The following is a 71,939-nucleotide window of genomic DNA, read 5'->3' as shown; positions in this document are numbered from 1 at the left end:
TAGCAAGAGATCGTCTTCCCATATGACTATCACAAGAGCCTTGATGCATTTCTTGTAAGATATATTGTATATCATCTGATCCAATGCATTTGAGTAAAGGGCTAAAGAAGGCCCTTTTATATAGATGATCTCCAATCAGAGTATATTGACTTGTCCTTTTCTTGAGTACTCTAGCCTCTTCTCTATCAATAGGCAGAATTTCTTGTTGTAAGAATAAAATGATACATGTTCTCCAATCATTCTGGATTTCTAGATTGGCATGTTGCTCTACACAAGATATTAATAATGTTTGCTCCATTGGTCTATCCAAATTCCAAGGTATGATAGTAGAAGTTAATTTAGCTAATTCATCTGCTGCTTGATTATCTGTTCGAGGGATTTTCTTTACAGTGACCTCATGCAATTCAGCTTTCAATTTGTCAAATGTCTCTGCACATAGCCTGAGCCATTCATTACTATTCTAAAGTTGCCTGTTAATTGTTGTGCTGCCAATTGAGAGTTAGAATAAATTACCACACAAGCATCTCCTACATTCTTAGCGGCCTGCAAGCCTGCTATCAATGCTTCATATTTAGCTTCATTGTTGGTAACTCTATAATGCAATCTGATAGATAGCTATATTCGATCTTCTCTAGGAGATATAAGTAGAATCCCTATACCACTACCTTGTCGAGTAGAAGATCTATCCACATAAACAATCTAAGTTTCCTCTATTTTTGGACTTGGTATCTCTGTTATGAAATCCGCCAAAGCTTGAGTCTTGATGGTCGTTCGAGGCTGATACTATATATCGTATTCACTAAGTTTGGTCGTCCATTTGATCAATCTTCCAGACACTTCTGGGTTAATGAGTACCCGACCTAGAGTATTGTTAGTTAATACTATAATTGGGTGTGATAGAAAATAAGGTCATAGCCTTTGAGCTGCTAACACCAATCCATAGGCCAATTTCTCGAGTGTCGTATATCGACACTCTACTCCTTTCAATAAATGGCTCAAAAAATACACAAGTAACTATTTTTTTCTTCCTGCCTTACTAATACAGAACCAATAACATGTTCATTGGTAGATAAGTACACCTACAACGTCTCTCCTACTACGGGCTTAGCTAATACAGGGAGAGTAGACAAGTACTCTTTTAGCTCCTCAAATGCCTTGCTGCAGTCTTCATTCCATTGGAATTTAGTTGCTTGTCGGAGTATCTTGAAGAAAGGAAGACTCCGATCGACCGACTAAGAGATGAAGCGAGACAGGGCGGTAATCCTTCCTGTCAATATCTGGGCCTCCTTTAAGTTTTTTAGGGAAGTCATGTCTTGTAGTGCCTTTACTTTGCTAGGATTGGCTTCTATTCCCCACTCGATCACCATATATCCCAGGAATTTTCTACTTTTTGCTCCAAATAAGCACTTGTTGGGAATGAGCTTGAGCCCATATCTCCTCAAGATCCTACAAGTTTCTTCCACATCAGCACATAAACTAGAAGCCCGTATAGATTTAATAAGAATATCATCCACATAAACTTCCATATTTCTTCCAATCTGTTTCTGGAAAACCTTGATTACAAGCTACTAATAAGTAGCTCCTGCATTTTTTAGACCAAAAGATATAACATTGTAACAATAAGTACCTTCAGTAGTTATAAAGTTAACCTTTTCTTGATCTGCCTTAGCCAATGGAATTTGATGATACCCTTGATAGTCATCCAGCATACTAATAAATTCGTAGCCAGCCGTAGAATCCACTACTTGATCTATACAAGGCAGAGGATAATAGTCCTTTAGGCAAGCCTTGTTGAGGTCCCTGAAATCAATACATACTCGCCACTAATTACCTAGTTTAGAGACTAAGACCACATTAGCCAGCTAGCTTGGAAATTATACTTCTCGAATGTATCCAGACTCCAGTAGCTTGTCTACTTCTTCTTTGATGATCTTATTCTGGTCAGCTCCAAAATCCCTCTTCTTTTGTTTGACCGGCCAGGCATCCAGATACATATGAAGAGCGTTCTCTATGACTGTTGGTATGACACATTTTACCTCCTTAGGCGTCCAAGCGAACACATCGCTATTTTTTATCAAGCACTTTATCAAATCTTCCCTAAGATCAGGAGCCAGATCGGACGCTATGTGTGTAGTGGCTTCTAGTCGGTCAGGTTGTATTTGCACTTCCTCCTTTTCTTCATATATAAGAGTGGGTGGTTTTTCATGGATGGCATTGATGTCCATCCTCTAAGCTTTTCGGACGACACTAGCTTCCACCCTTACCACCTCCACATAACATTTTTGAGCTACTACTTGATCTCCCTTGACTTTGTCCACCTGGTCATCCACTGGGAATTTTATCTTCTGATAGAAAGTAGAAACTACCATCCTGAATTCATTCAAGGTCGGCCGACCCAGGATAACATTGTATGCTGATGAACACCGATCGGCATGTTCGCATAAGGGGCTCCTCCCCTAAGGATATGGTCAATTTTATTTGACCCAATGATTGCACCTCATTTCCTATGAGCCCATATAATGGAGTAACCATAGGCTGAAGCTCACTCGGGCCAATCTACAACTGGTCAAAAGCTTGTTTAAAGATAATATTAATAGAGCTACCAGTATCAATAAAAGTACGTGAAATGTTATAGTTGACTATAACAGCCATAATTATTAATGCATCATCATGGGGTACTTCCACCCCCACTAAATCTCTGGGCCCAAAGCTGATCCGGCCCTACCGCCTTCTCAGTACTGCATCCGACGGCATGAATTGTTAATAGCCGAGCATGAAATTTCTCGCCAAGTTAGAATCACCATCGATAGATCCTCCTGCTATCATGTTGATATTGTCCCGAGCAGTGTTACTGCATTTTTTTCCTATTGAGTTGATGGTGGCTCTGATTGTACTTGACCAGATGTCTGTGCTTGCACCAAAGGAAGGGGTAGTATTCCCTCTTGGGATCCACTCGGTTGATATTCAATTTTAAGCAGGTTATTCTGTCGAGGATATCATCGGCGATTTGGGACTAGAGAACGTCGACGGTATCGAGTGTTACTTGCTTATTGATTCTTCAAAGTAAAATAGTTCTTAGTGTCATAAGTATTAGTTAGATGGTATGTGCACCATCTCTGAGGAAAGTGTTCTACTGCTTGGGTCCGAGGCTCTAGGTGATGATGATGTAAATCCGGTTGAGACCCTTTGGGAGGTTGGGTAGGTCCTCCCAAACATACTGCAGTAGGAACGGGCGTGGAAGTAATAGTCTCTTTCCTTCGAGCAGCTTGAGCTTCTTTCAGATTGATGAACTTCGAAGCCCGCTCAATTAATATATCAAAATTGGTAGGAGGGTTCCTAACCAAATCCTTAAGGAAATCTATAAAATACGACACACAAATAATAATTAAATAATAAGGTTATTTGAGAAATAATTTTATTGGATTTTTTCAAAATTTTTAGAAATTTTTCTGGATTTAATTAGAGCTCGTATGATATGTTTTAAGGGGTAGAGTTATTGGGCTTAGTGGAAGTCTGTTTGAAATACCCCTTAAATAGAAGTTGATTGAGGAATAAACATAGAGCTTAATTAAGTTAACCTGAGTTTATTAATCCCTAAATTCCCGATTTACTCTCCCGATCTTCTCCTTCTCTTTACATCGCGCCCGAACCCAAGCCTTACTTCCCGATTCCCCTCTTCATCGTGCTCTAGCTGTCTCTCTCCCTCTCTCATTCTTGCATCTGCGATCACGCTGACCACCATCCGTGTCTTCGTCGCCCTAGATCGCCGACTGCTGCCTGACATCGTCGCGTCTCCTCGTCGACTATGGAGTTGTCTTCCTCTCTTGGCCACAAGCACCAGGTGCTCGCTGGGAGCCGAGCACGCGAGTCGATGATAAAGGTAGGTTTCCTGAGCTTTTCCTAGATTTCATTGTGTGTCGATCTCCTCTCGAGCCCTGCTTCCTCCTCAGACACACCGCCAGGTTGTTGTTGCATCGCCTACCTCCCCTTGCGTTCCCACGGTCTCATTTCTCTGTGTTTCCTCATCGGACACTCATGGGTCGGTGATAACCATGATTTTGCTATATTATTTTGATTCATAATGCATGCTTTTAATGATCTTCTCATAGATTGAACTTTTATCTACATCACATTTTATAATTACATTTAATCTTGGACTTAATTGCAAATTAGTTTATTATCATGATATTTGATGTTAATATTTGATTGTTATTTTGTATGCATCAAAAGGGGCATGGACCCGATTAGATCAAACCACATTTGGGCTCAAATCTAGGGCTAAACAAGTCAATCAAGTTTTGGAGCGATTTGGACCGTTCATTGAAGATCGGAGAGATCTGAGCCATCAATTGTAGATCCGGCCCATCCAACCTAATGAAGAGCATATCTTAGCCGTAGGTGAAGATCTAGAGATTTTGATTTAGATTTGTGATGTTTCCACCGTTAGATGAGATTAGAGCATCCTGGACCGTCCGATTAGGGCTGTAAATGAATCAAGCGTTCGTGAACAAGCTTGGTGTTCGGCTTGGTAAGAGCTTGTTTATGTTCGTTCAATATACATAAGATTAATTAAACAAACAAACTTGAACAACTCGTTAAGCTAAATAAATAAGCTTGAACACATATGTGTTCAGCTCGTTAACGTTCATGAACAATGTTCGCGAACAATGTTCGTGAACAACGTTCGTGAATAATGTTCGTAAACAACGTTCATGAATAATGTTCATGAACCATATTCATTAATAAAACTCTTTTCGATATGCTAAATAAATAATAAAATAAAATAAATAAATTTAAATTATGAAGCTCAATAATCAATCAAATAACTAAAAGTTTCAAACAATCAAACAAACTTGAATTGAGAGCTTGATAATATCTAAATGAACCAAGCTCAAACCAAGCTTAAGCTAAGCTCGAACCAACTTAAGCCAAGCTTGAATTGAGAGTTTGATAACATCTAAATGAACCAAGCTTAAGCCAAACTTCAAACAAGCTCAAGCTCATAAAAAATAAACCAAGCCAAGCTTGAACACTCATTTCAAAAGCTTGGTTCATTTTAAGCTCAGCTCGGCTCGGCTCAGTTACCTTATCAAACAAGCTTGAACACCCCAAAGCTTGTCTTGGCTCGGCTCATTTACAACCCAACGTCCGATCAGATTGGGAGAGGTTTAAAACCTGAGAAGCTACAGTGCACTCATGGAGCTCGGGCATCCTCGCGACTTTGCGGCACTGTTCATCTTCATCCCACAGCTCTCGTTCCACTTCCCGATCTGTGAGCAAGTCTTCTTCGTCGCTGGCGATCACTGAGCTGCCGTCATTCTTTGTCCGAAGTTAGAGAGTGGCATAGGGTGTTCCCCAGTCCACGAGTCAAAGCTCTGTTTCCCCTTTCTGCAATCCAGATTAGAGGGTGTTCCCCATATTTGCGATTCCCATCAGTCGACGGAGCTCGAAGGGCATTCCCAGAAGCTTCAGATTTCATTCCATCTTCCATTTCATCTGCTGCATTTGAACTGATCTGATCAATTGATCAGATGAAGCAATTTCCAGAATTTGGCTATTGTTCTTCGTGCGATGAGAGTGCTAGTTAGTCCGTGAGCTCGAAGGGCGTTCCCAGGGGCTGTGATCGAAAGGTTACACTAGTCGGAAGCTTGGTTCTTCACCAGTGATTGCTTAATGGGTGTTCCTTGATTCATCTCTGTTTCACAGCAGAGTTCAGAGATTTTGTGTTGTGGAATGTTAATTGTAGAAGTTTTCTTTTCATTTCTTATACATTTTCTCATATCTGATGATCTGATAGTTAGATTGCATGTTTAATTCTTAGTTTGAATTTCCTATTTAGTTCTCTACAAATTTTTGTTTAGTTTCAGTTTATATATTGAGAAAAACCCCCCTTGTTTGATTCATTAGATTTGTGTGACAATGTTCATATTTGAATGTTGGATGAATCGTTTGAGATGTTCATTGTTTACCTCTATTAGACATTGTTGAATCTGATTGAGCATTGAGGACTTGGAGATTGAGTTTGATTTTTGAAGTTGCTTGTGGTCATAAATTGGATGATGTTTCAGTTTCTCCAATTGAGTGAGAGCTTAAGAGTTTAGTTTTAATTGTTGTTGTTAATTGAAGATGTGGTAATCTATTGATTTGATGTAATGATAAAGTAGAAATCGAACTTAATTGATATTAGATGAGAGCAACACTTCTTTGATTCCATTTTAAATTATTTTAGAGCACTTTTAGAATTAGATAAATTCTATTTGTGATATGAATCAAGTGAAGTGTTGAGTTTACCTTGTTGATGCAGGAATGTGATTTGAATCAATTCTAGAACACTCACACACATGCTAATTAGCTATTCTTGGAAAAATATGACTTGGGACTCGTTGCTACAACACTTGTCTTAATTTTAATGAGTTTCAATCTTTATTAATTTGGAGCGCCTAGTGACATGCAAACCGGCGATTGCCAAATTTTTGGCGCTGTTGCCAAGGATTATAACTAGTGTGTCTGTTTATTTTGGATTGAGCATTGATTGGATGATTTTATTTTGTTAGAATCTTTATTGATTCGATTGCTTATTGTTGGTGCGGGAAGCATCTGACGATCGAACCTTAGTTTTGATAATGGCAAAGGGATTCAAAGTTAAGTTTGATTGTTATCTAATGTGTATGACTGAGTGTTTCAGGAAAGTCCTAGCTGCGGTTAGGCAAGGTGAAAACCCTAGGGGGTGGTAACCCTAGGTGGAGAAAAGTCCTAGCTGCGGTTAGGCAAAAGAAAAACCCTAGGGGGCGGCAACCCTAGGTCATAGGGGGTGGTAACCCTATGCGGGAAGTCTTGGCGGGTCGACACTTCGGACAAAAATCCTAGGGGGTGGTAACCCTAGGTTAAAATCTTGGTGTCGCGAACCGGGTAGAAGACTGGATGGGTCAAGGACCGGACATTCAGCATGAAAACCGGAAGCATCAGACGCTGAGCAAAAGTCCATTCGATCTGGAGGATAACACTGGCAAAAGGTAAAATCTCCTGAGTGGAGTAGGTGAGGATGTGTTCCCCGTAGAGGGAATAGTAGGCGTCGGGTCGACCTAGAGTTTCCGGTCAGAAACCCAAAGTCAGACCCGGACAGTCCGAAGGCTGTCAATTCATTTGTTTATTATCTTTTGTGTTCTAACTCTGTTTTGCAGGAAACTAACACTTTTGTGCAGGGTTAGTACTGACCGGGATCGGTCGACCGAACCTTGGGATGGTCGACCGAACCTTCAAGATACCAGATCAAATCTCTAGAAGTTGGACCGGGTTCGACCAGGGATCGGTCGACCGGACCTCGGGATCGGTCAACCGACCCTGGGATAGGTGTCGACTGGATCAAGCCGAGGTGTGCGGGTCAGAGGAGACTGATCGGTCAACCGAACCTTGGGATCGGTCGACCGAACGCAGGGACAAAGTTTGACCAGATCGAAGATGAGCGACGGATGGACGGATCAGATGTAGTGGAATCATCTGATCGGTCGATCGAACATGAGGATCGGTCGACCGATCCGCTTCGGGTCAAATCTGATCCCGAGACTTGGGGATCTAGATCAGACCTTGCAGAGCTATAACAAGAGGCCTCGAGGTGCAGCTCAATCATTAAATTCCGAACAGAAGTCTTGTGCTCATGTGTGCTCCGTACGCTTCAACAACGCTCTGCTGCAACAACGAACTGAACCTCCAATGCTCTTCTACTTTCTTGTTCGTTGGTAAAACTTTCTTATTTGCTCTTAACTGTAATTGCTTCTAGCTTGTAATAGTTCGAATTTATAGTTGTTGCCCACCGAAAGCGGTCAAGGACCGCGGGCCTTCGAGTAGGAGTCGAGATAGGCTCCGAACGAAGTAAAACACTCGTGTCTTGTGTGTTTTCATTTACTTTCCGCTGCGCTTATAATCTGTGTTTTAAATCGCTAAAAATAGCCACAAGCGCTATTCACCCCCCCCCCCCCTCTAGCGCTTTCGATCCATCACTTATTTCTTTTTGTATTTTCATGTTGGTTTATTTCTGAATTGTTAAGTTCTTTAATGTTCATTATTCATGTGTTTGAAACTTTATGCTCTTGAGTCTTCTAATTTTGAGTTTAGTGTTGTGGTGTAAGAACAGGAGATTTCAGTAGCATGGATCCATATTTTTAAAATTTTGAAGGAGGAATGGAGAATCAGTATTTTCAGCCTGAGTATCAATTTTACCCAAACACGGATCAACAAAATAGGTATAAGTTATTTTCAAATGCTTATAATGCTAATTGGGTGGATCATTCATGTTTCAGGTATGAAAGTACACAAGGACAATTTATTGAGCCATATCCAACCTACCAGAATTCATATGGGTTTCAAGAGGTTTCAACATCTTCTATATCACATCCTTTTCAACAAAACGATCCTCAAATTGAAGAGTCTACATGAAAAATCAAGGAGATTATGTAACAAATGAGTGAGCATCAAGAATAGCAATTCTCAAGGATACAGAATATACAGAGTCAGTTAGACCAAATTGTGTCATCCATCAATCAGTTGCAAGCACAAAGCTCCAGTGGGGAGATGGAAAGTAGAGATTCTGTCAGACCTGACCCTACTTCCATTTCTTCGCAAGATTTTTCTAATGTTATTTATGATGATGATGTAGTTGTTCAGATTTCTGATTCTACTAATGTTGTTGCTTTAGATGATGTGAATTATGTAGATACAGATGTAGAAGATGATTTAAGTGTAGGGGATTGCTTACTGGAAGCATTACCTCAAAAATCACTAAGAATAGAGGATGTAAGTGTAGGGACTTCTGCTATGGAGGCAAGAACCCAAGAATCACTACATGAAGTTGTACATTCACCTGAACCAGAGCATGCGACATTACTTGATGAAAAGGAGATAACAATCGCCACTCCATGTACCTTTCAACATGACAAGGTGAGTATTTCTTGTGATTTATCAGAAAATTTCATAAAGGTATCATTCATTGATTGTATTAGATGTGATTCATTGTTTGATACATTTTCTATCAAGACTAATATTCTCCTATTCTTTTCTCATCCCATATGTGAGTGGGAGAGATTGTCTTTTATTGATGTTGTAGGAGAATATAAGCTTCCGGAGTGGATGCTTGAACTGAATCGCCTTCGACCTCCAGAAAGAATTTTGAAAGAAAAAATGATCAATAAAAAAAATTTGAGTGCAACCACAATTACTCCACTACTGGCATGGATTCTTCTTCTTAATCGTCTTCAACCACCGGGAATTAAAGGGGAGTTGGTTCTAATTTCGCTTTCTTTTACATTTTAATTAGTGCTTTGTTAATAAATTCTTTGCGTGTGACTTTCCTTAGTTTCATATTTTACATTTGCATTTTGCTTCCACATTTTGCATTTTGTTTAGTTTACATAGCATGTCATTTTGAATAAAAGTCTCCATGGAATTGTTCTAGTAATATTTTTAAAATGGTAAAAGTTTCTTAAATTTGATCATCAATTTTAGGTCATTTGGCATGATTGGATGCTCTACTTACATGATATTGGTTAGGATGGTGGTGAATTCTAATTTGACTAATTGAGCTTGATTGAATACAATTACATAGAGAGGACCACTTTAAGCCTAATCGCTATTTTTATTTTTGTGTGGCATGTACTCATAACAATTGAACTCTAGAACTTGCTTAGTTTCTTTTCAAGGTCACAATAGCATTTGTGTGCATGGAGATAAAGGATATTTGTCATTCTTGTTCTGTCATAATTTCTAATTTCTTTCCTCACACTTTTCTTTAAGCATTCTTATCTAGTGTTTTAATCCTTAATCATCTTTGCTTGTCATTCTTTTATTAAGAGTTTTGGTTGAATCCTTGATGAGTTAGACTTTGCAAGATGACAAAGGATTAAGTGTGGAGGAGGTGAGTAGTATTTTTGAAGGTTTGGATACACTTGTTAATGGTCAGGATTCAAAATTCAAGCCAATGATGGAGATTTGGAAAGATGCAATGGAGTTAAATGTTAAAGGTTTTAAGGTTGGAGTGCTACTGTTCTAGAAAAGAAAATGCTAAAATCTTGTTAAGAATGAAGTGCTCTTAAGATTGTATGCTAAATGTATCCATATCTTGAGTTTTATCATGCCAAGAGTAAGCTCCAATTGCTTTGAATTTTAAGACTTGATACTATGTTGATACATTCAAAACTGTAGAGACATATGTGATAAGAAGGTTTTTAAAATGCTGAAATCTTAACTTACTGATGGAGTTGTTGATTAGGAGCTTTTCTATGGCTTTTGGAGAATGTGGTTATTAGTAATCCTCAACTGAGATAGGAGAGTTGAAGCAAGGAAGTTGGGTTAGTGTAGGTTACTGAGGATAGTGCAAAGAAGCAGTTGCTGTGCTGAATTCTGCAGAAATCTACAAATTTTTGTATCAAAAATCAGGAACAGTTTTAAAACTAATGTGAAACTCAAGTTAAGTTCACTATTGTGCTAAAACAAATGGTACTCTTGTTTCCATGGCATCTGCATTTCTATGTCCATATGAAGTTTCTGAAGTTCATCCTTTCTTAAATCCTGCTAAGTGTTCAAAACTTGTAATTTGATGAATGTTGCATCAGTTCAGTAGGACAATTTGAGAGTAATTCCAAGTCTTGGAGTGGCTGCTAGCTTTGGATGATGCTGTTGAAAAATGTCCACAGCTATTTCTATCTCAGAAACTAAAAAATCTATAGAAGAGTTGGAAATTTTGTCAAAAGTAGATGGAATGGTGCAAGATCTTGTTGTTGTAAAAAATTTCAAAGAAATAAGAAGTTTCAGGGATTTCTGAAAGCTGAAGAAGTTGCTTAATTCTAGTCCTTAACTTTTTAAATTGATTTTGCTGTATTTTCAGAAATGGTTTCTGAAACTCAGTCCAACAACTAAAATTTTCTGTTGTAATTCTGCATTTGTTGGGAGCCACATCATTCTCAGTTGGTGTGGAGCAGCCATGATCCTGAAAGAGAATTTAAGCTGTTGTGTAGGAATTTCTTTAAGTTGCTGATTTCATATGTTGCCGGAAAAAATTGTTCACAACAGGTTGCAATTCAAGGGTTGCTGATTGGCCAATTTCTGATCCTGGGAAGCTAATTGATGCTGTTGATAATTGATAAACTCTTTGAACGTGAATTTGAGTACCTAAAATTTGTGATGAGCATTGAATCATCTTCCAATGAAGTGCATATGATAGACAAAGGAATTATGAGCTACTGGAATTGAAGATGCAAGAGACTGCAATATAGAAAATTTTGAAGAAACTGTTGCGTATCAAATTTATTGCAGAGTTCTAATTAGAATTAGGGTTCTAAAACTAACACTGAAAGCTGATTTCTAAAGTTCAAGCTTTGGGAAGGAGAAATTCAAGAGAGAGAGTTGTTGAAATAATCCAGCTGTGAACTCTAAGTAACAAAGGAAGAAATAAGAATCAGTGATATGCAAGTGCAGAAGTTGAGAAGTTGATTAACCAACTTCGAGCAGGGACTAATGTATGAGTAGGCCTAAAAGAATTGAGGAGTTGCTGATGATTAACAAATGTTAAATTGCTGGAATTGTGTACAATCTGCAGAACCAGAATCTAGAATCAACTTTACTATCAGTGAAAAACCCAAGTTCTTCCAAAAACCAACATTTCAAACCAATTGCTGGACAAAATTTTGATATTATCAAACTGCTGGAATTTTGAAATTTTGATACTATCAGATGAAATTTTATAAAGTGAAGCAACGAATGGAATTCTGGCATCACCTGGAATTGTTAGTTTGAATTTCCAAAGAAGTTGTACTTGTTAGTACTGGAACCTTACATCACCTGGAACTGAAGAAATCTTCTAGAAATGGCAGTGCAGAAATTAGAAAATTGAATTCCAGATTATTGCTGAGCAAGAAATAAGTACTAGTGTAACTCAAGTGTGGGAATTGAGAAGTGCTATTAATCACTTTGGTATATGGAGATGATAGAATTCTTGTTGTTACAATTATGTGCCAAGTTTCCTTTGCAACTTTCTTATCATTGGGAACTTCAAATGAAGCTCTTATTTCTCTATTGACAATCGACATTATTACTTTTTAAAGCCAAAGATGGAAAACCTACAGCTTATTGAACTCAGAGTCTTGTCTTTTCTAGTTTAGAAATTGCAACTTCATTGAGCCTAAATTTTTAGTCTGATTTCCTGAATGGCTCACGTTTTACCATGAATCTGGCTTCTGTTGTTATGAAACTATATTCAGTGATAATGTTTCAGTTCTTTGAACTCTTGTGGATATGATTTCCTGAAAGTGTTCTTCGAATCTAAATATCTGAAATGCTCTCAGCAACGTTAATGCTTTGAACTTTAGCTGAAATTGGATAGTGAATTGTTGTAATACAGTAGCTATGCATTGAATGATGATTTTGCTAACCTAGTGTCGAATGCTACTCTCTGAGAAGTTGAACTCTTATTAATATAAGTTAAACTCACTTTGATCACAGAATTCTGAACTGAATTCTGAAAATTGTGAATTTCAGAAAAGAGCTTTAAATCTAGGGGTGTAAACGAATCGAATCGAGCCGAATATGTAGAAAAATTTAAGGCTCGAATTCGGCTCGAATTAGGTATATTCGAGTTCGAGTTCGAGTTCGATTCGAAACTCGAAAAATTCAAAATGTTTGGTTCGAATTTGGTTCGAATTAAGGCTCGGGTTTGAGTTCGGTTCGAAATATTCGAACATGTTCACGAACTATTCGAATTATTGGTCGAAAATAGATTCGAAAGGCTCGAAATTTATTTATTTAATATATATTTAACTTATATAAATAAATATTAAGGCTCGCGAGCAGCTCACGAGTGGCTTGAACAATATAATTTGGGCTCAAGTTCGGCTCGAAAAAAAGTTCAAACATGTTCGAGTTCGGCTCGAATTCGATAAATTTGAATACGAATCGAATATTTTTCGAGCCGGCTCGAAAAGCTTGCGAGCCGGCTCGATTCATTTACAGCCCTATTTAAATCTGGAGATCTTTGACATAATTTATGAATCTGGTTATTAAATTCATAGATTACAAGGATGAATTCAATCCTAGAAGCTTTCTTGCAGCTGTTTGTGGAATCTTAACAATTTAGAACAGCAAACAAGATCACTAGCACATGATGCAAGGAAACAAAATTCAGAATCAATTTTAGTTCTATTTTTAGTTCTGTTTTCAGTTCTGATTTTTGTTCTAATTTCAGTTCCTAAATATGTTACTTGAATCAAAATGTAGAAGCTACTGATTTCTGGAACTTGCTAGCTACACTTCAGTGGAATTCATTTGAATTTGAATACTTGGATTTAATCAACTGCACTTCAGCTGCTGATTTTAATTGTTTTGTCCAGATTTTTGAAATGCTGAAACTGAAACTGAGAACCAATTATCCAATTTGATTCTTTTTCCAAAAACAAAATTGAATCCTTGGGAGGTCATTTGTAAATGGTACATTGGTTGTTGGGATAGCAAAACAGTAAAGAAGAAAGAAAGAAAAGTGGCTAGAAGAGTATCAAGTTGTTTGAAATTGTGATGTTCTTTCATTGTCCGAGACGGACAAAAATTTAAGTGTGGGGGAGGGAGTTGTTCTTCATAAATTGATGTGAGATTATTTTAGCTTCCAAATGTTGGAATTAAAGTGGAAAAATAGTAAGAAAAAAAACAGTGGCAAAGCAAAAGAGTATCAAGTGAGAGACAATGTATCAAGAATGGTGGATTCCATCAAATTGAAGGAGATGTTAGCTTGAGCTTTTGCATTGGTAACGACAAATGGTATTCACCTCTTTACACATTAAATTGGTCAACTCATCAAATATATTCCTCTAATACTCTTATCTTCTCATTTTCTTCATTTTCTTTTGCTTATTTCATCCACTTTAATTGTTCTTCTTGATTCCATTTCAATTCTTGATGATATAATCCTTTTGATTCATGTATGCTATGTTTTATAGTGGTGGAGAATTAAAAAATAAGTAAGCTTATGATAGTGAAATGTTGTGAGTTGCATTAAGTGAGCTCCACTTATACATGTTTGAGTGTGAGAGATAGAATAGGTGAATACTTTGTGTGATTGTAACTTGCTTAATTTTTCAATTGGATTAAAATCACCATACTTACTGATTATTATTTGAATTATATTCATGATTGTTTGTGATCTTTAGATGACCTTAGTTAATTACCTTTTACCATCTTCTAGGTATTGCTAGGGAATTTGTGTGGAGATGATTTTTAGGTTTTTTTTTACTTGAATGGGACGCCCAAGACTAAGTGTGGGGGATTTGATAACCATGATTTTGCTACATTATTTTGATTCATAATGCATGCTTTTAATGATCTTCTCATAGATTGAACTTATATCTACATCACATTTCATAATTACATTTAATCTTGGACTTAATTGCAAATTAGTTTATTATCATGGTATTTGATGCTAATATTTGATTATTATTTTGTAGGCATCAAAAGGGTCATGGACCCGATCAGATCAGACCACATTTGGGCTCAAATCTAGGGCTAAACAAGTCGATCAAGTTTTGGAGCGATTGGACCGTCCATTGAAGATCAGAGAGATATGAGCCATCAGTTGAAGATCCGGCCCATCCAACCTAATAAAGAGCAGATCTTAGCCGTAGATGAAGATCTAGAGGTTTTGATCCAGATCTGGGATGTTTCCATCGTTAGATGAGATCAGATCATCCTGGACCGTGTAATCAGATTGGGAGAAGTTTAAAACCTGAGAAGCTACAGTGCACTCATGGAGCTCGGGCATCCTCGTGACTTTACGGCACTGTTCATCTTCATCCCGCAGCTCCCATTCCACTTCCCGATCTGTGAGCAAGTCTTCTTCGTCGCCGGCGATCACTGAGCTGCCGTCGTTCATTGTCCGAAGTCAGAGAGCGGCAGAGGGCGTTCCCCAGTCCACGAGTCAAAGCTCTGTTTCCCCTTTCCGCAATCTAGATTAGAGGGTGTTCCCCATATTTGTGATTCCCATCCGCCGACGGAGCTCGAAGGGCATTCCTAGAAGCTTCATATTTCATTCCATCTTCCATTTCATCTACTGCATTCGAACCAATTTGATCAATTGATCGGATGAAGCAATTTCTAGAACTTGGCTACTATTCTTCGTGCGATGAGAGTGCCATCTAGTCCGTGAGCTCGAAGGGCGTTCCCAGAGGTTGTGATCGAAAGGTTGCACTAGCCGGAAGCTTGGTTCTTCGCCAGTGATTGCTTGATGGGTGTTCCCTGATTCATCTCTATTTCACAGCAGAGAGGAGAGGTTTGTTTAGAGATTTTGTGTTGTGGAATGTTAATTGTAGGAGTTTTCTTTTCATTTCTTATACATTTGCTCATATCTGATGATCTGATAGTTAGATTGCATGTTTAATTCTTAGTTTGAATTTCCTATTTAGTTCTCTACAAATTGTTGTTTAGTTTCAGTTTATAGATTGAGAAAAAACCCCTTGTTTGATTCATTAGATTTGTGTGATAGTGTTCATGTTTGAATGTTGGATGAATCATTTGAGATGTTCATTGTTTACCTCTATTAGACATTGCTAAATGTGATTAAGCATTGAGGACTTGGAGATTGAGTTTGATTTTTGAAGTTGCTTGTTGTCATAAATTGGATGATGTTTCAGTTTCTCCAAGTGAGCGAGAGTGTAAGAGTTTAGTTTTAATTGTTGTTGTTAATTGAAGATGTGGTAATCAATTGATTAGATGAGAGCAACACTTCTTTGATTCCATTTTAAATTGTTTTAGAGCACTTTTAGAATTAGATAAATTCTATTTGTGATATGAATCAAGTGAAGTGTTGAGTTTACCTTGTTGATGCAGGAATGTGATTTGAATCAATTCTAGAACACTCACACACATACTAATTAGCTATTTTTGGAAAAATGTGACTTGGGACTCATTGCTACAACATTTATCTTAATTTTAATTGGTTTCAATCTTTATTAATTTGGAGCGCCTAGTGACATGCAAAACGGCGACTACCAGTCGGTCATCCTCTTTCAACCATAAGAAGGTACGAGGGCAATTGATTCTTGTTTTTCCCTTATCCTGTTCGATTGTCGCCATAGCATATCACCAGGGGTAAATTGTTGCCTGCGGTGATTCTTGGAGGTAATTGTTAACCCTAGTGTTGGATTTGAGTTTTAATCTCTATACAATGTTGATCTGGGTGATTGTCTCACTGATCTGGGTGTTTATCTTGGAAGGCAGTGGCTTAGTGTTGCTCCAGTCGATGCAACCATCTCAACCAGCTTGCTGTGGTTCTGGATTAAGGTAATATTTGTATAGAAGTAGATTAATGCCAAATTAAATCCATTGTTTTGTTAGCTATATGAGATCGATTCCAGTTTTGAAATTAGAAGTGTTAATTGTGAGCAAAGGATTGGTTCATTTCTGGATATTGAGGTTGCTAATCAGTGTAACTTGCTTAATGGGTGATTAGTGGTTTTAAGACATGGATTAATGGATTAGCAGAGTTGGTTATTCTAATTGATATCATTATGTAGTGGATTGGTAATTAAGAGATGAATTTGTTATTGGATTAAATGATTAAGGAATTATTTGGGGGATTAATCAGATATCAGATTTGATTGGAGTGATCCTAATTGGATTAGGACTTTTATTTAGCTATTTAATTTATAAGAATTTAGTGTATACATACATATATATATATATATAGAACTTTGGGATGGGACGATCATTACAACGTGGGATTTATTTTAGCATGATCGACAGATTAAGGCGGATACTTCTTGCTTTATCTCTTTAGTACATTGATCTTAGTGCATGAGCTATATTTTCATATAGTTCATGTATTTACCTTGACTCCACTCGTATTTTTCCCGTGCTTGATACTTATCCACTCGATCTTCGAGCTACTCATTTTTGTATCTATACAGTCTCTCGTTACTATCTATGATATTTAACAGATACCAGATGCTAGATACTAGATATTAGATCATGGATATATAGGTACCATCTACCATGTTTACTTGCTTTGATTATTGTTTATTTACACACCTTACTAAGCATGCTGGCTTCATGTAGCATACCTGATTTCTATTTATATATATATGATGACTGCTGCATTTTACGCATCATGCCATTGCATGCATGCCGGCGACCATGTCTCCCTTGTGGTTGTGAGGGTCGTTGGGCAGGGTCGCACACTCGGTCACTCATGGGTAATGGTAGCTGGAGAGTGTCGCTTGTCCTGACGTGCTCCCACTCACTCACTCATGGGTAGTGTTTGTTGGAGTTACGAGCAGCAGGGGCCCCCGTCGCAGATGTAGCTAGTTAGCTACTATGCAACTGTCCCTTCGGCCACTCGAGAGTAGCGGTAGCTAGAGTGGTATACAATCTGTCACTAACCCGACCTCTCGACCATACAGGGGTCATGGTGTAGAGGGGTGGGCGGGAGTGACCATCCGTGCATACGCTGTTATTATTATACTTGTTGATTGCTTACTTATGTTGTTGTTGCTTATGTTGTTGTTGCTTATGTTGTTATGCTTACATATGTTGAGATATACATCTATTGTATGTGTTTAGACACTTACTCGCTTATTGGTATTATGTATATACCTCACATGCTACCCTTGTAGTTATGAGCAGTACTGTAGCAAATCTTTACTACTTTTGACCTTCTATTACTAACCTAGGATATAGTTTCAGGTATGAACACTTATCATGATATCACTGTAGTATATGTTATTTTCCCTATGAGACTATATACTTTGTATCTCTAGTTCTTTACTATAATCATGCACTATCTGTCTATTGCCCGCTGAGTTTTAGTACTCACCACCTCGTAAACTAGTTTATTTCACCAGGTAGAAGGTAAAGGATTTATGGAGTTGCTTGGAGGTCCTGTCTGCCAGTCTCATGTCATATTCGAGGACGATCTTATGGTTTTTGGTATTTCTTACGCTATTTGTGTTTTGGTTTTGTACTTGTTCTTATATTTGTGTATTCCTTTATATGGACTATTGTGTGTGGTATCTTGTATTTGGTTTAGTAATGATATCTCAAGCTGAGTCGGCTCGCGGTTAGTTGTTTTGTATGTTTTATGATCATTAATTTGTGATTTCCTCTGTGTTTTAGTTTCATCCGTGTGGACTATTTAATATATGTGTAACTGCGTGGTTGTGTTTATTCTTGTTCCAACCGAGTGGATTAATTAAATAACTGCGTGGTTGTGTATATATTCCAGCCATATGTGGATGATATATTTTGTATGTATATATGTTTTAGATTGTCACCGGTACAGGGGAGATGTTGTCGGATTTTTGTCTGGCAGAGACTCTTCTGGAGGCGTGAAAAAATCATTATCATTAAGCCCTTGAGAGAAGGTGCTTACCAAGATCTCCGTGGTGGCTGAAGGGACATAATAACCACTTGGTTGAACCTTTTAATATAAGCTCTAATGGATTCTTTTGGACCTTGCTTGATAGAAAAGTGACTCCACAGAGTTTTATGATATCTTCAATTACTAAAAAATGATGTAAGAATACATTGCCGAAATACTTGAAGCGATGAATAGAATTTTATGGTAGTCGCTTGTGTTGGAACCGGTTAGCCAATTAGAAGGGGGGTTAAATAGTCCCTGCACAAAATAAAACAATACTCTTCTCGGATTTTAAAGTAACACTTGCATAAATAATTAAAAGCAATAAACTAAAAGGAAAATGCACAGGAGTTCACTTGGTTGCAACCGGGGAGATTGTTAATCCAAGGAAGTTGAAGCGTAATAGGTATCTCCTTCAGGCGGAGAAGCCTCTTATAGCATTTAAGCGCAGAAAAATAAGAAGTTAAACTAACAATGGAAGCATACAAGTGTTGTGTTCAGAATTGCTTGTGTGTTGTCTAGCTTCTAAACTAAGGTTGTATTTACAACCTTGGTCAGGGTGCCTGGAAGGGTTTTAGGCGTCTGGAAGGGTTACAGGCGCCTTGAGTGGGATAAAACTTTATTCCTAATGCAACGGTCAACGCCCACGTCAATCTTGATAAGTTTTCGATTCCAAGCGCCCAGAAGGGTTTCAGGCGCTTGGACTGGTCTAGGTGCCCCCAATCCGAGCACCCCGGACTGGTCCATGCACCCCGAGTGGAAAAGTCAATAGCGTTGACTTTTCCCGCCCGGGTCTTCTGCTCCGGTTCCATTCACCTCGGCCCGGGTCTTTCACTCCAGCTCTGCTCACTTAGGTGATCTCGACCATCCGGAATAGCGCTCACCTGAACCCAACTTCCGGCCTTCTCTATCAGGCTTCCGCTCCGGCTTCTCGTCCCTCGGAATCGTCACGTTCTTCCTTCTCGTCCGCTAGCATACTCATCCGCAACACTTCATCCCTCGGACGCACCAAGCCTGTCGGCTCTCTCCCGTGTCGACCTTCTCGCCAGCTGCGTCTCTTGCTCCTCGAGCAATCTTCCGCTCCGGCTTCTCGTCCCTCGGAAATACCGCACGCTCCCTTCTCGTCCGCCGGTGTACACTTCCGCAGCGCCTCATACCTCAGACACACCGAGCCCGTCGGCTCTGTCCCGTGTCGTCCTTCTCACTAGCTGCGTCTTCCGCTCGACTTCCTGTGCTTCTAAGTTTCTGCATACTTAGACACAAGGTTAAATACCACAGGACCTAACTTAAATTTTTTGATCACATCAAAATAACGTTGGGGTTCTAACAGCTTAAACCACCTTTGAGCTGCTCCTCCAAACATGGTAAGAAACATCCGGCACTTGACACCATCAGTAAACTGTTGAAGGAGCGACGCATGCTCAAATTTAAGAAGATAATCCTTGAAATCAGTTGTCCCCAAGTATTCTCCAACATTTAAATTCTGATAATATTTTGGTAAAGGATCATCCAGTACTCGCTGAGAAAATAGAGTGATAATCCTTTCTAGAGAACTATCACTGACTACAACATTCCTCTTTCACTTTTCTCGTACAGGGGTTTCTCCAGAAGATACCTGGAGAATTGCTTTTGGTCCTCCTTCTTCCAAAGGTGTCCGAAAATAGGCTTTGGGGTGTAAAGTGGGAGAAAGAGAGATAGAGGGCAAACGAACCTGATCTCCCCCTTCGATTCCCCTTCCCCTATGCTGAGAAGTTATGGACACCACCAGATGTGGTGCCATAGGCAGAGTACCACCAGTATTAGCTTGTTGATGTTGCTGTAATGCTCTATATACCCTAGCGTTGATGAATAATTCCAGATTTTCTTGCGATATAGTGATAGTATTGAGTTTTCCAGCTTCCTCCATCTTTGTAGCTTCAGATCCAAGTGAATAGTTCCTACAGATGGTGTCAAATTTGATCCTATCTGAAATCTGCAAAGACGTGCGCTGGCTCTAGTGAACGATGCTCCTCGCTGAAGATAACCTCCTGAAGATCTAAAAGAAGTCCTCCTCAATCCTACACACAGCGAGACAAACCAGCAAAGCATTAGTGACCTAAGACCGGGGTGGAGATCCCTAGCTAAGCCCTCCAACGCTTAAGTCAGTTTCTCTTTCCAAATGTGGAAGAAGCAGAAGAAGAAGAATAGTATCTAAAGTGAAATAGAGTTTAGATGCTAGAACTTGCGTACCTTGCCAACGAAGAGGATCCCCTTTTTATACCACCTCATTTGATCTCCATAGTCATGAGATGGCCCCCAGTTTGTTAGAGTTTGTTAGGAGATGATGTCATCTAATAATATATTTAAGGAATCTTTTTTGTACCCCAGATGTACCTCTTTTGTCGTTTATGACTTATGAGACACGTCATCATAACTCAAGAAGCTTCTAGAAGATGTTTCCTGCCAATTCTACTAAGTTGTCATATCTCGACTGATCGCTTAGGTCTGCTATATATTAGAAATACCTGTTGTTAAATATGTCTCGGCCGGTCATTTGAGTCGGTCGTTATATTATTAGAATACTTTCTGCTGTACATGTTTCGACCAGTCGTTTAGGCCGGTTGCATATATGAGATTATCCTCTATTAAGTGTGTCTCGGCAGGTCGCTCAAGTCGGTTGCAGATATGAGAATATAATCTGTTGAATATGTCTCGACCGGTTGTTTAAGCCGGTTGTAGATATGTGTTCATGGGTACCTGCTTATTAAGAATCATACATAAAACTATATGCCTTTATGCTTGGGCAGACTTTGTCTGACTAAGAATGTACGAACACGTGGGTGCTCGCTCGGCCCTCGATCGGACAGTAACATGCTGAGACTATTAAGGCTAAATGCCTTTATGCTCGGGCGGGCTTTACCTGGCCCATCATGTACGAGCACGTGGGTACTCGATCGGCATTTGGTCGGTCGATATTGTACCATCAACCATATACTAGGCTGAATGTCTTTACGCTCGAGCGAGCTTTGCCCGGTCAAGCGTATACAAGTGCACGGGCACTCGCTCGGTCTTTGGTCGATTGGTATTGTACTGAAAATCAAATATAAGGCTAAATACCTTTATGCTCGAGTGGGCTTTGCCCGACTGATCATGTACGAGCACGTGGGTGCTCGCTCGCCCTTTGGTTGGCCGGTATGGTACATCAACCATATACAAGGCTGAACGTCTTTACGCTCGAGCATGCTTTGCCCGGTCTAGCATATACGAGTGCACGGGCGCTCGCTCGGCCTTTGGTCGGCCGGTATTGTATTGAAAACCAAATATAAGGCTAAATGCCTTTACGCTCAGGCAGGCTTTGCCCGGCTGATCATGTACGAATACGTGGGTGCTCGCTCGGCCTTTGGTCGGCCGATAACATGCTGAGAATATTATATAAGGCTAAATGTCTTTAAGCTCGGGTGGTCTTTACCTGGTTGAGCATATGTGAGTGCACAGGCGCTCGCCTGGTCTTCACTCAACTGGCTATATATCTTTCGCATCTTTCTCGACCTTAACCCCTCCTTTACTAACCAGGTCGACCTATCAGAACCCATATCAGCCCATATAACTGTCTCCCTCTCAAACTACCTAATAAAACAAGGTTTTAATTTTTTTTATTATTATTATTAAATAGAAAACTTTTACGAACAAACTGTTCATCCGTTTCTTTGTCGCACCCTCCTCGCAGCATGAACAACCACAACCGTGGTTACCAACCACGATAGCCAACCGACGACATACTGGGGTAGTCGCCGGCCCTTTCCAGCGTCGAACGTTGGTCACCTTTGGCCCGCGTGGTCACCAGCATCTGCTTGCTTAGAAACAGCGAGAGGCGGCCATGGCCAACTCGCCGGCCACGGGCGCATCTCTGGCCAACTATAATGCTTTCTCCTGCCCTAGAAAACTACCTCTAGCATGAAACTGGTCACCAGTTGCCCACTATTGGTCATCGGTGCTCACGATGAGCAAAAAACTCCAGAAGCAGAGTTCGACGCGTTCCTTTTTCGATGGAAGTTGCGATGCTGTCGCAATTTTTCCAACCAGATGCAACACTATTCATAGTTGTCGGGAGCATAGTGACGAAAATCACAATGATAAAATAAAATAGCAACATGATATAAGAAACAAAACCGAGATTAAATTGCAGTTTCCCTAAGAATGTTTCCCTAAGAATTTGGAATAGAAGGTTCGGATACCACTTTATAGTAAAATGGGTTGAGAAATCTCAACTTAAAATTTAAACTCTATTCGATTCTTAAGAAATTATAAATTGAATAGAAAAATTACGAAAGCGTACTAGAATCCATAGTATGCGATCGATTTTGGACAAGATTTTCAATTTGTAGGTTTCCTTAGGATTCAGAGAGTTTTGTCAATAGGGAACAAAACATAATCATCATCTGCAAACTAAGACCGTAACTCTTATTTATAAAAACCTAAATGTACTTATTTCTAATTTAACCCCTCAACAAATTAGAAATTGCACATGGTATCCACATTATTATATTCATAATAATTAAACTCTTAAGTCATATTTCTTAATTATAAATTTGATCATATTAAATTATGACTTATTTAATTGATGATATATTTATAATTATAATTATAATTATGACTCTAAAATTCTAATAATAGGAGCCTCAACAGTGCGAGGTGGCAGCATCGACTTATATTTAGGTGGGTGTGAATTTCAAACCTAAGATTTTGATAGCAACTTATAAGGTTACAATTACCAACTAAGCACTCAAATTTAGTGGATGAGGTCAAACCCAAGACCTTGATGATAACGCTTAAAGTCAATATGCACTTAGCTAGTTGGGACCCATACCTTGCTAGAGACCAATTATGACTTCCATATAAAAACCGATTCAAAGGAGTCTTCATGAATCATGTATACACTGCTAATATTTCTGGAGCTAGCCATTAAATTAATATATAATTGAAAATTTAGATATAAACAAAAAGTCCAATTTAAAATATTTTGACATTCTTTTGAATGGGAAAAGCCAAAAATAAAACTGATTCTAATTGTGAGAATATAATTTTTTATCGGCATAGTTGATGACAATAATTCAACAAGTGAGACAATTTCGTTGCGTTATCATCATCATCGATCAGTCCACTGGAAATTTTGAGGACTTACAAGTCATGCCAAGAGAAAGTGGACTTGATAGACACTGCCACAAACTCCAAATTGGAAATACTTTCCAATGTTGACATGGTGGAAATACATGTTTGAAAGAGTCAAATGGGTGAAATTTCATGTAGATGGAGGATGAGTCGTTCGGTCCGGTCAAACCGAGCTCTGTTGCCGGAGGATGAGTCAGATCGGTTGGTCCAAGTTCTTGAAGTTGGACCGAGTAAAACGGGTTGAATTCATCATTTGACATCAATTAGTCAAACTGTTTATTGTCCAGAGAAGTTGGACAGTCTTTTCTTAAAACTTAGAAATGCAAAGCCTAAAAAATAAAAAATATTTTTTTTTCATAAAAACATGATACAGGATCATGTTTGATTAAGGACGACAATGCATGGCAACTCACTATCCTTCTCTACCATTCTGTTGTGCTAACTACTGAAAATCACTAAAGTTGCATGCTCAAAGAGTCAAAGTCTCACTGAATAACCTCTATTTATACCATCGTATTCTCTATTCAGGCAAAGGACAACTGCAATTGTAATACCCGATTCTGAGATTCTAATTAAATATGATTTAAAAAATTAGATAATACTATTTATATCATCAAACTGTATCTTTTTTTCAGAAATTCAAATTTAAGAACTTCAAAATTAAATGTGTTTGGCTTGGAGAAATCTGAGGATGGATGATCTCCTGAGAAATTTTTCAGAATGCGTGCGAGTGAGAACAAAACACGCTGAAAAGATCTTCGGTGATCTATAGAACTAGTCGTCAATCTGATGAATAATTTTGATGATGTATCCAGTTCAATCCGGATGGGATCCATCCGGACTGGGGCATTACAGCAATAGGATAAAATATGATTGTCCTAGATCGTTAAAATAATGATTTCACCTTTTATTCTAAAATTATTCCTTGTCTTTCCCTTTTTCTATGTATCAAAAATCTGAGTCGGATCCGATTGAGTATTTTCTAACCAATCATATTCACCTCTATTGTAAATTTATAAATTGTTTATTAATTAGTTTTTATTTTTTTTATTGTTGATATTTATTATTTTCTCATCTAGAAGATATTGTTGAATAGAATTTTTTTTATCCACATTTTGTGCGGTGATAATTAAAATTAAAGAAAAAAATGGACGATCCACCCACCATAGCTAGTTTTGTATATTACCTATAAAAAATGTATTCATTTTCGAATTAATCAAATCATGTATCCTTTCTATTTTTTTTCCTTATAATATCCTTTTTCCCACTTAATGTTCATTTAGAAAAAACTTAAAACTACTTTATTCTTTCTCAAAAAAATATCTAATCTCCTCTTTTATCGTCGTCTAAGAGTTCACTTACAAAGTAAGCTAATGGCTTACTATAAAAGTATTTCTTGGTCTTGGTGATAGTCTCACGGTAATAGTTCTAACTCGCGTGAGAATCATATATTTCTAGATAAAACTCAATATTTAGGAGAGTAAGTCATGAGGGTGCTCCATAAGTGAACTTTTCAATAGAGATGAAAGAGGATATTATGGTTTTCTTATGTGATTGAGAGTTTTTTCTTTATATATATATTTATTTATTGTGTAATAGGTAAAATTAACTATAGTGTTTGGCAAATCGAAAAAAAAACAGAACATGTTTAATTGAGACAACAAATATCTAATTGGTGGCATTTTAAAATTATAAAAAAAAAATTGAACCGATAGAAATGAGAGGTGGAGCCAAAATAGGTCTGAACTAACTCAAACGGGACTTGCAATTCCGCATGGGTCCCACACGATAGCGTGTGGGCCACAGGTAGTTAGGTATCCAATTTTTTTAAAAAAAAAAACTGCATAATTAATTACTTTAATAGTCTTATTCATGGAAGAATTCGATATATAGACTCCAATGTTGCTTCCCTGCTTCGCTTGGAGAGACGGCAATAACAACAGAGCTCAAGTGATCGATAGCAAGGAGAAAGGCGAAAAGAATGGAGAGAGGTGAGTGGCGGATCGATTTACCGGGTTTCCGATTTCATCCCACTGAGGAGGAGCTGTTGGATTTCTACCTGAGGCAGATGGTTCATGGCAGGAAGCTCAATTTCGACATCATCGGCACTCTCAATATCTACCTTCATGAGCCATGGGAACTTCCAGGTATGCTATTCGAACACCATCCTTTAAGTTTGCATTCTTGTGAATTTCTTCTGTTTTTTTTTATTAAAAAAAATGTTTGGGTTACTGATCAGGAATGGCGAAGATAGGGGAGAGGGAGTGGTTCTTCTTCGTGCCGAGGGACCGCCGGAGCAGCAACGGCGGCCGGCCCAACCGGACGACGGAGTGCGGGTTTTGGAAGGCAACCGGATCCGACCGGTCGATCCGGAGAGCAGCCGAGCCTCGGCACGTCCTCGGGGTGAAGAAGACGCTAGTGTTCTACCGCGGACGCGCCCCGCGAGGCACCAAGACAGATTGGGTCATGAACGAGTACCGGATGCCGGAGAGTAGCACCGGATCCGCCGGCGACATCCCTGTCAAGGTAACAGAAACTACTGACACGCACCACCATAAACCATTTAACAAACCATCACCACATTCCGATTACTCAAACTTTCAATTGCGGTGCAGGGGGACGTGGTGCTGTGCAAGGTCTACAGGAAAGCCACATCTCTGAAGGAACTGGAGCAGAGAGCCAAAATGGAGGACGAGAAGGCGTCGCCAGCCCATATATCAACGGCTACCACAGACAACACGTCCAACTACGACCAAGAAAACCAGCTGCGCAGCCCGCTGGTGCCGTTTCATAATTTAGATGCCAAGGAGATGAAAGAAGAGGCGGCTAAAGATTCGGAGGCCACTTCACCGTCATCCTCGTTACTTCCCTTGACGTCAGTCGTCCGGCCGGTGATGCTGCCAGAGCTCCAGGTTCCGAAGATGGACCTGGAGTGGATGCAGGACCCCTTCTTGACGCAGCTGCGGAGTCCATGGATGGACCTGTGGTCTCCCAATTTCGCCAATATCCTGAACTACTAGTTCTCCAACCGTCCTGTCGTCCCAATAAAATTGTATCACTAAATACAACTTCAAAACATGTACAACTTGAGTTCAAAATGTTAGAATTGTAATATCTCATACATGAACTAAAACTAAAGGATACATCCGTAACAATAACAAGATCTAGTCATTATCAATCTCTCAAGTACAATAGAAAATCGAAACAATAGCTAACAACGAGTGACCCAAATCCATCGCAATGTTATCATTCTTATCACCGGAGATCCCACGAAAGCAACGGATATCTTCCACAGAATTGAGCCGGTGAACACCACGTTCCTTCTCAAGAGGAGAGAAGAATTGAGCCGGTGAACACCACGTTCCTTCTCAAGAGGAGAGAAGAATTGAGAGGTAGAGAGCTAAATTCGACATGCCCTAATGTAAGAGGTAGAGAGCTAAATTCAACATGCCCTAATTAAATTAATCTCTTCCTTTATATACCTAACCCAACCTATAGACTTCACTGTTAATAAACTAGATTATTGGATCTATACATTAAATTCATGTTCATTTAATCCAAATACTCTTTATATGCATTGAATCATTAGATTATTTAATTGGATTTAATTATTTTAATGATAATTAATTGTGTTAATTAAATGTAAGTCCACCTTATGAAAAATAAATGTGGAATCAATTGGATTTAGTCTAATTGTATGGACTTAATCCCACACATAATGCCTCTGAAATTTTATTATCTCTGTGATAATAATCAAACTGAACATTTACAGCATACAAATCCAATATGTATTCCATCACTAACCAATTATGGTGTCTGAATAACCATTTTAACTTTCCACCAATTCTTTTCAGTCTATGTGCATGTATCAAGATCACCATCAAAGATCTCATTAACACTTCACCTTGGCCTGCAAATCTCACAAAAATCATCTATCAAGTTCAGTTTCAGTGAAGATCTTCGCGAAGATAAATCACTCCCTATATCAAATTCCAATGGGAATTTTGTGCTGAGTCTGTCTTCTGCTCTCCACAAAGCTCAAGCAGCTCGCCATAAGCTTTCACTGAACTAGCTGAGAAGTGTTCCATGGCTTCAAAGACATTCTTCAATCCTGATTCCAGACTACCTACTACTTCTGCAGTAGTATTATGAGCATCATCAGGCTTTTGATGAGGTGGTGTGGTGATCTGACCAGGGACTAATGCAAGTTTCTTCCTTAGAGATTTCACTTCCTTGTGCATTGCCCTTCTCTTTTTCTCAATGACCCTAAGCAATTTCTCTCTATCTCTGACTGCGATCATCCGATCATTCTGATCTACAGCCAGCCGCTCCCACAGCTGGTGCAATGAATCGGCAAAGGTCAGCAAGGAGTTGGTCACCTCGCACTCGGAAGCCCTGTCCATGGCCTGTGACCAGTAGTTGCAGATGACAAAAACAGGCGGCGCGCCAATTCTGGTTGGAGAGGGAGCCGTTTCAGCATGCTCATGAGGAAGACAAAGTAGGAGCCAACCATTCAAGGCTTTGGCAAAGTTCCTCTGGGCATTAATCGATGCGGGCAAGTTGCTACTCCACTTATGCATCTCCATTTCCAACTGCAGTATTTCATCAGCATTGGCACTGCTAAGCTTTCCACTCGAGACGATGAAATCAAGTCCTTTGACTTCGGCAATCGCTTGGCAATGCACTTGATGACACTTAAGCAAAAGGCTCCACATTCTCACCAAACTGCCACAAACATACTTTTACCTCTTAAAAACGCATCTGGAAGATCAAATTTAAGGTTACAGGCGCGGATTGTGCAAAGAAAACAGTAGTGGCATACCCTAGAACAAGTTCAGTGACTTGTGGCCACAGTTCTTCATCCCGAACTGCATCAATCTTCTTCGAAACCGTTGTGACAACCTGAATTGCTATCTCAATTTCCATTGATAGCTTGTCGATCCAACTTCGAGTGGTATCGATCCTGTGAGCTTCAGCAGCCTTTTCAACTAAGTGCCTCAGTTCCTTGTTGCTCTTGCTAAGCAACAGTCTCATTCTCTCTTCACTCTGCAAAGGTACAAATGCGATCCAGGTTAGGAGAAACTACCGTGAAAGATAATGAACTCGTAGATTAAAACTCGCCTTGACTTCGTTGTAAAGCTTCTTCTCCCAAACATACAGTTTCTGCAATATGGAAGCAAGGCCCATGGATCCTTTTACACTATCATCTATAGAATTTAATGGAGTAAGCAATCCTGTTAAAAGAACAAGAAAGCATACGAGGAGGTCTCTTTACCATCATGGGGAGATTGTTTTGAGTGAAGCTGGTGATTTGCCATCTCCAACAGTTCGGAGAGCTTTCTGAAGCTCTTGGATGCCCTTTGAAACTGCGCTTTAATGGCATTAGCAACCTCTAAAGCATTCCGTGTATTATTGGAGGCTGCGGCGTTCCTCTGTTCCATGGCCACCACATTCTTATCGATCACCGATGTATCAGAATTCGAGCTCCGACCGGCCTTTGACAGTTGCCGACATGATCTTCTCGATTCATCCTCTCGCGCCGAGGATGCACGAATGGATGTGTATGCTCCGTTTTTGGTGGCCGAAGAGGAGACAGCTGTAGAGCTCAAGTTGCTATAGGTGGCTTCCTGGACCATCTTCTGCTCCATGTCCACCTCTTCGAGGTCGGGGATCCCTTCCTCGTGCCTCACCTCGCCGGAATTTCGGCTAGGAGTGTACCCATGACCGTATATGTCAGTCGAGAAAGGGTTCAGAAGATCCCAAGTGGATATCCTCGGTGGTGAAGGAGGAGGCGCTCTAGAGGAGGAAGAACCTCTCGAAACCAGCGGCGGCATTGTCTCGGAAGCCGGGTTGGGGTTGAAAGATCCGCCCATTGAGCCGTAATAACCAGGGGGGAAGGGAAAAGGGTGGTTTTCTTGGGAAGTGAAACCGGAGTAAGGATCAAAGTAGTCAACTTGGAGGGTCTCATAGCTCGGCGGCCGCTGCTCGTAGGCGACAGAGTAAGGCGCCGGCTGTCTGCGTGCGTAATAGATGCTTTCAAAGCTAGGAACGTGACGGAATGGTCCTTCGTAGGGGTGTTGATGGTGGAAATAGTAACCATCGTCGACGACGCCCTCGTACTCGTCATCGGAGTCCAAAGTATCGAACTTGATGGGAGCGCTGGGGTTGGAGCGGCGGGCAGAGGAAACAGCGGGAGCAGGCGGTGGTGGACTAGGCTCCGACTCGCGGCGGGAAGGAACGGAAAGAACAGGGGAGGAGGAGGAGGAGGAAGAAGAAGAGGAAGGGGGCAGCAGGAGGAGAAAACGGTGGAGGGCAACGGAAACGGAGAGGAGGCAGTCGGAGTAGGCGGCGTGGGCGCTCGCGAGGGCGTTTCGATGGCGAATGGCGGCGGCGAGTATGTCAGCCCGGCCGTGGCAGAGCACCACGGCCCTCTGCTCCTCCACCTTCGACTCTGAGCAACCCATGCATGCAGTATTAATACCACTAGGCGGCAACAACTCTTCTTCCTCTTCTACTGCGAGCAGTACTGCTCTGATCTCATGTTCTTTCACTGCAACAGCAGATCGGGAAGGACGGAGACAGAATCTTTTAGCATGATTTGTTTCCGAGGATTATAGAAGAGAGAGAGAGAGGGAGGAGAGTGAAGGCAGTGGGCAGACTGCAGAGGAGAGTATTAAATCAGGGAGAAAGTAGCGAACTGGAGGGAAGAAAAAATAATATAAAAAATAATAATCTTATCATTATTATTATAATAAATAAATAAAGGAAAGGAAAACAAGGTTTTTGGAATTATGACCTTTTTTTAAAAAAAAAATCTTGGGGTAAAACCTTTTGAATGGTTTCGTTAACAGGGAAAGTATTTAATTGTCTTTAGTTCCTGTTGCAAATGAGTCTGAATGCAGCGTGTATATATATATATTTTTTTTGATGAAATGTATAATTTTTTTATTATCTAACATTGGTTAATCATCTTTACTTGGTGATCCATTATGTTTGTGACCCATTATGAGGGGAGTGGGGCTAAAAATGCAAAAGATCCTTGTGATTCTACTATCAAGTGGGAGTGGTTTTCTCCTACATGACACCTCCTTTGCAGGGTTAAAAAAAACAAGATGAGATGGATATGTTCGTTTCTTAAGGTCTGCTGTAGTTCCATGTTCTCCGAGTTTTGTCTTCTTTTTTTGGCACATTGCTTTTCCTCCCATAATCTCCAATTGGTAAGCCCTCTCTTTTGACACCAAGTATTAATATTTAGGACCACTTTTTGTCCTCCTCGTGGTTTTGTTTGGAGTTTTGAATTGTCTAATCGTTTTTTTTTGTTTTTGTTGTGTGTGTCTTTGCCACCTTGACTCGATGCTTGACCGACTTGCTTAGCATAGATGACCTTGTCCAACTCCATTTGGGAGTTACAATACTTAAGGTTATAAATGAGTCAAGTCTTATAGTGTTTAAATTTATTTAATAAGATAATTGAGTCATGCTAAATCGAGCCTAGCTAAAGTGAATTAAGCTATTAAAATGATTATTTAAGTTTAGCTTAGTTTTTTTAATAAATTGAGTTTGGTTTGAGTTTAGTTTGTTTAGTTGTTATTGAGCTCTTAATTTAAGCTTGTTTGATTATTTGAAATTTTTACATTTTAAATTTATTTAGTTAATTATTGATTTTGATAATATAAATTTATTTATTTGTTTTAAAATTTTATTTATTTAGCATGTTATTAAGAATTTTATTAATGAACATTATTTATGAACATGGTTCACAAACGTTGTTTATGAACATTAACAAATTGAACATATATATTCAAACTTGTTCATTTAATTTCAACAAATTATTTAAACTTATTCATTTAATTGATCTTGAACTTATTAAATGAATATAAATAAATTCTTATCATCAAATTGAATATCCAATTTGTTCAAAAATGTTTGACTTATTTATAACCATAACTCCTCAGTAATTCGTATGGACTATATTGTCCTTAAAAGGGGTGGGAGAGGCAATGCTTTGTTGCTCACCTATTGCCTCCAGTGTTAACCAAGAGGTATTAGACTTCTTTAAAGAAGTCTCACCTTAAACAAACTGATCCTAGAGGAGGTGGTGGTGGTGGTTCTCTTTGATGTCTTATAAGTGTACTTTTTATCCTTAGTTAAGTGGAGAGTTGACATGATAAATTTGTGGAAAAGGAGGATACATCGGTCTGCTTGATGCAAGAGAAGGAGCCGTTCTTATTTTCTCTGTTTACTACGTCCCAAATCAAGCTGTCTGCTGAACTGAATCGAACCTCACATGCATAAACAACTTAAAAACTTTTTATTTCATCCAATGAACTGAAATAATAGAATCGAGCGACCATTGGATTTAGTTTTGCAGCATCTTTCTGGGGATCGCAGAAGGAATCAGAGTAGAAAGGGAGGATGCACCTCGAGTCTTTAAATCCCAAGAACACCCTGTTCGTTGCTCTCTCCTCTTTTACTTTATTCCAAATAGGCATTATAAAAACAATGGCGGCTGCATTTGATCGACGGGCCATTTGATTCCTGCACCGCAGGCTCAATTTGATTTCTTTTCCTATTTTAAATATTTTCTTAGGATTTTATTTTGGCAACATCATGCATATTGTCGTAATGTTAGAATTGTTTGACTGTGTTTAAACAACAAAATGAAACGAAGTCTTCATCAATTAATCGCAGTAGAGATAAGCAGCATATGGTCCACTCATTAACTATAGTTAAGAGAGCACCATACATATATAAACTGGACGAGATCATATATATGCATGATTAAAAGTATAGTACTAAATGAATATAACCAATTAGTTTAACATCAAAATAAGGATTATAACTTAATTAGTTTGAATCAGATACAACGAATGTGGTTCAATTGTAGCATCATTACAATTTTTCCCAATCAGTTCTCTTCCTTTCCTTCATCTTCTCAAATAGCCAAGTAGATCACGAGAACACAAGAGTGTGTAGAAGTAGAGAAATCACCTTAGCATACCTTCACAAGAGCGATCACAAGCTCTGCTTTCATGGACATGGAAAGAGCTCAAGGAGTTTGGCATTCTTGATATTGAATACAAAAGGTAGCAAGAAGGAAAGTAAGATTATGTTTTGTGGGATGATCAAGTGGCGATTTAATTTTAATTTCTATTTCCAAATGCATTGCGATTGGCTGTGAATGCAAGAACCAGAGCCTATCAATCATAGTGGAAAGAAAACAGTACGAGGCCAAACTATAAATTGGCAAAACAAAACATTAATCTATTTTATACAAATATAATAGAACTACACGAAATATGATTCTGTGTTATATTTAAATGCCAACACTCAAAGAGTACATGTCATCAAAAGGAGTCAAAACAATTTAAAAAAACACAAAACATTAACATGATTAAAGGGTTTACCTGACAAATTTCTCAAATTACAAATCTAACTTTCACTTTTATAAGTCACCTTATCTTCTTTCTCCAAATTTACCTATACTTCCATAAATTTGAATTTTATTTATTCTATTTTTAGGCTCAAAACTGTCATTTACAATAAATAAAAATATCATTGAATTTAAGAAAAATATAGAAAATCTTCAAGTAAAAATATAAAAATAACCTTAAGCCTTAAGGAGCTAGAGTCCAATGATGCTAGGAAGTCACTAAATTTTGTTTCTTGTATGTGCCGAGTGTTAGAAGAAACTTAGTGCCTGAGAATTGTTTAACAAACACATGTTTAAAGTTACACTAGACAAGATTAGTGATGAGTGTTGGGGGATCGGTGGCCGGCTTGAAGGGAGGTTGGATAGACGGCACCCCCAAATGCTCGCTTCCTACGTATTTGTTAGCACAGCGGAATACAAACAATACAAATACAAATACGAAAGCTAAAGACTAAGAATGAGAAAGACAAGCAAACCAATTGACACGTTCGTTTACGTGGTTCGGAGATAACTTGCTCCTACTTCACGGCGTGTCCGTAAGGTGGACGATCCCTCAATCCGTCGGTGGATTAATCCCCGGAAGATCTCCGGCTAGCTCAAACCTCCTTGTGGGTGGAGAAATCTCACCACAAACTCACCAAGACCTCTTGGACACAAGGGAAACTCTTGAGCACTTGTAGACTACTAATTAGACCTTAACCAAGTCTAATTTCGTCAGAGATAACCAAGCTTCCAAGCCTTGGTTATATAGGCCGCGGGTTGAAAACCCCGCCTACCAGTCGACTGCCAAAACATGCAGTCGACTGCCCTCTGTGGAAATTCGACCGTTACATCCCAACGGCTTGATTCCACACTGCCAGTCGACTGCCCCAGTCGACTGCTACAGTAATGCTACAGTACTGCTACAGTAAAACCCTAAAACTAGGATTTTACTCCGAGTACAATCTCTCATGCACTCGTACCCTCACCCTTATGACTCATTTGACGCTTCCTTTTGCAGCTTTGACCTCTTGCCTTCAAACCTACTTCTTTTGGCTCTCGTCCATCGGATGCATTCAAGCCCGCGGCCCGTCCCCAATGTCATCCTTCGTGTATGCCTCGAAGTCGCTTCCATCGGCCCTTGTCCTCGCTGCCTTGTCCACGGTCCCTCGGATGCTCCATCCTTCACCGGACCCGAAGCCATCAACCTGAGTCACATGTGTATCCTGCAAACCTGCACAACTCAAATACATATATCAAATACAAGGGTGAACCTAACTTAAACCCTTTGCCCAAACACCAAAACACATGGTCCCGCGGACCATTGGGATTGCTCCAACAATGAGTACTGTTGGAACCCCAAGGTGTTTTGATGTGATCAAACAAGCTAAGTTAGGTCCTGCGTTTGTTTAACCCTTGTGTCTAAGTGTGCAGGAGCTTAGGAACACAGGAAGTCGAGCGGAAGACGCGGCTAGCGAGAAGGACGACACGGGAGAGAGCCGACGGGCTCGGTGCGTCCGAGGGACGAGGTGTCCGCGGAAGAGTACACCGGTGGACGAGAAAAGCGTGCGCGGCGCTCGAGGGACGAGAAACCGGGAAGGAAGACTGAGCCCTATTCCAGAAGGCCGAGATCACCCAAGCTAACGGAGCCGGAGCGAACAGACCCGGACCGAAACGAGCTAAACCGGAGTAGTAGAATCGGACCACAAAAAGTCAACAAAGTTGACTTAAGGGGTCCGGGCGCCCCGGGCACTATTGAGGGTCCGAGCGCCCGGAGCTGACTTTTGACCAGGATCGCGTCAAACGCGATCTGATCGTTCGGGATAGAATTTTATCCCCTCCAGGGCGCCCGGAACTCCTTCCAGGCGCCCGGACCAGTACTATAAATATAGTACTGGTCTGCACATTCAGTTTAACTCACTTGTAATCAATTCTTTCTCTGCTTTCAGTTGTGTTCTTTTCATTTGTGCTGTCAACGTTGTAAAGAGGCTTCTCCGCCTAGAGGAGATCATAGTGCGCTTACTTTCCTTGGATTAGCAATCCTCTGATTGCAAACCAAGTAAATCTCTGGTGTATGATTTCTTTACTTAGTCTCTACTTTTTATTACAAGTGTTTATGTTATATAGTTGAAATCCGAGAAAGGTTCGAGTTTAATTTTGTAGGGCAATTCACCCCTCCCCTCTTGCCGGCCTCCAAAGGGACCAACAAGTGGTATCAGAGCGAGGGCGCTTCAGGAGGACTAACCGCCGATCGAAGCAACAAGATGGCCGGACCAAGCATCGTCCCACCAAAATTCGAGGGGAACTTCGTAGACTGGAAGCGTCGTATGGAGGTATTCCTAAAAACAGATTTTGAAATTCGATTTATTATGAAATATGGTTTTGTAGCTCCAATAGATAAAGATGGAAAAGAAAAAGAAGAAAGCGATTGGACAAAGAAGGAGCAGAATGAGACGGTAGCAAACAGCCGTGCGGAACATCACCTGCTGAGCGTGTTACCGCCTCAAGAGGTCAACCGCATCGGAAACTATTTATCTGCTAAAGAACTTTGGGAGAAGTTCTTGGAACTCCACGAAGGCACGTCCGAAGAAAAGCTCGCTAGAAGGGACATCCTCCGCAACAAACTGATGAACATCCATCTGGAGAAAGGTGAGAAAGTAGCTGGTTTACACGCAAAGGTAAAAGAACTAGTTACTGGTCTCGAGAACCTCGGTGAAACGGTAACAAACCGGGACACTATACGATACGCGCTCAACGCGTTTCCAAGAACTCCGGAATGGACATCAATCGTCGACGCCTACTACATCTCAAAAGACCTGGAGGTAAGCACTTTAGAAGAGTTGATTTCTACTCTTGAATTGCATGAAACCAGGTATGCAGGAACGACAAAGGATACAACCCAGACTATGGCGCTGAACGTAACCCAGAAGGATGAACTCGAGTCAGACTCCGAAGACGATCAAGAAGCATACATGGTAAGAAATTTTAAAAAGTTTTTTAGATCTAATAAATTTAAAATGCAGAATAAAAGGAATCAAAAAGGTGGAAGAAAGGTGCGGTGCTACCAGTGTCAGAAGGAGGGACACCTAAGAGAAGACTGCCCAGAACTCAAAAAGGCCAAAAGGAAGTCTCCCAAGAAACACAACCTAAAAGCAACTTGGGACGACACTTCTTCATCCGAAACAGAAGCTCAAGAATATGCCGGAATAGCACTAATGGCAAGCTACGATAGACAAAGTATATCAGAACCTAGCATCGATGAAGGGGGAGCGACCTCGGATGAAAGCAGTGAAGCAGGGGGAGATTCAGGCTTCAAGTCCGATATGGTAAGTGAGGTATGCCTCTTACCCCCTGATCAGCTTTACTCTGGTATAAAAGCTATGACTAAATCCATGTATAAATTAGAAAATAAAAATGCCAAATTAGAAAATGAAATTTTAGAAACAAAGAGAATTTTGGCAAAATCATGTCTTATAGAAGATTTTGAAAAATTGAAAATTGAAAATGAAAAACTAAAAGAAGAAATAGAAAGATTAAAAAAATCTAATGGTTCAAATATTCCTACTTTTAGAAATTTAAATTGGTATTATAGATTTCATCAAAGTCAAATTAGAAATATATCAAAAATCTATATACCTAGGAAATACTTGGTTAATCCTGTAGGTAGGAACCTTTACTGGATTCCAAAAACCTGTTTAACTTAAAATTAAAGTCAGACTTAGCATTTTCAGAAGGAAATTAAACAACTAATTTCTTTATGAGGCTTTGTCTAAGGAAGTGGTTGTTGCTCCAATAACCAAGAAGGTCTAGTGCCTCGCCACGACCTGGAAGCCAACTATCGAAATGAAAAGTTTAATTGACTAACTGAAAAAGCATTAATTTAAATTACTTAATGCTTTAAAAGAGTTATTCAATTTGTGTTAGAAAATATTTAAAAACTTTCTAACTTAACTTAGAAATTTTTTATTATCTTAGAAATTTTCAAGAAAATTGACTTAGAATTTTTTTAAAGGTTAACTTATTTTTTAAAAATTGCCTTATCATTTTAAAAATTGACTTAGAATTGTTTCTTATGAATATTCACTTAGAAATTTTTTTTGAGAATGCTGAGATAAGTTTTAAACTTAAATTTTTTTTAACACTTATGACTGTTCTTATCTGAAAAATATTTTTTTAAAAGAAAAATTCTGAAGAGTGTCTTTACTAAATATTTTACACTTAAAAGTTCTTGTTTGAATTTACCTTAGACTTGTTTATAACCCCAATTTTTATGTGATCAAAGGGGGAGAAGTATGTTAAGTCTAGGAGGAGGTACTATAATTTTTCAATTAAAAAATACTTGGACTTATTTGAATATAAATTGTTTGTATTGCATATGTTTACCCTAACTTAACTTGGGTTGCTCACATCAAAAAGGGGGAGATTGTTGAAACCCCAAGGTGTTTTGATATGATCAAACAAGCTAAGTTAGGTCCTGCGTTTGTTTAACCCTTGTGTCTAAGTGTGCAGGAGCTTAGGAACACAGGAAGTCGAGCGGAAGACGCGGCTAGCGAGAAGGACGACACGGGAGAGAGCCGACGGGCTCGGTGCGTCCGAGGGACGAGGTGTCCTCGGAAGAGTACACCGGTGGACGAGAAGAGCGTGTGCGGCGCTCGAGGGAGGAGAAACCGGGAAGGAAGGCTGCTCATGGGTTCGGGTGAGCCCTATTCCGGAAGGCCGAGATCACCCAAGCTAACGGAGCCGGAGCGAACAGACCCGGACCGAAGCGAGCTAAACCGGAGTAGTAGAATCGGACAACAAAAAGTCAACAAAGTTGACTTAAGTGGTCCGGGCGCCCGGAGTTGACTTTTGACCAGGATCGCGTCAAACGCGATCCGATCGATGGGATAAATTTTATCCCTCCAGGCGCCCGGACCAGTACTATAAATATAGTACTGGTCTGCACATTCAGTTTAACTCACTTGTAATCAATTCTTTCTGTGCTTTCAGTAGTGTTCTTTTCATTTGTTCTGTCAACGTTGTAAAGAGGCTTCTCCGCCTAGAGGAGATCATAGTGCGCTTACTTTCCTTGGATTAACAATCCTCTGATTGCAAACCAAGTAAATCTCTGGTGTATGATTTCTTTACTTAGTCTCTACTTTTTATTACAAGTGTTTATGTTATATAGTTGAAATCCGAGAAAGGTTCGAGTTTAATTTTGTAGGGCAATTCACCCCTCCCCTCTTGTCGGCCTCCAAAGGGACCAACAAGTACTTTGATCCATTATAATTCAAGAAATGAATCATAAAGAGTGGAAGATGAGCTAATTTCTAGTGTAGATAATTTAAGTATTTCATGTATTAAGAGAAGTTCTAATTTTAGTGGAGAAGAGTTAAATTTAACTTTGTTAACAATTATTCATTTATTTTATTTAATTCTTTACTGATCTAGTGATCTCCCCTTTTTGTCAAGCTCCATAAACGATATTATTATATTTATAATTTAATTCGAACATTTTATATTTTTCAACTTATATAAATAATATAAGAATATAAAATTTAAAGATATGCATGATATTTTTATACGTTTGAATATAAAATTTAAAAACTTATAATCAAACTTTAAATTACATTTTTCGTAAACTTTATTTATGAATATTATTAACAAGTTTAATTCACTAGTGTTAATTAATCTTGTATATTTATTTATTTTTTTACATTTAATATTAAACTTATTCATCAATATATTATCTATTTTATTGCCTAGCTCTAATTTACCTCACACTGATGCTTATGATTTGCACAGTACCCTTTCTATAGAATTTAAAAAAAAAACTTTATCACTGAATATTGCTTATGTAAATCTTTTTCTTACTATTAAATCTATTGATTCAAAGGTGGTCTTTCTTCTTTGGAAGACACCCAAATCTCGCTTGCATATGATGCCCTAAAGTGCTAAGGACCCGAGATTAATAGAGAAAAGAATAACCCTATAAACTCAAATCAACATGAGTCCAAGATTTTAACTTGATCGTTAAAAATCTCAATTAAAATATAGAGATCAAGCAAGAGATTAAAATATAGCCACTTAATGGCAGAAAGAGTCTGTGCGTGCTGTGAAAAAAGGCTAAGCGTGCAGAGAGATGGAACAAAAGGAAGAGAAAAGAAAAACGAATCGAACTCATGCAAAGTCTAAAAAGAATCCGATCACGATATTCTAACAACAATGATTTTAACAGTAGTGGGGAATCAAAGTAAACACAAAGCATATTATATTAATAAAATAAATATATATATAAGTATCAAAAAGAAGCATAAAATGAATCAGTTAAAACCTCACTTCTAAATAAGAATCTTCACCTTCTTAATTAGTTGCTTCTCCTACTCGACGAAGATACACAGAGAATCAACTGTGTCACATGAGTTTAACAAGGAGAACCTTACAGAGCTCAGTTGGCAGGATGACCACCTTCGATTCATCCTCCGTTTTTCTTTAAAAAAAACTCTTCATTTCTCCCTTCAATAAATGTAATTAAATAAAAGAGGGAAAGTTGAAGGTGGACAGAATGCCAATAACCTCTGTAAGAGACCCTTTGATAAACCAACATGACAACACAAACCAGTAATCCCTACAAACTGGTGATGCATTCTTGGTAAATGAGGGCAATGAAATGGCATTTATAGGCGAGAAAATAAAAAGAGAGAGATGAATACAATGAGAGGTGAGGGTAGTGGGGTGTATCTTTGTTTTGCTGTCTTCCAAACTGCACAGGAGCTTCAAGGATCAAGGACCATCCATTGTCGCGAAGTGTGCATCAAAAATGGTACAAAATTCATTATAAACTAAAGGGAGGAGAGCTTCTTCTCCTGTTCATGTAACGTAGTCAAACACACATCCCATGCACACCTACTCTACTTCTATCATTTGAGTCTCTGCTGCCGCTTCTGGGGCAACTGCAAAAGTTGCAAACGAGCTTGAATTGTTAATGGTCGTAGTTTAAAGGCCGAGTGGCATAAAAGCTGAGGTGCTATAGATTGGTCTCTTTCTTGGGCTGATCCAGGGCATGCATCTCATGAAGAAGGATGCAGAGGACGCATTATTGAACATGGAGATGCCGGTGAGACATAGTCATAGCAAATAAATGCATGGGAACAGTGCAATTGATAAGGAGTGGTGAAGTGGGGTTCAGTAACCCAGGGAAGCATCATTGCTGATGGTACCTCACAAGACAAAAGGGTTGGTGGAATGGAAGAGAGTGTCCTTGATTTCCAGGACTTCATCTCTCATTCACTGCTCTCACTGCTCCTTGCAATCAATTCCATTCTTGTTTACATGATGGAAAAAGGTGGGCTAATTGTCAGGGTTTAGGAAGAGCCTGAGATGGTTAATGTTCTTAGCTAAGCATATATGCTGCTGAGAGAAGAGTAGCAGTATGGATTAGGTAAATTTAAATACTCAAATTTAATTGGGTAAAAACATAGTGTTATGTTTTATTTTAAAAGTATTTTTTTATTCAAATACTCAAATTTAAATTTTCAAATTTAAATCTAACTGGTAGATTATGGCCAACAATAATAAATTTAAATACTCAAATTTAATTGGGTAAAAAGACGCTGTTTTGTTTTATTTTAAAAGTATTTTTTATTCTAACATTGTTACACTAACGGTCAAACAGTTGTTACAACCTATTGAAATTATTTTATATTACGAAAGATTTAAAATTTAGGATTTAATTTAATTAAAGTGAATGGATACTACTCGGTAGTTATTAAATAATCAAAATTACTTAGAAGGTATTAAATAATTATTATAGTACGGTAAGAATATAATTATTGAAGAAAAGATATATCCTTTTAACGGTTCAGTATCATTCACCTATAATAAAATAGTAAATTATGAAAATATTTTATAATATAATATATCTGGTGTAAAAGAGATCAAACATCTAATAAAATATTTTATATCTACTCATGGTTAAGTAATTACTCAATGTCTATTGATACTGACTGTGCCAAATGAAGAATTACCCGAATAAATTATTGAGCATTACAAATGGTAGTAAAATAAAATAATTCCTATACGTTATAATAATTAATTATAGTTAGGATTATATCGAGTCCAGTAAAATCAAACTCTAAAATATTTAAATTTGATTTATTTATAATCGAGCTGAACTCAAATTTTATTTAATAGATATATTCATATCTCACGAACTTATTTAAATTTTTATCGAACCTAAATGAATTTAATAAATATAAATTATAAATTTAAATATTTATTAAAAATTTAATTATATATTTAAAAAAAATTATAATATTTTTATTAAAATTTATAATTTTATTCTAATAAATAAATTTAATATATTTAACTATATTTTTCATATGTAAAATATAAAATCTATCAATTCAATATTAAAATTTAATTTATGAATTTATTAACAGATATGTTCATGAATAAATGAGTCAAATATTATTAAATTTAAATTTTATTTAACTTAATAAGTCTCATTAAAAAAGTTTAAATAAATTTTTATTGAATCGAATTTTCTAATAATAGATAAGTTGCTTGATGTATTTACGCTCCTAATTATAACTTCAGAATAACTTTGAAAATTACTGTAATAACATAATTCGAAAATAAGAAATAAGCTGCTACCGAATAGCCGTTATGGTAGCAGCCGCTGTAATAAATGAGAATAAAATATATTATGAGATTTTTTTTAAAAAAAAACGCTTATATGATTTTTTAAAGTTGAAATGTACTTTTTTTCCCAATTTAATTTGGCAAAAAAATACTTAATTTATGAGGTTGATGCGACGCGATGGCCAATGTGAATTTTGCTTAGCAGCCAAGGCAAAACCAGTGGCCTTTCCGTTGTCCACCCGACCTTCTTTTTCTCCATGCACACTGCACACTGCACACTGACCCTTCGACTTCGAAGCGTGACTAGGAGAGACTCATATTTAATAATAATAATAATAATAATAATAAATTGCTAATGCTGTCAAATAGAGTCCTCCCCACGCAACCTTCTCCGTCCCCACTCAACACGGGACAGTGGACCTTCTTCAAAGCTTCGCACCTATATGAACTAGCGAGGGAGGAAGGGAATCACCGCGCGCATCCTGATCCAGACAGTTTAATCCACAGAGACCACCTCCATGGAGCCATCGTCGTCCAGGCAACGGAAGGTGGCGATCGCGCTCGATATCGGCCTGCGTCGTACAGTGGCGGAGATCGAGAGCATCCTGGGTTACACCTTTCGCAACAAATCGCTCCTGGTGGAGGCGATTACCCATGGTTCCTACGCCGGCCATCCATCCTACCAGCGACTCGAGTTCGTCGGCGATGCTGTCCTCGGCCTTGCGGTTTCTCACTACCTGTACGAAAGGTACCCAGACATCGGCTCCGGCGACCTAACCGCCCTCCGCCGCGCCAACGTTTCCAATGAGAAGCTCTCCCGCGTGGCCGTCCGCTTCGGTCTCTACCGTTTCCTCCGCCGCAACTCCCCTGGCCTTGATCAAGCGGTACCCCAAACCTAAATATCATAACTTTTCTCCCCAATTGATGCGATGGAAACTTATCTGAACCTTTCAATCAGGTGAGCGAGTTCACGGATATAGTGACGATGGAGGAGGAAGAAGACGACGGAAGGATTTCCTTCGGCGGCAGCATCCTAAAAGCCCGCGCCGTATTGGCTGACATGGTCGAGTCCATCGCAGCAGCGGTCTATTGGGACTGTGATTCCAACCTCAAAGTAGTGTGGAAGGTAAGCTCGATTTAGCTGATCTGATTCCTCCTCCCCTTTTGTATTGCTCTTGACACAATCAGGAATTGGGCATAGATTTTCAGTAAGATTCTGACACCAATCATCACGTTGGAGACCATGAAAGAGCAGCCTGTGGCGGCCCTCAACATGCTCTGTCAGAAGCAGGGCAAAGCTTTGGAGTTTCGCAGCTCAAGTTTCGGTTCTTCGTGCACGGTGAGTGCTTTTGTCGATGGCAAAGCTATGGGCACTGGAACTGCAAGGCAAATGGAAATCGCAAAGCTAAACGCGGCTCGAGATGCGCTGCCAAAGCTTTCTGGTGTGGAGTCTGTTAGTTTCGACGATGATGATGTAGATGCTGGTCAAAATCTCCACAAGCAGAGATTATACACTTACTGTGGCAAAAAGCGATGGATGAAACCATTATACAAGTAATTTTTGTCTTCCTTTTTAAATTCTTATTCAAATTTGCAGATTAGTAACAAGTAAAAAAAATTTAGTACATTTGTTCATGAGAATGTTTACTCAGAATCTATATTTGATAAGAATTTTAATTCATGGTTTATTATTTTATTTTCAAAATAATTACTCTCTTATTTATATATTCTTAACAATATTTTTTTATTAATCTTTTCTTTGTTTTTTTTAAACATTGTCTATCTTCTTAATTAGCTAGCTTCTTTTTATTAGAATTTCGGACTCTTGAATTTTGATAGAAATTATAAACTCAGAATTGATTATGCATCTAAAATATATCAGACACATAGAATCTCAATTCTAAAATTTTCATTTATTCTCATTGTTGTTTTCAACTTAAAGATTCCTTAAACCTATTTATTTTGCAGAATTGATAAGGAAGAAGGTCCTGCGCACAATAAAAAATTCATATGCTCAGTTACAGTTGGATCGGAGCATTCCAAGATCACTCGTTGCGGTGACCCAGAGCCAAAAGTGAGGTATGCAGAAAATTCCGCAGCACGTCATATGTTATCCAACTTGCAACCGGATGAGGAAAGACAACCCCCTAGGATAGTATCTGCACTGCAGCTCGCACTTGAATTGTCTAAGGTGTTCTTTGACAGTGAATAAGGATATCTATTATGTTTAAGTAAAAAAGTAAGAACGATTATGCAATTTCTCTTGGATCTTTATGAAAGCAATCATGGAACGATGCAACTGACTTGTTAAGCTGGTACTTATATGAATAGATTTTAAGGTCAATTTTTAATGGACTTAAAATGTCTAGTTGGGTGTGTGATCTTTTCTATGCAAAGGATTTTTATGATTTACTTGTTTGTATTTAGTTGGGAGATAGATAATACTGAACCTCATAAGGTGAGTAATTATCACCTTTTGCTTGACTTATTAAGTTGAATGTTGCTTGAAAAGTTTCCTGCCCTAAAGTCCGGATAGACTATAATATGTGGCTCTGCCCTTGTCTGTTGAACAGATAGGTAAATGACCTTTTTGGAAATCAGAAACAAGTGGATGTTCAAGTGGGATCAAAAACAAGTATTGACTAGGTAGCAATCATTTACCTTCTCTTACAATGTAGAATTAAAGGGAATGATCACCTTACGCTCTTGTTTTATACACGTAGCACCACATTAGCCCATGGAGCATTTTAGTTTTCTAATCAGAATAGGACTAAAGGGATTGATTACCTTATTAAACTGCCAACTTATACAAGAAACTGAGAAAGTGGATGGATAACTAGTTCCTAGAATTTTTGCCTATGGATAAACCTCAAAGGGAACTTTTCTCTCAAAAAAAGCTATTTCATGAATTCAATGAATATCATAATGAGATTTGTAAAAGCCTATAAAGGAGCTCTTGCTCCATTTAATCATTCAATGAATATCATATATTTTTTTCTTCAAAAGTTTTCCTCTTTTATCGCCGAGGCACAAACTCTGGGAATCAGCAATTGAGACTAGATGAATCTATCTAGGTGTTGAATTAATTTGATAACCTCACTTCCTCACAACCATTGTGTTTCTAAATTGCTCAACAACATCCATTTTCCTCACCCAGTTAAATCTTCATCCTCTTCCTTATTCCCCGCCTATTGTCCTCCTAACGTTCTTCTTCATTCATTTTCAACCTTACCCAACCACTTAATCTATTCGTCGGTGTAAAATGCAAATTAAAGATAGTGTTGGATCAGGTGGAATTTAAATGCAAGAATAAAAATTTGGGATCCAGTGCAACGGATCAGGGTGAGTGCAAATTAAAATCATAAAAATTGCAAGAACAAGAAATTGGAATCTAGTGCAATATATAGATTGGGATCAATAGCAAGGCACATTGCAATAATGTGGGAGAGAAGAAAAACAAACCGAATATAAATGCCATTAGATCCCAATTTTGTTACAACTTCAATAATAGACAAGTGCGCATTAACCCCACATAATTATGGCCTCTGGAATGTATTTCGTTCAACTTTGCTAACTAATTTATGTAGCATTTAACTAACTGTGCTCTATTTTATTATAAACTTATTTTATAAGCAAATTGTACATACAATTTATCATCTTATATTGGTTATGAAATGAGGAAACACGGTAACTTTCTTAACAAAATAAGTAAATGTCTTATAACATGCTTCAATATTTGTCATCAGTACCAAAGTTACATTGCTTAATTATATTAAAATAAATTCTTCGATTTGAAGAGTTGAATATCTAAATTATATATAAAAAAAATCTTGTCAAAACAAATTGCTAAATACACGTTTGGACATACCAAAAGAACTAGAGATGCACGTGCCTATTATGGAACATCCTGCTAATAGCCAAGCATGGGAAAATTTCAACAGAGATCATCTAAGTTTGTGCTCCAACAAATGATATTAGAATATATTTATATTTAAATAAATTTAATTCTTTTATTGTCGCATTTAGTTTGACGAGTAATAATCATATTATACATTATCCAAAGCAGTTTCTTTCTTACACTACTAATCTCAATCCCAGATAATTTGAAAAAGAAATTAATGTATTTCTTTTACCTCGTTAGGGTCTAATGGCATTTAGACTTTCAATGTACATAAAAAAGAAACATTCTCAAATGAGAGTTGCAGTATTTTGGACAGATTTTTGTACATGTGGAATGTTAAGGGAACAATTTTTTTTCGCCTGGTGTCAAGATATTTTTATCCTTTATTCACCAAGAGTGGTCCTATGAAAATTTTCTACCAATAGAAAGCATAGATGGGCCACAAAATGACCTAGTACTACGAGTAGTTCGAGCGTCACAAGTATTTATTTGCACTACTTGGGAATCCAACCCTTGTTAGTTTGGAAAATTCGTTTGTTTATTTTACCATCGCACGAAACCCGAGCAATGTTATATATAACATATATGTGACAAAAGGCGAAGCACTAACCCTAGTGCCCTTGTCGATCCGCCCTAGGACCAGAGATGGCCTAGGGGTTGTCAAGGTGAGGCCAACACACACGGCGTCACCTTTGGTAGGGTCCCTTTTTTTTTTAAAAAAAATTATATATTTTTTTAAGTAAAAGCTAATAAAATATATTTATTAGAAAAAAAATAAAAGATGTAATTATAAATTTTAAAATATTATGGATTTTTTTTATAAAGGTGCCCCTAAAAAAGAGAAATTTGTACGAGAATAGACGAGTCTTTTCCTATTTCTATTTTCCTAAATCCTAATATTTCATAATCCACTTTTGTTCACCTTCAAACTCTTCGCCCACACCAATAGCCATCGTCTAGCGTCACGTCATCGTCCTCTCCCATCGATACTACACAGTAGTGCACACATATAAACCCTTCGATTTAAATGAAATTTTCTTACTTAAATAAAAGGAATTTTTTGGCACCGAGTCCTTTAAAGTCTAGGACCGGCCCTCTGCCCAGGACCAACACGAATGAGGTAAATCACGGTAACTCAACTGAGGAGGCAAGTGTATGGGGAAAGGAGGGGGGGAGGAGTAGGGATTTACGTGTTGGATCGATCACACGTGAAGGGGGGGAGGGATAGGGATTTATGTGTTAGATCGATCACATGTGAAAGGGGGGGGGGGGGGGGGGGGGAATCACATAGTTTTCAAAAACTCATCTTGTCGGTTTTAAAATTATGAGTACGCAGCGGAAAAGAATAAGAAAACAGACAAACACTAGAGAACACAAGCAGTTTTATTTAGTTTGGAGCCTTCAGTGACTTCTACTCCAAGACCCAGGTCCCACAGATCTATCGATGGGTAATCTACTAAAAACCTCTTCCGGCACCTCCGGAAGAGGGAATCAAGTACAAGAATAGGGACAGTGTAACAACCTACATTTTCCTTTTAAAAGCAGTAATCAAGTACACAAATGAAATGTTACCGATACTTTTAGAAATGGAAGTAGGAGCACTCGTGTGTCGGTGTCGACCTACCAGCTGTGATCGAAAGTTCTCGAAGCAGTTGTCCAACGCAGCAGCTTCGTAGTAGAGTCGTAGCAGAAGCCTGGAGCAGTCGGAAGCTCAAAAGGATGCGTGGTAGCTCGTATCTCAGTGTTGTTTCAATGCCTTCTCGAGACAGCCTTATAAAAGACATGGAAGGTGCCTCTAATGAGGCAAATTCGATCCCGAACAATCCGACACTTTTCCATGACTTCGGCCAAAATTTATCCCGCGGAAGGCGCCTTCCATAGCTTTGGAAGGCACCTTCTATGAGCAGTACAAAGGCGCCTTCACTGTTTGAGGGCGCCTTCGGTACTATTCATCCAAAGGTAATTTTTCTCCTTTTGTCCTACAAAATAACGTTAGTCCAAATAACCTACAAAACAAGTATTAGGACAAATAATAATTAATAATAAAGGATATTAATTAGTTCCTGTCCTCTCAGGACCAAGAACTAGTCAAGGTCTCAGCTTAGGGATCCCAACTGGACCTAGATTGGACCGACGCCTACTGTCCCTCCCACTAGGATGTGTCCTCACTTGATCACTCTCCTCCAGTTACTTACCTTAACTTACCAGTTTGCTAGACATCCGGTCAACCCGTCGACCTGTCTGAATTTCATGTCAACTATTCGGTCGGCCTGTTGACCTAGCTGGACTTCTTGCCAGATATCCAGTCAGTCCGTCGACCTATCTGGACTTCGTATTAACTATTCGATTGGCCCGTCAACCTAGCCAAATTTTCGCAAGATACCTGGTCAGCCCGTCGACCTATCTGGACTTTGTACCAGCTAGGCTTTTAGTATACACTTTAGCAATCTCCCACTTATACTAAAAGACTATGTTGTCATAAATGCTGCCATACATCTAATTCACATTCCTTTAACATGCCGATCGAAAGCTTTCGCCAGAAGGGCCTTAGTAAAAGGATCTGCCAGGTTATCTGCTGATGCAATCTTGGCGACAACAACTTCTCCTTGCTTTATGATGTCTCGTATCAGGTGGTACTTGTGCTCTATATGTTTACTCGCCTTATGGGCTCGTGGTTCCTTCGAGTTTGCTACTGCACCGCTATTATTACAATAAATTGTGATGATTTTGGGCAAATCAGGAATCACATCTAAGTCCATTAGGAAGTTCCTAAGCCATACAGCTGTTGGAACCCCAAGGTATTTTGATGTGATCAAACAAGCTAAGTTAGGTCTTGCGTTTGTTTAACCCTTGTGTCTAAGTGTGCAGGAGATTAGGAACACAGGAAGTCGAGCGGAAGACGCGGCTAACGAGAAGGACGGCACGGGAGAGAGCCGACGGGCTCGGTGCGTCCGAGGGACGAGGTGTCCGCGGAAGAGTACACCGGTGGACGAGAAGAGCGTGCACGACGCTCAAGGGACGAGAAACCGGGAAGGAAGGCTGCTCGAGGAGAAGGCTGGAACATAGGTTCGGGTGAGCCCTATTCCGGAGGCCGAGATCACCCAAACTAGCGGAGCCGGAGCGAACAGACCCAGACCAAGACGAGCCGAACTGAGACGAGCTGAACCGGAGCAGAGAGCCTGGACCAGAGTCAACTTTGTTGACTTGACAGGTCCGGACGCCCGGATCAATTCCGGGCGCCCCGGGGTTCATATTTGACCAGATCGAAGATGATCGCGAGCTGACCGTTGGGGGATAAAATTTATCCCCCCGGGGGCGCTCGGAACCCCTTCCAGGCACCCGGACCAGTACTATAAATAAAGTACTGATCCGTACATTCAAGACAACTCACTTGTAATCAATTCTTTCTGTGCTTTCAGTTGTGTTCTTTTCATTTGTGCTGTCAACGTTGTAAAGAGGCTTCTCCGCCCAGAGGAGATTATAGTGCGCTTACTTTCCTTGGATTATCAATCCTCTGATTGCAAACCAAGTAAATCTCTGGTGTATGATTTCTTTACTTAGTCTCTACTTTTTATTACAAGTGTTTATGATATAGTTGAAATCCGAGAAAGGTTCGAGTTTTATTTTGTAGGGCAATTCACCCCTCCCCTCTTGCCGGCCTTCAAAGGGACCAACAAGTGGTATCAGAGCTAGGTGCTTCGGGAGGATTAACCGCCGATCGAAGCAACAAAGATGGCCGGACCAAGCATTGTTCCACCGAAATTCGAGGGGAACTTCGCAGACTGGAAGCGTCGTATGGAGGTATTCCTAAAAAAAGATTTTGAAATTCGGTTTATTATGAAATATGGTTTTGTAGCTCCAATAGATAAAGATGGAAAAGAAAAAGAAGAGAGCGATTGGACAAAGAAGGAGCATAATGAGTCGGTAGCAAACAGTCGTGCGGAACATCACCTGCTGAGCGTGTTACCGCCTCAAGAGGTCAACCGCATTGAAAACTATTTATCTGCTAAAGAACTTTGGGAGAAGTTCTTGGAACTCCACGAAGGCACGTTTGAAGCGAAGCTCGCTAGAAGGGACATCCTCCGCAACAAACTGATGAACATTCGTCTGGAGAAAGGTGAGAAAGTAGCCGGTCTACATGCAAAGGTAAAAGAACTAGTTACTGGTCTCGAAAACCTTGGTGAAACGGTAACAAACCGGGACACTATACGCTACGCGCTCAACGCGTTTCCAAGAACTCCGGAGTGGACATCAATCGTCGATGCTTACTACATCTCAAAAGACCTGGAGGTAAGTACTTTAGAAGAGTTGTTTTCTACCCTTGAATTACACGAAACTAGATATGCAGAGATATCAAAGGACACAACCCAGACTATGGCGCTGAACGCAACCAACAAGGATGAACCCGAGTCAGACTCCGAAGACGATCAAGAAGCGTACATGGTAAGAAACTTTAAAAAGTTTTTTAGATCTAATAAATTTAAAATGCAGAATAAAAAGAATCAAAAAGGTAGAAGAAAGGTACGGTGCTACCAGTGTCAGAAGGAGGGACACCTAAGGGAAGACTGCCCAAAACTCAAGAAGGTCAAAATGAAGACACCCAAGAAACACAACCTAAAAGCAACTTGGGACGACACTTCTTCATCCGAATCAGAAGCTCAAGAATATGCCGGGATAGCACTGATGGCAAGCTACGAAGGACAAAGTACATCAGAACCCAGCATCGATGAAGGGGGAGCGACCTCAGATGGAAGTAGCGAGGCAGGAGGAGATTCAGGCTTCAAGTCTGATATGGTAAGTGAGGTATGCCTCTTACCCCCTGATGAACTTTACTTTGGTATCAAAGCTATGACTAAATCTATGTATAAATTAGAAAATAAAAATGCCAAATTAGAAAATGAAATTTTAGAAACAAAGAGAATTTTGGCAAAATCATGTCTTATAGAGGATTTTGAAAAATTGAAAATTGAAAATGAAAAATTAAAAGAAGAAATAGAAAGATTGAAAAAATCTAATGGTTCAAATTTTTCTACTTTTAGAAATTATAGAGATTTAAATTGGTATTATAGATTTCATCAAAGTCAAATTAGAAATATATCAAAAATCTATATACCTAGGAAATACTTGGTTAATCCTGTAGGTAGGAACCTCTATTGGGTTCCAAAAACCTATTTAATTTAAAATTAAAATTAGACTTAGCATTTTCAGCAAGGAAATTAAACAACTAATTTCTTTATGAGGCTTTGTTTAAGGAAGTGGTTGTTGTTCCAATAACCAAGAAAGCCTAGTGCCTCACCACGACCTGGAAGCCAAGTATCGAAATGAAAAGTTTAATTGACTAACTGAAAAAGTATTAATTTAAATAACTTAATGCTTTAAAAAGAGTTATTCAATTTGTGTTAAAAAATATTTAAAATTTTTAACTTGACTTAGAAATTTTTTATTATCTTAGAAATTTTTTTATGAAAATTGACTTAGAATTTTTTTTTAAAAGTTATCTTAGAATTTTTTTTTTGATAATATTGCCTTATAATTTTTCTTAAAATTGACTTAGAATTGTTTCTTATGAATATTAACTTAGAATTTTTTTTATCTGAAAAATGTTTTACTTAAATTTTTCTCAAAAGAAAAATTCTGAAGAGTGTCTTTACTTAGACATTTTTAAATATTTTACACTCAAAGTTTTTGTTTGAATTTACCTTAGACTTGTTTATAACCCCAATTTTTATGTGATCAAATGGGGAGAAGTATGTTAAGTCTAGGGGGAGGTTATATAATTTTTTCATTTGAAAAATACTTGGACTTATTTGAATATAAATTATTTTTATTGCATATGTTTACCCTAACTTAACTTGGGTTGCTCACATCAAAAAGGGGGAGATTGTTGGAACCCCAAGGTATTTTGATGTGATCAAACAAGCTAAGTTAGGTCCTGCGTTTGTTTAACCCTTGTGTCTAAGTGTGCAGGAGCTTAGGAACACAGGAAGTCGAACGGAAGATGCGGCTAGCGAGAAGGACGGCACGGGAGAGAGCCGACGGGCTCGGTGCATCCGAGGGACGAGGTGTCCGCGGAAGAGTACACCGGTGGACGAGAAGAGCGTGCGCGACACTCGAGGGACGAGAAACCGGGAAGGAAGGCTGCTCGAGGAGAAGGCCGGAACATGGGTTCGGGTGAGCCCTATTCCGGAAGGCCGAGATCACCCAAACTAGCGGAGCCGGAGCGAACAGACCCGGACCAAGACGAGCCGAACTGAGAAGAGCTGAACCGGAGCAGAGAGCCTGGACCAGAGTCAACTTTGTTGACTAAACCCTAAACCATTCAGGGCGCCCGGAACCATTCCGGGCGCTCGGGGGTTCATATTTGACCAGATCGAAGCTGATCGCGAGCTGACCGCGAGCTGACCGTTGGGGGATAAAATTTATCCCCCCGGGGGCACCCGGAACCCCTTCCAGGCGCCTGGACCAGTACTATAAATAAAGTACTGATCCGTACATTCAAGACAACTCACTTGTAATCAATTCTTTCTGTGCTTTCAGTTGTGTTCTTTTCATTTGTGCTGTCAACGTTATAAAGAGGCTTCTCCGCCCAGAGGAGATCATAGTGCGCTTACTTTCCTTGGATTAGCAATCCTCTGATTGCAAACCAAGTAAATCTCTGGTGTATGATTTTTTTACTTAGTCTCTACTTTTTATTACAAGTGTTTATGATATAGTTGAAATCCGAGAAAGGTTCGAGTTTTATTTTGTAGGGCAATTCACCCCTCCCCTCTTGCCGGCCTCCAAAGGGAACAACAATACAGCTTCTTTGGCTGCCTCAGAGGCTGCCACATACTCAGCTTTCATGGTTGAGTCTGAAACGCATTTCTGCTTAACACTCCTCCATGCAATGACTCCACCTCCTAAAGTAAACACATAGCCTGATGTGGACTTACTATTGTCCCTATCTGATTGGAAGTCAAAATCCGTGTAACCCACAGGGAGCAAATTATCTGCTTGGTAAACCAGCATATAATCTCTAGTCCGTCTCAGGTACTTCAACATATGCTTTACAGCAGTCCAATGTCCTTGTCTAGAGTTACTTTGATATCTGCTAACAATGCCTACGGTAAAACAGATATCCGGTCTCGTACACAGCATAGCATACATTAGGCTTCCGACAGCCGAAGCATAAGGAACTGCCTTCATGCCCTCTATCTCCTTTGATGTCTTCAGAGACATCTCTTTAGATAAAGCTACTCCATGTCTAAAAGGTAGAAAACCTTTCTTGTGTTGGACCCCGTGGTTGTTTTGATGTGATCAACCAAGTTTAGGTTAGGTCTTGTTTGTCTGATCCCTGTGTCTAAGTGTGCAGGAGCTTAGGAGCGCAGGAAGTCGAGCGGAAGACGGAGCTAGCGAGAAGGATGGTACAGGAAGGGAGCCGACGGGCTCGGTGCGTCCGAAGGACGAGAGAGTTGCGGAAGAGTACACCGGTGGGCGAGAAGAATGTGCGCGACGTTCGAGGGATGTAAAGTCGGGATAGAAGACTGCTTAGAGGAGAAGGCGGGGAACTGGGTTCGGGTGAGCCCTATTCCGAATGGCCGAAATCACCCAAGTGAGCAGAACCAAAGCAAGTCAACCGGGACGTTGACTTGACAAGTGTTCGGTCGACCGAACGCCCTTATCGGTCGACCAAACCCCTATCATCAGAAGCCAACTATTGGTGACACGTCAGCAACCACATCAGCAACCAGCTGTTGGCTGATCGGTCGACCGAACCTTATGATCGGTCGACCGAATCGGAGATAAACCAGAAGACTCAACAGCCATGTCAGCAACCAGCTGTTGCCTGATCAGTCGACCGAACCTTCTGATCGGTTGACCGAACCGAAAGATAATCAGAGACTTGGTCGAGCGATTTGATCGGGTCAGATCGAGTAGAGACCATTGGTTGACCGGTCGACCGAACACAAGGATCGGTCAACCGAACCTAAGCTCGATCCATAAAGCCTGCATCCAGACAGAAAGCTGGGAAAGTTCATCAGGTTCAGTCGACCGAACCTGGGGATCGGTCGACCGATCCCTCTCGAGTCAAAGCCTGATCTTGAAGATCAGGTGATCTGGATGAGTGTTGGAACCCCTATATAAAGGGGTCTTGAATAGCTATTCGAAATCAACTCTGTACTTTCATTCTTAGCAACTTCTTTGCTCTCAAAGTGTAAAAGGCTTCTCCGCCTTTAGAGAATGAGACGTTTCTAGTGCGCTTTCTAACCGCCTTGGATTAACAACCGTCTCGGTTGTAACCAAGTCAAATAGCTAAGTCGTCTCTCTTTTTGTTTCTGTTATTTAATTTAATTACTCTTGTTGTTTTTATTTTTTGAGTTGAAGTTCTTTGAGGAGGATATACTCTTTGATTGCAGACAATTCACCCCCTCTTGCCGATCCCCGCTGCACCAACAAGTGGTATCAGAGCCCAACAGCCTCAGAAGGACTAACCGTCGTCTGAAGCACAAAGATCAGGACAATGGCCGGCGTGAACATTCATCCCCCAAAGTTCGACGGAGATTTCACTACATGGAAGCAAAAAATGGAGGTATTCTTTAAAATTGATTTTGACATTCTTATTGCAATGAAATATGATTTTTCAGCTCCAAAAGACAAAGAAGAATACCAATGGACGAAGAAGGAGCAGGCTGATTTCGTGGCTGACGGAAAGGCTGAGTTCCACTTGCTCAGCGTTCTTTCGCCCCAGGAGGTAAGTCGGATCGGAAGCTACGACTCTACAAAAGACCTCTGGGAGAAATTCCTAGAGCTCCACGAAGGTACCTCGGAAGCAAAGTAACGAGGCGCGACATCCTTCGAACACAACTAACGAATCTTCGGATGAACACCGACGAGAAGGTAGCACAACTCCAAGTGAGAATCAAGGAGCTGATTACGCAACTGACGAATCTCGACGAATCGGTAACAAACTGAGATTCCATCCGATACAGGCTCAATACCTTCCCTAGAACTCCAGACTGGGCGTCCTTAGTAGATGCATACTACATCTCTAAGGACTTTAAGGTAAGTAGTTTAGAAAACTTATTTTCAACATTCAAACTTCACAAGTCTCGACTTGCAGAGAAACCAGTAGAAAAGTCAAACCTCAATATTGCCCTACAAGCCGAAAAGGATGATCTCGACTCCGAAGCATCGATCGACGAAACCGAAGCGACCCTACTAGTAAGACGTTTTAATAAATTTGTTAAATCTAATAAATTTAAATCACAGTCGAGGAAGCATCAACGTAACAAAAGGACGGTCCGATGCTATAACTGCAACGAGGAAGGGCACATCAAGGATGACTATCCCAAACTGAAGAAAAAGAACAAGCATTGTAAAAATACTCTCAATTACAACGGTTCGTTAACCTTTGTCCCAACTATTGTTAAGATAAAAAAAAAACTCTTAAAGATAATGATTTTAGAAAATTATTGTAAAATACATTGTTATTTAAAAAAAATCGTTGCCTTAAACAACAACAGATAATGTTAAACCGTTGTCTTTTGGGGTAACTGTTGCACCAAAGAAAATGATTTTGTCAAAACCCATTCTCTTTTGCCAAATTTACAACGTTTTTTCCTAAAATTGTTGTCTTTGTGGTGTTGTCTTTTAGCAGTTTTATTGTAGTGTACCATTCAACTATTCAATGGTAGCTTAGTCATCCCAAGCGGCTCACCCATCCTGCTTTATAGCTTCAGATTATCAACTCAAGTTATCTCAACAGAAAAGTCTGAACTTGACTTTCACAATTTCTATTTAGAATATATCTCTCTTAAATCAAAGCAAAAAAGTTCAAATTAGGTCGACATTTGGATCAAATACCATGTCTCCAAGCTCAACGCATTCAAGTCATTCACCGTACCTTCAAGCTCCAATGCATTCAAGTCATTCACCGTGCCTCCAAGCTCCAAAGCATTCTGGTCATACACCATGTCTCGAAACTCAAAGGCATTTGGGGCATGCACCAAGCCTCCAAACTCAATGCATTTGGGTCATACATTATACCTCCAAGCTCCAAGGCATTCGGGTCATACACCGTGTCTCCAGGGTCCAAGGCATTAGAGTTATACACCGTGCCTCCAAGCTCTAAGACATTCGAGTCATACATCATGCCTTCAAACTTTCGGGCTCTACTCCCATCGATTTCGAACTATGCTCCTGCCGATTATGGGCTATGCTCTCGTCAATTCAGGGATCCGCTTCCGTTGACTCACGGGGTCCGTTCTCATTCAACTCTTCCTAAACCCTCAGTCGGGAGTGATTCCGCTGTATGATAGGTTGTCTAGTCAGTCAAACTATCATCTCATTGGACTAGACTTGAGGGGGAGGTTTGTGATATAAAAAGTATGAAAAGTTGCAATAGGTACAAAAAAGGTCAAGTTGGCATGTTGAGCCTAGTCAAAGTCCTGAGAGGTCAATGACCATCTCTTCTTAGCTGTGCCAATCGACCAATCTCCCGAGGTTGATCGGCTAGTCTTCCTAGTCGAGCTAACATGCTAATCTTCCCAACTCCTAAGGTCGACCGGCTAGTCTTCCTAGCTGAGACAACCTACTAGTCTACCTGGTCGTGCTGAGTTGACCTGCTAGTCTTCCCAACTCCCAAGGTCAACCCGCCAATCTTCCTGGCCGAGCCGAGCTGACCCGCTAGTCTTCCTGCATGAGCCGAGCCAACTCGCCAGTCTTCCCAATCTCCCAAGGCCGACTAGCCAATCTTCCTTGCAGAGCCGAGTCAACCTAACCCTCCAGTCTTCCTAGCTGAACCGAGCTGACCCGTCAGTCTTCTTGGTCAAACAGAGCCGACTCGCCAGTTTTCCTGAACGAACTGAGCCAACCCACCTGTCGTCTTGGCTGAGCCAAACATCTAGTCTCCCCAATAAGAGCCGACCAATAGCCTCCTCGGTCGGTACCATCGACAAACTCTCCAACCTAGTCATCCCGACTAACTAGCAACATTTGAGTTCCATGTCTACACATGGATTGTTAGAACACATGATTGTCTAAACATGTGGAGCAACATGGTTGACATAGCGTGATCCCACGAGATCTCCTATAGTACTAGATATGGACAACATGACCTTCTGACATCACCTATTTTTTTAATATTGATATGACATCTTGACAAAGGTATTTCTTATAAAAAGCTCCGCTTCTTCAAGCCAAAAGGGAGGACTGAGGACTACACACTTATATTTCATTACTCATTCACTATCTTCCTTACATTTTTACATCGTTGGAGACTGACTTATGCGTCAAATTAAAATACTGGAGGATCTCCTTGCAAGTTCTTTCGACAACAACGAGGATAACTCACCGACTTCTCCGACAGCCCTACTTTTCTTCTCGCCATTAACACCAACAACACCTCATCGAGATTCCCAACTCGAATTTTTTTCCAATCAACTAATCAGTAGTTCTCTCATCGCTTCTAGACGGGTCTGATCTGATATCTTTTTAATCATGACTTGAATAGGGATCTTTGATCACTCTTATACATATTTTTCAAAAAAAATCAAATTAAAAAAAAAAAAATCAAGTCTAGCCTTTGTTCAATTGATTCAGCTCCACCCGACCTTTTTCCCTCTGGCCCACACTGGAGAGTAACCCTAACTTCTACCTCTATGAAAGGGATCTAGCGAGTAAGAGCATCCCCATTGCATCGTTAATGGGGGTGTTATAACACCCCAATGGCTGTTAAAGCCAATGTGAAGGGGTGTTATAACACCCCTTCACATTAGGGCATCCACAACGGTGTTAATGCCTGAAGTATTAACGTCGACATGGACACCTTTTTCAGCACTGTAGCATTAACGCGTTCAAATCTTTGAACGCGTTAATACTACATATTGAATTAAAAAAAATAAAAATAAATATTAACGCTTGCAGTATTGTGGATGCTCTTAACATGTTCAATACTTTGAACATGTTAAAGATGGCATGGGGTGGCCCACCTCGTGATTATTTTTTTTTTATTTTATTTATTAAAAAAATATAAATTTTAAAATTAAAAATTAAATAAAATGGATAAATAATAAATAATAAAATATTTTTTAATAATAATAATATTTATTTTTTTAAAACGATAATAATCTGATGTTTTTATCTATTTCTTTCAATGATTTGGATTTGTATTTTATTTATTTATAATTTATTTTTTATTTAATTTGAATTAAATTAAAAAAAATAAAAATTTGTAAGTTAAATGTTATTATTTAAAAACCAATAATAATTTTAATATTTTAAAATATATTTATTTAATATGATATTATTTTAAGTGAATTGTGAGACTCATGAATAATAAATATTAACATTAAAAAGATCAGGGAGGAGGGATGAAAGAAATGATTGTTATAACAAGTAAATGATAATCAACCCTATGTTATTTTTTTTTTTTTAATGAGATGATGATGTCATAACACGAATGCATTGCAGATGCTATAAGGGAACCGCCGCATCCACAGCGAACACCTCCATGGAGCCATCGTCGTCCGGGAAGGGGAAGGTGGCGACCGAGCTCGATATCGAGCTGCCTCGTAAAGTGGCGGAGATCGAGAGCATCCTGGGCTACACCTTTCGCAACAAATCGCTCCTTGTGGAGGCGATTACCCATGATTCCTACGCCGATCATCCATCCTACCAGCGCATCGAGTTCGAGTTCGTCGGCGACGCTGTCCTCAGCCTTGTGGTTTCTAAGTACCTGTACGAAACGTACCCAGACACCGGTTCCGACAACCTCACCGCCCTCCGCCACGCCAACATTTCCAATGAGAAGCTCTCCCGCGTGGCCGTCCGCCTCGGTCTCTACCGTTTCCTCCGCCGCAACTCCCCTGACCTTGATCAAGCGGTACCCAAACCTAAGTATCATAACCTTTCTCCCCAATTGATGCGATGGAAACTTATCTGAACCTTTCAATCAGGTGAGCGAGTTCACGGATCTAGTGACAAGGGAGGAGGAAGAAGACGATGGAAGGATTTCCTACGGCGGTAGTATCCTAGAAGCCCGCATCGTATTGGCTGGCATGGTCGAGTCCATCGCAGCAGCGATCTACTGGGACTGTGATTCCGACCTCAAATTAGTGTGGAAGGTAAGCTAGATTTGGCTCCCCTCCCGTCCCCTCCCTTCTGACAATCAGATTTTGGGCATAGATTTTCAGTAAGATTCTGATACCATTCATCACGTCGGAGACCATGGAACAACACCCTGTGGAGGCCCTCAACATGCTGTGTCAGAAACGGTGCAAAGCTCTGGAGTTTCTCCCCTCAAGGCGCGGTTCTTCATACACAGTGGATGTTATTATTGATGGCGTGATTATGGGCACTGGATCTGACAGGCAAGTGGCAATCGCAGAGTTAAATGCTGCCCGAGATGCGCTGTCAAAGCTTCCTGGCATGGAGGAAGGTAGTTTCGACGATGATGATGCGGATGCCGGTCAACATCTCCACAAGCAGAGATTATATGTTTACTGTGACAAAAAGCGCTGGATGAAACCATTATACAAGTAATTTTTGTCCTCCTTTTTTATTTCTTATTCAAATTTGCCACAAATACATTCAATTGATAATCTCATCGGAGAATTTAATGCATTTGTTTATGAGAATATATACCCAGCGACAGAAATTATATTTGATAAGAGTCTGTAGTTCCTGATTTATTATTTTATTTTCAAAATAATTACTCTCTTATTTATAGATTCTTAACTATATTTAATTTTCTTCTTCCATTATGTAAGACATTTTCTATCTTCGTGACTAGCTAGCTGCTTCTTTTTATTAGGATTTCGGACTCTTCTTGAATTTTGAAAGAAAACAAAAAATCAGAACTGATTTGTGTATATATACACACATAGAATCTCAATTCTGAAATTTTCATTTATTCTCATTGTAGTTTTCTTAAAGATCCAACCTATTTCTTCTTGCAGAATTGACAAAGAAGAAGGTCCTGCACATAGTAAAAAATTCACATGCTCAGTTACAGTTGGATCGAAGGATTACAGGTTCAGTGCTTGCGGTGACCCAGAGCCAAGAGTGAAATATGCAGAAAATTCGGCAGCACGTCGGATGTTATCCATTTTGCATCGCCCCGTTGAGGATTAAGGGCATCCACATTGGAGCTTTTTGTGAACTCCTTAGTTTTCTCTTTCCTAATGAGTCAATAGAAATTAAGGAGCTGGGTTAGAAATTTCGAATCTGTCTTCCATTTTTGGTAGGGACCAACATTGGAGATGTTCTTACCCATCAGGATTCCTAACTTCGAATAATCTGCACTGCTGCTCGTACTTAGTCTAAGATGTTTTTTCCAAGGACATCTATAGCTGTTCTAAGTATTGCAAAAATCTAGTTTTTAATATCTTTGAGAGTCATGCCTGATCATTTCAGGCTAGAATATGCTTAAGCAAAAAAATAAAATGATTATGCAATTTGTCTTGGATCTTGTGAAAAGCAATCATGGAATGATGCGACTGACTTATTAAGTTAATTATTAGCAACGTGAGCTGAAGCTTTTTTTAGGATGCTACTCTTGTCCACGGTGAGAGCAAATGCTACTCTCATCCATGATTATAGACGAATCTCTACTCGTGTCCATGATTCTAGAGCAAATTTCAACAGACAGCATGATTAAGTTTGTGGTCGAACAACTGAATATTATAATATATTTACATTTAGATATATTTAATTGTTTTAGTCATCATCAATGTCACATTTAGTTTGGCGAGTGACAAACACATCATACATCATCCAGAGTAGTTCAGCTTAGCTTTCTTACGCTATTAATCTCAATCCCAAATAATTTGAAGAAAGAAATTAATGTATTTTTTTACCTCGTTAAGGTGTAATGGCATGTAGACCTTCAATGTGCATAAAAAAGAAAAATTCTCAAATGAGAGTTGCACTATTTTAGACAGGTTTTTCTCCATGTATAATTGTAAGGGAACATAGCAAATGCACACACGAGAAGTTGGCAATATATATGTTGGTTAAGAAAATATGTAATGGGGATTACCTATGGAAAATAACCTTATCTTTCCCCATAACATCGTACTAGAGCCCTAGTTTCTCACTTAGTCTCTCGTGTTGCCGTCTTTACCATTGAAACACCAACTTTGCACTCCCCCTCGACCCTAATAATCCGTTTACTTGGATGGACGGATGGATGAGGAAAAGAAAAAATTTTCGTAGGAAAAGTTTTCACTGTTTACTTCACAAAAGAGGATGAATTATTCATCATTTCTCTTATTTACCTCTTTTAAAATAATGGACGAACGGTTGACGAAACTGTCTATGGATCCATTTTGAGGCATTTTTTCATCCCCTCAAAATCGGACAGAAAGCAACCATCTGTCCTTTGATGCAACTCCACCTCAACTCCATGAGCCGCCTTTGTATGCCAACGGACTGCCATCCCAGTGTTGCACACCTCTTCCATGTCCGCCACCACCTACCCCGGTGAGATCTACTTCATAATGGAGAAGCAACAATCGATGAAGCAGCTTCAGTGGAAGTCTCTCTTCAAGGATTTTGTATTCGGCTCCGCCTCCTAATGCTTCAAGTGGCTTTATATCCCCGTCATCAATCTCATTCTCTACTCCCTTCTCCCCTGTGGTTTCCCTGCTCACCTCAAGCCTCGATTTCGTGCTCGCAAGCTGTTTGGAGACGAGGGGCTAGCCCGCAAGCAAACAGGTGGTGAGGGGCTCACTTGTGAGCCAGAGGGGGACAGGGGACTCACCTGCTTGCAAACAAGTTGGTGGTGGGGGGTCGCCCATGAGCACGAGCATGGTGGATGGACGACCTCTCCCTTGCCCACGAGCAAGAGGGCGATGAGCTTTGTGTTAGGGTCGATTTGGTGCTAGAGGGGGGGGGGGGGGGGATGAATAGCTCGCCATGCTTCGTTGGCTTGCTTCATTGTTGATGGTATGCAGCGGAATGAACTCGAAGCAAACTTACAATGCTAATACAAAGGATTTACTTGGTATCCACCTCAAGAAGAGGTGACTAATCCAAGGATCCACACGCGACACATACTCCACTAAAGAAAACACTCCTTCTCGGTAACTACCGAAGGCGGAGAAGCCTTATACAAACTCTCAATACAAGAAGAAAGAAAGGGAAGCAAATACAAGTAAAAACTTACAAGATTTACAACATGAAACCCTGACCCTACCTTCTTCTTCTTGTGTGGAACGCCTCTTGATCTTAGAAGTGTAGCAACACTTTGCTCCAAGAAAGATTCAAGAACTGACGTGAATCTATGAGAGTAATCGTTAGAAGTAGAGTGGAAGAACTGCGGAGAAAGACGCTCGCCAACGACTTTATCTTGCACAAAGGTCGCCTCCCAATCAATCGGCTGATCGATTGGGGAGGCTGAATCGATCGGCTGATCGATTCAGCCCTCTTCTGTGCTCTTTAGAACGTGCTTGAATCGATCGACCGATCGATTCAGGCTTTCTTGCAATAGCGCGAGAAAACCAGCCCCCAATCGATTGGCTAATCGATTGGGGAGCTCAATCGACCGACCGATTGATTGGGGAACATTCTGTGCTTGCGATTTCACATCCCAATCGATTGGTCGATCGATTGGGCCAGCCTTTGATCGCACACACACAGCCAATCGATCGACTGATAGATTGGCCTCCCTTGGACTTGCTTAACTCAAGTCCAAGGTTCCCAATTCCAACATCCGGTCAACCGTGACCTGTTGGAACTCCTCATGCCTAACATCCGGTCAACATTGACTTGCTGGGACTTCTTCACCAAGTGTTTGGTCAATCCTTTGACCCACTTGGACTTTTCTCCTCGTGCCAAGTGTCCGGTCAACCTTGACCCACTTTGACTTCCTTCCACTAGATATCAGGTCATCTTTGACCCATCTGGATTTCCTTGTGCCAAGTATCTGGTCAACCCTTTGACTTACTTGGACTTCCCAACACCATGTGTTTGGTCAACCTTGACCCACTTGGATTTTCACGTACCTGGCTTCACTCACCACGTATTTCCATCTGCCTAGCTTCACTCACTAGAACTTTCACCTAACTTCACTCACTAGGGTTTTCACCTGGCTTTACTCACCAGGATTTTCCCACTACCCGTCTTCACTTACTGGAACTTTCACCTTCCTGGCTTCACTCACCAGGACTTTCACGAAACTTCACTCACTAGGATTTTCCTATGCTTAGCTTCACTCACCAGGACTTTCACCTAACTTCATTCACTAAGGTTTTTACCTGGCTTCACTCACCAGGATTTTTCCACTCCTCGGCTTCACTCACCGGGACTTTCACCTGGCTTCACTCACTAGGATTTCCCAACTGCCTGGCTTCACTTACCAGGACTTTCAACTGCCTAATCTCCAGTTAGGACTTTCCTAGTTAAGTATTCGATCAACCCTGTAACCTACTGGACTCTTCTTCACATCTAATTGGTCAACCTTGACCAGAGGGGGAATTGCTCCCAACAATCTCCCTAATCAGATAATTGCACTTGCAATCTCTATGTATTGTCAATCTTTATATATTGTCAAACATCAAAACCCAAACATCAAGACTCAAGCTTGAGCCCACTCAAGCTTAGTCAACCTGGTTAACCTGATCCAGGGGATATTGTACCAACAATCACCCCCTTTTTGATGTTTGACAATACTTTTAAATTAGGCTAATCTCATAGCCTTAACTTCTTCTCAAGCCAATGCATGAATGAGGATTTAAACCCTACATTCTCCCCCAAGCTTTCCTAGAGGGACAATGAAGGCCTAACTTAAACCCTATAGTCTCCCCCTATTGGCACACATCAAACACTCTTCCCTTGAAGAGTTACTCAACGTTGTTCACAACCTCACATATTGTTCACAACACCACAATAAAGGTCTCATACCCTTCACTGTATTTGAATGCTCACGCTTGAGCATTAATTCTTTCCACAATGCTTATCCTTAAGAATTCATCATTCCAACAATGAAGGTCTCATACCAATTAATGTATCAAATGCTCACCCTTGAGCATGAATCCATGTTATAATGCTCATCCTAGAGCATCCATAACTCCACAATGAAGATATACATTCTCCATTATTTTTCCCATGTTCAACCTTGAGCATTTTGCAAACCGAAGGTTTAACTACCTTCTATGGTTTCGGAAAAAAATTAATTTTCATGTCCTTAAAGAGTAACTCCCCCTAAAAACATGCTCGTAACTTCTGTCATTGCACCAACAATGACTTGGAATCCCTAAACCTTTAGAAAATCCAAATTTAGAAGTTTTGAGGTTCAAAAATCTAATATTGAAACTAAACCTCAACCTAAACTTCTACTTAGTCTTCCTTAACCAATCAATCCTTGTTTTCATCATGAAAACTCCCCCTAAATGTATACAAATGTGTCTCAAGGGGTTAGGAATGGTTACCTAGACTAAATATGGTTTAAAATGCTAAAATCGCCAAAATCAGCATTCCCAATCGATTGAAGTTGGGTCTCAATCGATTGAAACCATTTCAATCGATCCACTGATCGATTCCGCGAGCTTCTGTTCGCGGAAATTGAGCTTGAATCGATCAGTTAATCGATCCAGCCTGGGTCAATCGATCGGCTGATCGATTTCATGACGTTCTGTTCACGGAAAAAACCTTCTCAATCGATCGACTGATCGATTGGGTATCTAATTTCCTGAAATTCATTTTCAGCAAAATTCAGAAACTCCCCAAAAATTTTAAAAAATATGAAAATTGTTATAGACATTATTTAGGGTATATACTATTATGAAAAAAATAATTTTCTAAGAAAATACATCTTATTTTTAAAGATTGACACAAAATTAGAAACTGGTAAAAACTTCAATATTTCTTCCAATTTGTGTTTAACTTTTCAATGATGAGTACTATCAAAAGATAGCCTTCACCAAAGTTTTTCAAAGTATATTTAAAATGATTTTCAAAATCAATTTCCAACCATGTTCTTTGACCTTAATGCACATAACTTGTACATTAGCTTTCTCAATGATTGGAGGTCACATAACTATGTGTTTTGATGAATTCAAAACTCAACTAGATGCACTAAATTAACATCTTGAATCTTGTTCATCATCTAGCATCTCACTTGTATCTAATGTGTACTAAAACACATACAAGTCATCTTATGGTTCTTTGTGAGATGTAGAGTTTGGTTTTGCCCTAAACTAGGGATCATGCATATCTATCTAGGCATTGTAAGAATTATGAACATCCACCTAGGATGTCACTTGCTAGTAAATGTCATTGTCCTTAATTGAGAGGAAATTAAAATAATACATGATGATTTTATGGCATACATCAAATTGAAATAATTTTCAAAAGAAAATATGCTATAGCTACATGATGTATGTATGACATGCTATAGTATTTTTATACTTTTCATGATAGTCATGAATGCAAAATATGATGTCATGGCATATGATGGGCAAACAAAGCATGACAATTTAGCATAAATGAGATATACCTAGATAATCTATCTAAGTTTCTTAAATCCTTAAATAAATGCTAAACCTAAAATTAATCCTAGATTTGTCCATATTTTCTTAAGAAAATGTCAAAACCCAACTTGACATTTCTTTTGCACTTGTTTAATTTTTACCAATATAAATTAAATGCAATTCCTTAAATTTTGGCACATTTTACTCTTCCAAAGAGTAAACAATTAATCCTTTACATTTTCAAAGGTTAAGAAAAGCCTTGAAAATACCTCCAAGTGTCAACTTCATCAAGGTTGGGTTAACTACCCTTCCAATTTGAGTTGACATTCTCTAACCCATCTAAGGGGTAGAGAAAATGCTCCTAGGAACCCAATACCTATTGGTCTTCCTTGGATTTTCTAGGTATTCACTAGGGATAACTTCCCTTGATACCTTCCTAATGACCTTTCTAAGCCTCTTAGAAGCCTTGGTCACTTCCTCTAGGTCAACTCTAGGGATATCTTCCATTGTGACCTTCTTGGTGACTTTTTTAGACTTCTTAGAAGTCTTAGTCACATTTGTTATTGCAAAGATACTCCTAGGGATAACTTCCCTTGTATCCTTGACTTGACCGCTAGACCTAGGGTTGGTTCTATAATCATATGGAACCCTATGGTAAGAGGCTTCATCCTTCTTAGCCTTGAGTTTGTATCCCAAACCACTATGGCCATTTGATGACATTTGATGTCCTAAATCTAGGTTATGCCCATTTTGACCCTTAAGAAAGTTTTCCATTTTCTTTGGGTCTTTTCCAATTTATCAAGTCTTGACCTCAAGGCTTGGTTTTCCAATCTTAAATCCTTAGTTTTGGATTTTTCTTAATTCCTATGAGCATTTCTATTTATAAACTTATAACTAAGTTCCCTAGTGTTCTTGCCTAGTTTATTTATCTTCCTAACCTTAGGTCGAGTTGTTTTAGCATGATAAGCCACATAATTTTCATTAATTCTATCATGCCTCCTATTTTTATGGTAAATATCATTAAAATGATATAAGTTAGAACTAGCATGCTTTTTTACCATGATTTAAAGGGATAGGCTCAATAAATGATGCCTTGGGTCTTACTTTGGAAGCTCCACCTTGACTCGTGCTTCCTCCTTTGACTTTGACCACTTTCTTTTCCTTAGGACATTGACTCTGATAATGTCCTTTTTAGTTGCAAGAAAAGCACACAATGTGCTCCTTGCTCTTCTTTGTTGCGGGGGCGGTCTCCTTGGGCTTCTCTTTGCCCTTAAGTGCCACTTGGCCCTTTTTCTTGGCCAATTTAGGGCACTTACTCTTGTAGTGCCCATGTTCCCTACACTCAAAACATATAATATTATTTTTATTTTTAATTTAACTAAATATACCTACACGTATAGGGATGACACTTGATCCTCCAATTGATTTTTCTTGATTTGTGGAGGTGACACCATCTTCTTCTTCTTCACTTGACCCAAAAGTAGAAGCTGTAAGACCGTTGAATTCGAGAGAGGGGGGGGGGGTGAATATCGATTCGAAAATCTCGAGTTAAAACGCAGCGGAAAAGTAAAGAAGTAAAGAGATGAACACTGTTGATTTTTACTTCGTTCGGAGCCTGTGACGACTCCTACTCGAAGGCCCGTACTCCTTGAGTACTTTCGTCGGGCAATTCACTAGCAATTCGGATAATTACAATTTACGTACAAATATTGCTAATGAAAAAGAAAGAAAACAAAGCTAACCGACAAACAATGAATTAAAAAGAGAGCCGGAGTGAGTCGTCGGAGCTTTGTGAACGTTGTTGGAGCAGCAGAGTGATTGGACTCAGAGTTCTCAGAAGACTGATCTTATGAAGCTCCTGCCTGGGGCTTCTTTTATATGCTGCTCCGGGCGCCTGGATCCCTTCCGGGCGCCTGGAGTGTGACGTAACACTCCCAACCAGCATGCTCCAAGTGTCAACGTCGTCCTGGGATAAAATTTGCCTCCGGGCGCCCAGAGCCATTCCGGGCGCCCGGAGCCATTCCGGGCGCCCGGACCCTCACTGTTCCCTACCTGCAAAACAGTGTTAGTCCGAGGCAAATAAACCCTGCAGCACAGTTTGTTAGCACATTTTTACAGATACGCTAGGTAATAAAAATTAGCATCAAGAGTATGACTTAGATTCCGTCTTTCCGAGACCGGAATCTAGTCACGATCTCGACTTAGATATCCGAAATGGATCTAAGCCGGATCGACGCCTAATGTTCCCTTCCCGGGAACGCGTCCTCGCAGTCACTCCCCTCCAGTGACTTATCTTACTTACCTGCCAGACGTCCGGTCAGCCCGTCGACCCGTCTGGACTTCTTGCCAGCTGCCCGTCGACCTAGCTGGACTTCTCGCCAAGCGTCCGGTCAGCCCGTCGACCCGCTTGGACTTCTCGCCAGCTATCCGGTCAGCCCGTCGACCTAGCTGGACTTCGTGCCAGACATCTGGTCAGCCCGTCGACCTGTCTGGACTTCTCCTGCACACTCGATCAAAGTGTCAGACAACAACACAACTAACTTAACCTATTTGTCATTCATCAAAACTTGGGTTAGACCGTTAGTGCTACCCGCACCAACAATCTCCCCCTTTTTGATGGAATGACAACCTGGTTAAGTTAGTGAAAGCATATGTACGAAACACCATGCATTTGTGTGGTTTTAAAGTTAGTTTGTGTTTTTCAAATTGGTTTAGCTAACTTAACCACCTAACCCTTCTCCCCCTTTGGCATTCATCAAAAAAACAAGGGTAAACAATCATAGTGTAGAGTTACTTAAAACAATAACACTTAATCTTGAAAAATAACTGAGTTTGGTTCAGGATTCAAGGACAAAAGTACAATTTTTAAATCCAAGAATTTCAAGATTAAATTTTCAAAACAAGTTTCAACTTTGAAACGCTTTTCAAACATAAGTTTTCAAAACCAAAATTTCAAAACTAAGTTTGAAAAATCTATTTTTCCAAACAAATTGAAATTTATTTTTCAACACTAAGTTTGTAAAAGATTCAAATTTCAAAAATCAAGTTTGAAAAACTAATGTTTTTGAGAAGCTTAGTTTGTAAAATAAGTTTTGTAAAATTTAACTTTCAAATCAAATTGTCAAAACTAAGTAAAATCAAATGTTAAGAACTAGATTCAGGAACATTTCAAAGTAAGGTTAAATTAAATTTAAATCTTTACTTTTTAGAATGTTTTGATAAAATTTGTTTTCCGAAATCAAATTTTTTAAAGTTTAAACGTACTAGATTCAAAACCATGGTTTAAAATACTTGAAAAGTTCAGTTTTCAAAGACTAGGTAAAAAGGATAAAAAGTTTGTGAATTAAAAAAAATTTCACAATTTTAAACAAGTTGTTTTTAAATTTTGATTTTCAAAAATTAAGTTTAAAATTTAATTTGAAAAACAAAAGTAGTTTTATTTCTCCCCCTGAATTTGATACTTAACGCTTACCAGCTGTCTAACCAATTAGGTACTAACTAACTATCAGAAGATAGTAGCTTTCACTTGGTTAGTCAGATTATGATCAGTCAGTGTTTGACTTGACTGATGAACTTTAATCTGATTAATATCTGAATTATATTTAATGTCCAGACTTATGTTGATGCACTGAAATAAGCATCTTAAGTCCAGACAGTTGGCCTATGCATCTCACCTCTTTCTATGTTTATCAAACACAAGCAAGGTAAACCTAAGATGTTGGTGAGATGCTCAAGAACTAAACCTATGGGTACATGCTTTCTAAGGATTCAAAACTAGTCTAAGGGCAAAAACTGTTTTCGAAAGTCTAAAAAATGGAAAGTTTGAAAACAAACAAGTTTAGCCTATAAGTTGGTGAAATCAATTTTGAAAGTATTTTTGAAATTTCCTAGTCTATTGAGCACATCCCTAATTGTCGTCGTAAGTTGCTAAATTCACTTTCAGGGAGTGGTTTTGTAAAAATGTCAGCTAAATTTGATTTAGACTCAATGTACTTGAGTTCAATATCACCTTTAGTAACATGATCCCTGATGAAGTGGTGCCTAATTTCAATATGTTTGGTTCTTGAATGATGCACAGGATTCTTGGTTAAGTTAATTGAACTTATATTGTCAATTAATACTTTTACATTTGTGATATTTAAGTTGAAATCTTTTAGAGTATGCATCATCCATAATAACTGTGCAACACATTCGCCTATAGCTATGTATTCTGACTCAGTTGTAGATAGTGCAACACAGTGTTGCTTTCTACTAAACCAGCTGACAAGGGATGGACCAAGTAGTTGGCATCCACCACTTGTGCTTTTTCGGTCTAATCTGCATCCGGCATAATCTGAGTCAGAATATCCTATTAATTCAAAGTTGTTGGTTCTAGGATACCAAATTCCTACATTTGTGGTTCCCTTGAGGTATCTAAAGATTCTTTTGACTTGAGTCAAATGAGATTCTTTAGCACAGGTTTGGTATCGAGCACACATACTAACTGCAAAAAAAATGTCGGGTCGACTTGCAGTTAAGTAAAGTAGACTACCTATTACACTCCGATAATGTTTTAAGTCTACTGGTTTTCCATTAGGATCATCATCTAGGATTGTGTTTACTGCCATAGGTGTTTTTATTTCTTTAGTATTTTCCATTCCAAATTTTCTAAGTAACTCCTTAGTATATTTTTGTTGATAAATATAATTTCCTTCATTTGTTTGTTTGACTTGTAACCCTAGAAAATAAGTTAATTTTCCTACCAGACTCATTTCGAATTCGTGTTCCATTAGGTTTGTAAATTCGTTTAAAAATTCTGAGTTTGTCGAACCACAGATGATATCATCTACATAGATTTGAGCTATAAAAATATCTTCTTTTATTGATTTCACAAATAGTGTTGGGTCAACTTGACCTTGGTTGAACCCTTTAGAGATTAAGTAAGAGGTTAGTCTTTCATACCATGCCCTAGGTTCCTGTTTAAGTCCATATAATGCATTTTTTAATTTGTAGACATAATCAGGGTGTTCTAGGCTTTCAAAACCAGGTGGCTGACCTACATAAACTTCTTCTTTTATCAATCCATTAAGAAAGGCAGACTTGACATCCATTTGGTATAGTTTGAATCCTTTATGGGCTGCATAGCTTAGTAACATTCTAATGGACTCTAGTCTAGCTACCGGGGCATAAGTTTCATCATAGTCAAGTCCTTCAACTTGACTGAACCCTTTGGCGACTAACCTGGCCTTGTTTCTAGTAATTTCTCCAGTTTCACTTAACTTGTTTCTAAATACCCATTTGGTTTCTATTATTTTCTTATCGTTAGGTGGAGGTACTAGGTCCCAAACTTCATTGTGCTCAAATTGAGCTAATTCTTCTTGCATAGCTATGACCCAGTCTGGGTCGAGTAGGGATTCAGCTACAGTTTTGGGTTCAATATTTGAGATTAACGAGATTTGACTTAGGTTTCTGAAAGATGACCTAGTTTGGACCCTAAGGTCTGGGTCACCAATTATTTGATCAGTAGGATGGTTTGGGTTGACTCTAATGGTTCTAGAAGGTTGACTTTCTTGTAGTTGTTCTTCTTCTTCATGATTTTGGGTTTGGTTTGTTCCTTCAGAATTGATATGTTCATGAACAGGGTCAACTGGTTGAGGTTGGGCTTGTTCTAGGTTTTGATTGGATTCTTTGAATTTTACATTGGTGGTTTCCTCAATTCTTAAGGTAACTTTATTATAAAGTCTGTAGCCTCTGCTATTCAGAGAGTACCCTAAAAAAATTCCATTTTCTATTTTGGAAGTGAATTTGCCTAAGTGTTCTCTAGTATTTAGGATAAAGGCTGGGCAACCAAATACCTTAAAGTGTTTTATATTAGGTTGTTTGTTGTAAAATATTTCAAAAAATGTTTTATTGTGTTTTTTGTTTAGTGTTGTTCGATTTTGTACATAGCAGGCTGTACTAACAGCTTCTGCCCAAAAATATTTAGGTAAGTTGTATTCGTTTAGCATAGTTCTAGATGCTTCAAGTAAAGTTCTATTTTTCCTTTCTACAATTCCATTTTGTTGGGGAGTTTTAGGGCAAGAGAATTCATGATGATAGCCATTTTCAAGGCAAAATTTATCAAAATTATGATTTTTAAACTCTCCTCCATTATCACTTCTGATTCTTTTGATTTTTATGCCTTTTTCATTTTCAATTTGTTTGCAGAAATTTGTAAAAATTTCAAAGGTTTCATCTTTATTTTTTAAGAATTTGACCCAAGTGAACCTAGAATAGTCGTCTATTATAACTAAACAGTATAGACTTCCATTTATTGATTTAACTCCATGGGAGTCAAATAGGTCTAAGTGTAAAAGTTCTAGGACTGAGTTGGTTTGGGATTCATTAACTGGTTTGTGGGTAGATTTTGTTTGTTTGCCTTGTTGACAAGCATTACATATCGTTAAATCTAAGTTAGGTAATTTTGGTAAGCCTCTAACTAGACCATTTAATTTAGTTATGTTTCTGAAATGTGTGTGTGACATTCTTCTATGCCATAACCAGGTTTCTTCTTTTTGTGTTAAATAACACTTGACTGAAGAAGTGGTTAAGTTAATGGCATAAATATTGTCTTTTCTAAAGCCTTTTAGGCTTATAGTTGGATTATCTAGATGTTTGATCAAACATTCTGTAGATAGAAATTTTACCTTATACCTAGTGTCACATAATTGACTTATGCTCAGAAGATTGTATTTAAAATTTTCAACAAGTAGAACATTTGTAATTATGAAATCTATTTTTAATTCAATATTACCTATACCAATTACCTTGAGTTTACCGTTGTTTCCAAAGGCAACTGTTCCTAGGCTTTTGTAGGTTAATTGAGTGAACTTGGTGTGATCTCCAGTCATATGTTTGGAGCAACCACTGTCCAAAATCCACTTGGTTTCCTACAACAAGTAGGATTTTTATGTTAGTCTCAGTTTATCAATTTTTAATCAATCATTATTTTAAAAAAAATTTTAATTTTGAAATTAATTTAAGTTTGAAGTTAATTTTTAAGGT

At 39.1% G+C, this 71,939-nt stretch overlaps 4 protein-coding genes across 4 annotated transcripts; 3 read left to right on the top strand and 1 right to left on the bottom strand.

Annotated features, from left to right (window-relative positions):
• Positions 1-25,428: 25,428 nt before the first annotated feature.
• Positions 25,429-26,644, top strand: LOC121968588 (NAC domain-containing protein 22-like). The gene is made up of 3 exons (XM_042518910.1): positions 25,429-25,677; positions 25,770-26,056; positions 26,146-26,644. The coding sequence occupies exons 1-3, from the start codon at positions 25,512-25,514 to the stop codon at positions 26,548-26,550; spliced, it is 858 nt and encodes a 285-aa protein (XP_042374844.1). The 5' UTR covers positions 25,429-25,511; the 3' UTR covers positions 26,551-26,644.
• Positions 26,645-27,510: 866 nt separating this feature from the next.
• On the bottom strand, positions 27,511-29,994 carry LOC122055207 (protein ALTERED PHOSPHATE STARVATION RESPONSE 1-like). Its single transcript, XM_042616583.1, has 4 exons — positions 28,806-29,994; positions 28,652-28,764; positions 28,353-28,576; positions 27,511-28,255 (listed from the first exon to the last, which is right to left on the bottom strand). The coding sequence occupies exons 1-4, from the start codon at positions 29,992-29,994 to the stop codon at positions 27,511-27,513; spliced, it is 2,271 nt and encodes a 756-aa protein (XP_042472517.1).
• Positions 29,995-41,986: 11,992 nt separating this feature from the next.
• On the top strand, positions 41,987-43,919 carry LOC121967618 (ribonuclease 3-like protein 2). Its single transcript, XM_042517948.1, has 4 exons — positions 41,987-42,448; positions 42,523-42,690; positions 42,766-43,118; positions 43,533-43,919. The coding sequence occupies exons 1-4, from the start codon at positions 42,083-42,085 to the stop codon at positions 43,774-43,776; spliced, it is 1,131 nt and encodes a 376-aa protein (XP_042373882.1). The 5' UTR covers positions 41,987-42,082; the 3' UTR covers positions 43,777-43,919.
• Positions 43,920-57,955: 14,036 nt separating this feature from the next.
• LOC122055206 (ribonuclease 3-like protein 2) lies at positions 57,956-59,837 on the top strand. The gene is made up of 4 exons (XM_042616582.1): positions 57,956-58,327; positions 58,401-58,568; positions 58,630-58,982; positions 59,403-59,837. Exons 1-4 carry the CDS (start codon positions 57,956-57,958, stop codon positions 59,575-59,577), a joined length of 1,068 nt encoding a protein of 355 aa, XP_042472516.1. The 3' UTR covers positions 59,578-59,837.
• The last annotated feature ends 12,102 nt before the right edge of the window (positions 59,838-71,939 follow it).

Source organism: Zingiber officinale, chromosome 3B (assembly GCF_018446385.1).
Source record: "Zingiber officinale cultivar Zhangliang chromosome 3B, Zo_v1.1, whole genome shotgun sequence".
NCBI classification, from domain to species: domain Eukaryota; kingdom Viridiplantae; phylum Streptophyta; class Magnoliopsida; order Zingiberales; family Zingiberaceae; genus Zingiber; species Zingiber officinale.
This window is presented reverse-complemented; position numbering and strand designations above follow the sequence as displayed.

Excerpts from the sequence above, each read along its gene's own strand:
- LOC122055206 (XM_042616582.1), top strand. The coding sequence starts at position 57,956 with ATGGAGCCATCGTCGTCCGGGAAGGGGAAGGTGGCGACCGAGCTCGAT. Across the intron at positions 58,328-58,400 it reads CCCCTGACCTTGATCAAGCG|GTGAGCGAGTTCACGGATCT; the intron begins GTACCCAAACCT and ends CCTTTCAATCAG. Across the intron at positions 58,983-59,402 it reads TGGATGAAACCATTATACAA|AATTGACAAAGAAGAAGGTC; the intron begins GTAATTTTTGTC and ends TTCTTCTTGCAG.
- LOC121967618 (XM_042517948.1), top strand. The coding sequence starts at position 42,083 with ATGGAGCCATCGTCGTCCAGGCAACGGAAGGTGGCGATCGCGCTCGAT. Across the intron at positions 42,449-42,522 it reads CCCCTGGCCTTGATCAAGCG|GTGAGCGAGTTCACGGATAT; the intron begins GTACCCCAAACC and ends CCTTTCAATCAG. Across the intron at positions 42,691-42,765 it reads ACCTCAAAGTAGTGTGGAAG|ATTTTCAGTAAGATTCTGAC; the intron begins GTAAGCTCGATT and ends AATTGGGCATAG.
- LOC121968588 (XM_042518910.1), top strand. The coding sequence starts at position 25,512 with ATGGAGAGAGGTGAGTGGCGGATCGATTTACCGGGTTTCCGATTTCAT. Across the intron at positions 25,678-25,769 it reads TGAGCCATGGGAACTTCCAG|GAATGGCGAAGATAGGGGAG; the intron begins GTATGCTATTCG and ends GTTACTGATCAG. Across the intron at positions 26,057-26,145 it reads CCGGCGACATCCCTGTCAAG|GGGGACGTGGTGCTGTGCAA; the intron begins GTAACAGAAACT and ends ATTGCGGTGCAG.
- LOC122055207 (XM_042616583.1), bottom strand. The coding sequence starts at position 29,994 with ATGGGTTGCTCAGAGTCGAAGGTGGAGGAGCAGAGGGCCGTGGTGCTC. Across the intron at positions 28,765-28,805 it reads AAAACAATCTCCCCATGATG|GATTGCTTACTCCATTAAAT; the intron begins GTAAAGAGACCT and ends TTCTTTTAACAG. Across the intron at positions 28,256-28,352 it reads GTCACTGAACTTGTTCTAGG|TTTGGTGAGAATGTGGAGCC; the intron begins GTATGCCACTAC and ends TGTTTGTGGCAG.